This window comes from Triticum urartu, chromosome 6A, assembly GCF_056163025.1.
Source record: "Triticum urartu cultivar PI428250 chromosome 6A, HENAU_Tu73, whole genome shotgun sequence".
Lineage (NCBI taxonomy): Eukaryota > Viridiplantae > Streptophyta > Magnoliopsida > Poales > Poaceae > Triticum > Triticum urartu.
Window position 1 is genome coordinate 447441756 of NC_141878.1, and position 72089 is coordinate 447513844.

Below are 72089 nucleotides of genomic sequence, written 5' to 3' on the forward strand. Positions count from 1 at the left end.
CTGCTTCTGGAAGTTATATGTCTTGGTGCCTCCGAACAATTTCTCTCCGACTGACCAATAGTGTGTGAGTATATATATATATCTTGCGGACGGTTCGTCTGAAAACTTCTTCAAACACAATCTTCTGGCAACTCGCCTTTGTCGCCGTCTGGATCATCTAATCATCGATGTTGTCTCCCGCGTGCCCTAGCCGCAGGATTCTGTCGCCATCATTGTCAATCTCCACCGACGTCACTGCCATAGAGGACCGTCACCAAGTTAGGGTACAGATTCAATCTCTTGTGCTTTCCAAACTCTGATTCTTAGCACAAGGTTTCACACATTATCTTCCCACATATGCACAACATCCATCCATCGATAAATTTCGTAGATTCTAGGTTTTGAGCGAAAAAGTTAGGGTAATGGTCTCGCTGTCTTCACTTCGGACTGACTGAAGGAACATGCTTCGGTGCCGCCGATATGGCTTAGGCCATTGCACAGAGTACATCTCGGTCTAACTGAATCATACTCGCTCGGTGTGACCGAATCAAAGTTTTGAACTTTCATGAGCACCTCGGAGAGACCGAGTCACATAGTCGGTGGCACCGAAACATGTCGATAAGTCTCTATTATTGCCTCGAAATTTCTAAACGAGTTCACTCAGTGAGACCAAATTGCAGACAAATATAACCTAAACTTGACTTTTGAACTCAATTCTTTTGCAAAAACCTCTGCATTTTGTGATCTTCATCTTGTTTGTTCCTATCTATTCTATTCACAGGGCCAGCTTGCCAAGATGCCAGGGTCAGATGATAGGCAAAATTGGGTTGATGAGGATGTTGACTTGAGTGCATGCACTAAGTCCTGAGAGCAACACAAATTCAGATCCAGGTACACCAAGTTCACATGATTTACCCAAAGCTGCAACATATGCCAGAAAGAGGAAAAATTCTGATGAGGATTCTAATTTTATCCCAGATGATGCAACCTCCAAGAGGAAGGTTGTGAGCAAAGAGTATGCCACTTTTGAAAAGAGAGAGCAGTTGCTCAAAAGGTGCCAGCCTCCACGCCAAACAAGAGGGGAATTGCATTAACACATACTGTTGGAGGTAGCTCAGCTCCCGGGCACTATATGAGAGAGACCTATCTATTTTAAACTCTTTTGGGAATGTTCTTTTTTAACTATATACGCTATAATTCATATTAAACCCGTGCGCTCCTTACCCAATCTATTATGGCCCACCACCACTTAACAATCAACATCTCGTTACCAAAAGACTAAAGGCTCAAAGCCCAGTTCGCAAGTCGGCTTTCTCCTCCTTCCAAGTCTATAGACGCAGAGAATAACAGGTACTCTAATGGCGGACTGGCGGTTAAGAAAAGTGTGCTTCGTGCTCACATGCCTGGAACGGGCTCCTTTTGTTTTGAGGCCGCCCCCTCCTCCCGCTCGCGCACCCTCAAGGCCGACCTTGACGGGGCGGCTAGTGAGTTTGGAGACGGGCGGCGGGGCGTCGGCCGAGCTTGAGGACGAGCGGCGAGGCGTCGACCGAGTTTGGAGACGAGCGGTTGGGCATCTAGTGAGTTTGGAGACGAGCAACGGGGGCGGTTGCTGAGCTTGAGGATGAGCAGCGGGGCGGCTAGTGAGCTTGAGGATGAGGGGGGGGGAGGATTTTGGGTGGCGGAGGCCGGATCAGCTGGCGGCGAGGTGAGACGGACCGGTGGAAGATCGAGGTAGGCGGCCGGTCGGGGGCGGGGAGGGGAAATTTCAGGGCGGTTGGGTTGGTGCGCGGCTGGCCGTTTTGCATCTAAGTTTACGTCTTCATCGGCTGAAATATAAATTTGCATCTCTAAGTGTTGTATTTTACATCATTTGAAGAATGTGATGTATTTTTTTACATCTACATCATGTGTTGTTGGAACTGTGTATTTAGACCTCCAATATCATCTATCGGAGATGCTCTTACGCGAACCAATTTTAAGGGAAAAGTCTGAAAAAAACCTTCAATTCGTACCCCGAGTCTGAATCAAACCCCGAATTCGAAATCCCTGAAACTGTCACCCTGATCTCTCTGATCCTGGTTAATCCCGGCTGATTTATGCTAACAAGTCGCTTTTGAGAACGGGATCGCTTACGTGGCAGGGATTAAGGGAAATAAGATGCCACGTAGTGCTGACAGCGGGCCTAGCTCAGTAGTTAGCTCGTCGGCCACGCGGGGTTCAGAAGGGGGCTCGAGGTGGGGAATTTTTCAAGGATTCGTCGGCGGCATAAATCAGAGGAGAGCACCACCGCCGCCGTGGAAGTACACGAGGACGTGCGGCATGAATCAGAGAAGGCGGGCGGGCAGCGAAGGAGGGCACCACTCACAGGTCTTCCTCCTCCGGCGCAGCGTACCCTAGAGGTGGGGGCGGGCGGCGGGCGGAGGAGGGCGGGCGGCGGGCGGAGGAGGGCACGCGAAGGAGGGCGTACGAGCCGGCGAACAAGGTGCCCCGCTGGATTTCGTGGAGTGATGACAACGCAGGAAGAAGGTACTACTGCTGCGTCTATGAACTTGCAAGCTCTCCCTCTCCATATCTTGTTCTGTACCAATTTTGCTTCTTCTTTTCCTGTTGTTGGTTCTGATTCAATTTACTGTTGAATCTGTAATCAGAGAGATGGTAGTGACTATTTTCTATGGCATGATTATCCTTGCAGCCCATTCATCAGGCACCTGCCTTTTGATCTTCGAGATGTACGGAGCAGGATTGAGGATGAACTTGATGGACAGCAAGCATGGTAGAGAAAGGTAGCAGATGGTGCACACAGACAACAAGTTGAAGTGATGAGGGAGAGAGTTGCAGCAGCTATTCCACTGATTGAGAAAGTAGAAGAGAACAATGTTGAGATTGAGGCATTGAGGGGAACACTAAATTAGCAAGTGACTGGGTGCTGTAATGCATTTGGCACCCTTTTGTAAGACCAACTAGCAGAATATGTCCATTATATAATGGAGATTTGTAGTACTGTTGACATCTTAACAGAGATATTGGCCAAATGGAGATTTGTAGTACTGCTGACATCTTAACTAGCAGAATATTGGCCAAAATAGAGATTTGTAGTGCCATTTTAGAAAGAAAAAAAATTAACACATAAGTGCCAGGCAAATAGCATCATTAACAGTGACACACATAACCACCAGTACATTGGCCATACTGACTTAAGAATTTAAACCAAAAGGACATAACAACCAGTTATGTAGTACTACTGACATCTGATTTAACATACTAATAAGACGAGAGAAGAATGAGTAAAGCATGATCAATTCTTTGATTTTTTCTTGGCTTGCACATTATTTTTCCTCGGAGCCTTCCTCTTCCCTCCACTTGGTCCTGCTTCTGCTTGATCTTTTCCTTTGCTCTTGGCCTGTTGGCTTGCTCTGATCTGAGCATCAGTGCTTGCTTGCTGGAGTAACAAAAGACAGTACATAAGCATCTCAAACAATACTCGACTAATTGGGAAGTGAAAAAGTGTTTACCTCAGTTGCCTTAATTTTCGTCCCTGTTTTCTTCAGGAAGGCATTTTTCTTCTGCCCTTTTTCAGGATTTTTTTTGCAACCTGTCTTGTTGTGACCCTTGTGGCCACACATGCTGCAAGTAATTTTAGTGCCATGCTTTGACATTTTCTTGCCTTTTGGTGCTTCTCCCTCTTCCCTCTTCCTGTCATTCTTCCTAGGCCTACCAGGCATACTCACATAACCAGGTGCTTGTGGTCTAGGCTTGTCAGAGATAGGCCATCTTTCCTCACCTTCAACTGGCTCCAAACAGTGCTCGTATACTTTCTTAAATTGCTCAAGTGAATAACATTTGTGAATGAAGTCAGATACTTTTTTTCCACACTTGTATATGGCACTGATGGCATGGCAGCAAGGTAGCCCTGCCAGCTGGAAATAACCACAGGAGCAAGTCCATTTATCCAAATTAACAGTATAGCTCCTTCCTCTGCCACTCACATGTTTTACCTCAAACCCTTCCTTCCCATTCCAGAGCACATCACAGAACTGAGTCAATTTGATGGCCACCTTAAGCTTCTTGAAAATGTTTGGGCATATCTCTGTATTACTAGCAGTCCACTTGTCACTCTTGGTTCTGTTCTCTTGAACTCTAAGTGTCATCTTGTGCCTAATCTTCTCTAGCATAGAGATGATAGGATAGAATGTGGCCTCAATTATAGCATTGTTGAAGGACTCACATAGATTGTTATCCACCGAGTCACATAGGGATCCAACTGGAAAGAATGCTCTAGCCCAATGCTTAGGCTCTGTATTCATGATTTCCCTCGCACCTTCAGGTGTATCTTGAGCTAACTTGGCCTTCCTATACATGAAATCCTCTCTGTTTGCAGCCTTGGCAATTGCCCAGAATTTCTTTTGCAGAGCATGCTCTCTAAACTTCTTTTTCCAGTTAGCATAGATGTGTCTAGCACACATTCTGTGTTGTGCCTTTGGTAGATAGTCTTTCATGGCACTTAGCAACCCCTGCAGAGATATTTACATTAGTATTATAAGTACTTGATAACATAATTAGTCGAGGCGACTAAATGTAGCCAACATAAGCTTAAATTGAGTAGGTCGTGCTCCGTCAAGGCGACTAAACCTAGTCGACATGATTACAAATTAACAACATGGAGAGAAGAATATACCTTCTGTTGATCTGAAATGAAAACCCAACCTTCACCTTGATCATTAATATCCAAGTCCTTTATAAGAAGACCAATGAACCATTCCCAAGTTTTTGTTGTTTCCTTCTCCACCACTGCCCAAGCTACTGGATACATTTGGTTATTAGCATCTCTACCAACAGCACAAAGAAGCTCACCATGGCATGCTCCTTTGAAAAAACAACCATCAAGTCCAATCACCCTTCTACATGCTTTAAAACCTTGTTTCATAGCACTGAAACACACATAGAAGCTCTGGAAAATATTTTGCTCCATATTAGTAGGGTCCAAGCCAACAAATATTGTACTTCCAGGATTGCTCCTCAGCAGTTCTAGCTGGTAATCGAATACCTTGGTGTACTCCTCTTTCATACCTGCTAGTAGTTTCTCTGAAACAATCTTCTTGGCAGCCTTACACTTGGATGTTGACACATCAGCAAAGAAATCTTTAAGAACAGTAGCTTTAATGCTGTCAATCTTCCATGTGGGGTTGGCTCTTAAGATGTGCTCATACCTTCTTGATATAACCTTAGCGGTAACAAGATGATTGTCTCTATTAGGTGCACACTCATGTTCAGATTCAAATGTTAACACCTGGAACCTAGAACACCTGGTAGTCTTAGCACCATATATAAGCCATGGGCATCCAGGCCATCCACACTTAGCCCTGATCCTATCTTCCTCTGATTTCATGAATATTATACTTCTAAATGTGAGCAGTCCATATTTTATTAGCGCCTTTCTCATCTGCTCCTTGCTCCTGAAAACCATCCCTAAACCGAACATTGGAATGTCTGCCTTTGGGTTATACCTGGGGTACTTGCTCTTCCTCCTCACAACATGGCCATCATGATCACTATCTTCATCATATGAATAATCTTCATCGTCCGAATCGAAGTGATCTTCTCCTATCACCTCTTCAACATTTGCAACTAAATCAATTGGAACAGCACCTGTTGGATTTTTCTGTGCCCACTTCTTAGAATCTCTAATTCTCTTCTTAAATGCCTTTGCTTCTTCCTTAAGTTCCACATACTCTTCCTCTAGTCCACTGTCGTCACTACCTGCCACATAATCACTATCTTCACTGCTTGAATCACTGTCATGTTGAGACTCACTGTTATGTTCTTCTCTTTCTGGTACTCTTGGTTGCTGAACTGTTTCATTAATCATCCTACTTTCTGACCCAGGATTGAGCACTTGAGAGCTTGCTTTCATAGCATAAGTCACTTGTGAACTCTGTCCATACTGAACTCTGAAACTCTCTCTCACTCTCCTCCTTACAGGGCTGGCAATAACTGAAGTTATAACTCCAGTGTCATCTGGTACAAGCACATGCTCATTTGTGTCAGACAATCCATTAACATTGGCAACAGTGAAGTCCACTTGTTCTTCAGCACTGATGATAACATCAGGTGCTTCCTCACTATCTCCCTCTTCCTCATTCTGTATCTCTTCTTCAAAATCGCTCCCACTCTTTTCAGTTTTCTCATGTTCCTCTCCAAAGTACTCAACATATACATCAGCCACTCCTCCATCAGCTGTGTACTCTGACATTTTCATACAACCAGCATCATTGAAAAGAAACATCAAGCCATCTGAAAGTTCTTTACCTGGCAGCAAGAAATAAAGCTTCATGGCATCTTTGTATGTGATATGATCACCTAAATGCCCTGTGATTTCCGGTAAGGACAATTTGTCCCTTTCTATCTCTGATATTTCCTCATCGCCTCCTACATAATCTAACTCAGGACCAATCCGGACAAATTGCCCTCCAAAGTGAAAGCGGACATACAGTTTCTCGCTCGGATCCATGATTACAGAAAGAACACCTACAGTAATACAGATAAATTAAGTACCCCATGGACAATACAACTTTTGACAAGGAACCACACACTAAGCACAAACCACTAACTTTTTCTGTAAAATACATGGAATCCTCAACAACCACCACTATCTAAAACCCTAGCCATATGCACCAAACGGCGGCCCATGCAAATAGGAAAACACTGGGAGGGGGCGCACATTACCTGCGTCTATTCCACCAGCGGCGATCGTCTTGCCTTCCTGATGATCAGCCGCCGTTCACCATCATCGGCGCGCCTGAAGTTGAAGATACGAGCGAGATATGGGGAAGAACAGGAACGGAACAGAGATAGAAACGGGGGAAAAGAAGGGCCGGTCTGGTGGTGGGTTTAAGAGGCGACAAGTATGGCCCGTAGTCAGCCCAGTTGGTCATGATTTCCCCTCCATATCTGCCACGTAAGCAATTCCATTCTCACAAATGAACATTCAGCCGGGATTAGCCAGGATCAGAGAGATCAGGGTGACAGTTTCAGGGATTTCGAGTTCGGGGTTTGATTCAGACTCAGAGTACGAATTCAAGGTTTTATTTAGACTTTTTCCCAATTTTAACTGCCTGACCGGTCTGGTAAAAAGAAGGCAGACTCGACCCATGAACCGGCCACGGCACCATTTCTTCGCCTTCCCCGCTTGGCCGCTTCCCCTCTTTCTCTCTTCCTTCCGCCTCTCGGGCCACGCCATGCACCGCGCCAGCCAGCCACCACCGCTAATCCCTGCCAGCATTTTCCAAAACTCCTCCGCTTTCTCCGTGGCCTCACATCACGATTGCAAAGTTCCCCCCCGAAAATTTCCCCACATTGTGTTTGATCCTCCCCACATTGCTATCGATTCCTCGCAATTTTCGTCGATTTTTCCAATGGAGTGAGCCGATGTGATGGAGGGGCAGGACGCGCTCGACATGTCCGACGCCTCGCCGACCTCGTCGTGGGAGGACGGAGCCGTCGAGCACTTCGACGTCGCGTCGTTCGGCGGCGACGGGTACGTCGTCGACGATGAGGAGATGTCGGACGTGGAGCTCGGCACGGGCTCCCCGGCGGGCCCTTCGGAGGCCTCGACGCAGCCTCCTCCGCCGCTGCGGAGGCGCCTAGCGCCGGTCGAGTCCTCGGACGTCCCGGAGGAGGTGGTGCGGGCGGTCGACGCGGTGATCATGGGCGGCGGGGTTGAGCGCCTCCGCGAGATGGTATCCGAGGAGGACGGCGAGGTCACGCATTTCATCGTAGACGTGCTGATGATCACGATGGGCGGCGTGGACGGCCTCGACGAGGGCGCGGGCGACGGCACCAGCCCCAGCACGGAACCCAGCATCATGTCCAGCTCGCGCGCAGCCGCCATTGCTGTCGAACTGATGCCTTACCTTCCATGCGGCACCGAGCCGTCGCCGCGCACCCGTATGGCCTGCGGCCTCCTCGCCACCCTCAGCGCCTGCACCCGCAACCGCACCATGTGCTCCGCTTCGGGCCTTCTCGCTATCCTCCTTGATTCCGCAGAGAAGCTGTTCGTAAAAATGGGTCAGAGCAGGGATTGGGACGGAACACCGCTCGTGCAGTGCATTCAGGTGCTAGGAGGGCACTCGGTTAGCGTCAAAGACTTGCATTCCTGGCTCCTTTTGGTCAAGAAAGCGCTTGGGACACGCTGGGCAACTCCGCTGACACTTGCATTGGAGAAGGCTGTTGGCTGCAATGAGGCGAAGGGACCTGCAGTGACTTTTGAGTTCGACGGTGAGAGATCCGGCTTGCTTGCCCCTGGAGATAGCCGGTGGCCATTCTCGAACGGTTTTGGGTTTGCCACATGGATATATGTAGAGTCATTCTCGGACTCACCCAACGCAGCAGCATCGACTTCTGGGAGATCGTCACCATGGGCTGTCGCCGCCGCTGCTTTCATACATGCTGGAGAAGGGGCGAACGACATGCCCCGGCTTTTCAGCTTCCTTACTGCTGATAACGATGGTGTGGAGGCTTATTTCCAAGGCAAGTTTCTAGTTGTGGAGAGTGGGACTGGAAAGGGAAAGAAGGCTCCTCTCCATTTCACCTATGAATTCAAACCACAGTGCTGGTACTTCATTGGTTTGGAGTGCACAAGCAAGCAGGGTTTGCTCGGAATGGTCGAGAGTGAACTACGGCTGTATGTTGATGATAAGCTTCATGAGAGCTGTCCGTTTGAGTTCCCCCGTGTCTTGAAACCGCTGGCATTCTGCTGCATCGGGACAAACCCGCCACCAACTATTACTGGTCTGCAACGGCAATGCCCATTATTTGCAGAAATGGGGCCTATCTATATTTTCATGGAGCCGATTGGCCCAGAGAGAATGGCCCGGCTAGCTTCTAGGGGAGGAGATGCACTTCCCAGCTTCAGCAGCGGTGCTGGTTTGCCTTGGAAAGCTAGCTGTGATCACATTAGGGAAATGTCAGAAGATAGTTATACACTTGACATTGAGATTGGAGGAAGCTTACATCTATTTTATCATCCTAGCCTACTTAATGGCCGATTTTGCCCCGATGCTTCACCTTCTGGTTCAACAGGTTTGTTCTATAGTTGAACTGTCAATCTTGTCTTAATTTTATTTTCAGAAACAGTCAGCAATTAACTCATAGAATAATCCCAACAGAGTATACAAAAGGCTGAAAGGCTAATAAAGAAAACACAAACACACGCAAGCAGAATGGCTTGGCTTAATTCTACTCTTATCTTTGGTGTTACCTGGGGAGTTGAACCATGGTCAAGTTACAATCCTCATGAAGGCTAGGCAAATCTTTCTGTACTTCCTGTTTTGCCTGCCGATTATTGCACATTCCAGTTGGTAGGAACCGGATCCCTACCAGGGCGTGGTCTCAGGTTGTAGGGGTGGAAGGAGCGATGGCGTGGATGAAGGCGTGGTCGCCGGCGCTGGGGTGCCGTCGTTGCGTGCGCGCGCGCGAGAGAGAGAGAGAGCAGGGGCGGCGGCTAGGGTTAGGTCTCCCGGCTCCCTAAGGAAGCCGAGCAAATCTGATTGCTTCTTGCTTAACTTGAAACAGGTCCTTACAGCTCGTCCTCGAGCTGGACGACGAGGAAGCGCTTGCGGAACTCCTCGAGGTGATCAACGGCCGCCAAACACCTCCGCGTCAGCTGGGGCGGGCAGGTCGCCGAGCCCGGCGGCGGTGATGTCCTCCTCAATGTAGTCCGCAGCCTCCAGGTAGGAGAGTCGCGGGCAGACATGGCCGGGCACGTAGGGCTCGTCGCAGTTGAAGCACAACCCTTGCCGGCGACGCTCGAGTTGCTCGGCTGGGGTGAGCCGGCGGAAGCCTGAGCAGGCTGACCCTGCGCGGGAACTTCCGGCTAGGGCGGCGGCCCAGCGGCCCGGGGCGGTGGCGCCTGCTGGATGGCCACCGCGCAGCGCTCGAACGCGCGGGCGTAGTACATGGCCGTCTGGAGGTCCTGTGGCCCGCGCATCTCCACATCCACGCGAATGTGGTCCGATAGGCCGCCGACGAAGAGCTCAGCCAGCTGACGAGCCGAAATGCCGGGGGCGTGGCACGCCAGTGCCTGGAAGCGGTCGGCGAAGTATTGCACTGTGGTGAGGAACGGAAGGTGCCCAAGCTCCGCCAGACGGCTCCCGCGTATAGGCGGACCGAAGCGCAAGAGGCACAGATCGCGGAAACACTCCCATGGCGGCATGCCGCCCTCATCCTGCTCGAGGGCGTAATACCACGTCTAGGCGGCGCCGCGTAGATGATAGGAGGCGATCCAGGTGCGGTCGGACGCGAGCGTGCGCTGCCCCCTGAAAAATTGGTCGCATTGGTTGAGCCAATTCAGGGGGTCGACGGTACCGTTGTGGGTCGCGAACTCCAGCTTGGAGAATCTCGGCGGTGGCTGGGCGTGGACGACGGGCGGGTATGTGTCATCTGTGTGGAACAACGAGGGCGACGACACCGAGTGTGCGGGCTGCAGAGTACCGCCATGGAAAAGGGGCCCGTCCACACCATCATAGGGACCCGCGGCACCCGAGGACCTGCCGAACTACATGGTCGGGGGCGGCGCCGGTGGTGACATCACGTGCGGCTGTCCTGAGGCCATCATATAGACCAGCTTGATGGACCCAGCGAGCCAGGCCGATAGCGGAGATGGCGACGGGGGAAAACGGACCTGGTGGATGGGCACCCCGGGCGCCGTCGACGGAAGGCCCGGCCCCGAGATCGCCGGTGGAGGCGGCGGCGGCTGCTGCTGCAGCGGCATGATGGATGCGACGAAAGTCGCCGGTGGTGGTGGCTGCCACGGGAGCTGCCGCGGCCCCGTGACGATGGTGACGGGGGCGGGCGGCGGCGGCCCATAGTGCCCCGCGAGGAAGGTGCAGATGCCCTGGACCGCCTGAGTAAGGTCCCGGAGTGCCACCGTCATCTCCTCCGGGGTGAGCACGCGGGGGCGGGCGCGGGTGGCGTCCAGGCGGCGGAGGAGACCGGCCCAGTCAAGGACGGCGTGCTGGCCGCGGTGGTCATCGGCGACGAGAATGCGATCGGCAGTGGGAGGGAGGGGGTGGGTGGTGGCGTGGACATGATCGAGCCTGAGACACCTGGTACCAGATTGGTAGGAACCGGATCCCTACCAGCGCGTGGTCTCAGGTTGTAGGGGTGGAAGGAGCGATGGCGTGGAGGAAGGCGTGGTCGCCGGCGCTGGGGTGCCGTCGTTGCGTGCGCGCGCGCGCGCGAGAGAGAGAGAGAGAGAGAGAGAGAGAGAGCAGGGGCGACGGCTAGGGTTAGGTCTCCCGGCTCCCTAAGGAAGCCGAGCAAATCTGATTGCTTCTTGCTTAAGTTGAAACGAGTCCTTCCATGAGTTTATATAATTTCAAATACGATAACTGTGCTAAGCCCCAAATAACGATAAGATAACTGGGACAGGCCCCTAACTGCCTGGGCTGTAGTATATGCTGGTCATAACATCTCTCCCCGCATGCACAAACAACTCGTCCTCGAGCTGGAAGGTGGGGAAGCGCTTGCGGAACTCCTCGAGGTGATCAACGGGCGCCAAACACCTCCGTGTCAACTGGGGCGGGCAGGTCGCCGAGCCCGGCGGCGGCGGCGTCCTCCTCAATGTAGTCCGCAGCCTCCAGGTAGAAGAGTCGCGGGCAAACATGCCCGGGCACGTAGGGCTCATCGCAGTTGAAGCACAACCCTTGGCGGCGACGCTCGAGTTGCTCGGCCGGGGTCAGCCGGCGGAACGGGCGCGCCGCAGACGCGGCGAGGGGCGCCGCGGAAGCCTGAGCAGGGCGACCCTGCGCGGGAAATTCCGGCCAGGGCGGCGGCCCAGCGGCCCGGGGCGGTGGCACCTGCTGGATGGCCACCGCACGGCGCTCCAACGCGCGGGCGTAGTACATGGATGTCTGGAGGTCCTGTGGCCCGCGCATCTCCACGTCCACGCGATTGTGGTCCGATAGGCCACCGACGAAGAGCTCAGCCCGCTGATGGGCCAAAACGCCGGGGGCATGGCACGCCCGTGCCTAGAAGCGGTCGGCGAAGTATTGCACTGTGGTGAGGAACAGAAGGCGCCCAAGCTCCGCCAGACGTCTCCCGCGTATAGGCGGACCGAAGCGCAAGAGGCACAGATCGCAGAAACGCTCCCATGGCGGCATGCCGCCCTCGTCCTGCTCGAGGGCGTAATACCACGTCTGGGCGGCGCCGCGTAGATGATAGGAGGCGATCCAGGTGCAGTCGGACGCAAGCGTGCGCTGCCCCCTGAAAAATTGGTTGCATTGGTTGAGCCAATTCAGGGGGTCGAGTACCGTCGTAGGTCGCGAACTCCGGCATGGAGAATCTCGGCGGTGGCTGGGCGTGGACGACGGGCGGGTATGTGTCATCTGCGGGGAACAACGAGGGTGACGGCACCGAGTGTGCGGCTGCAGAGTACCGCCATGGAAAAGGGGCCCGTCCACACCATCGTAGGGACCCGCGGCACCCGAGGACCCGCCGAACTGCATGGTCGGGGGCGGCGCCGGCGGTGACATCACGTGCGGCTGTCCTGAGGCCATCGTATAGACCAGCTCGATGGACCCAGCGAGCCAGGCCGATAGCGGAGATGGCGACGGGGGAAAACGGACCTGGTGGATGGGCACCCCGGGCGCCGTCGACGGAAGGCCCGGCCCCGAGATCACCGGTGGCGGCGGCGGCGGCTGCTGCTACAGCGGCAGCGGCATGATGGATGCGACGAAAGTCGCCGGTGGTGGCGGCTGCCACGGGAGCTGCTGCGGCCCCGTGACAATGGTGACGGGGGCGGGCGGCGGCAGCACATAGTGCCCCGCGAGGAAGGTGCAGATGCCCTGGACCGCCTGAGTAAGGTCCCGGAGCGCCACCGTCATCTCCTCCGGGGTGAGCACGGCGGGGGCGGGCGCGGGTGGCGTCCAGGCGGCGGAGGAGACCGGCCCAATCAGGGGCGGCGTGCTGGCCGCGGTGGTCATCGGCGACGAGGATGCGATCGGCAGCGGGAGGGAGGGGGTGGGCGGTGGCGTGGACATGATCGAGCCTGAGACACCTGATACCAGATTGGTAGGAACCGGATCCCTACCAGGGCGTGGTCTCAGGTTGTAGGGGTGGAAGGAGCGATGGCGTGGTCGCCGGCGCACGCGCGCGCGCGCGAGAGAGAGAGAGAGAGAGAGAGAGAGAGAGAGAGAGAGAGAGAGAGAGAGAGAGAGAGAGAGAGAGAGAGAGAGAGAGCGAGCGAGCGAGCGAGCAGGGGCGGCGGCTAGGGTTAGGTCTCCCGGCTCCCTAAGGAAGCCGAGCAAATCTGATTGCTTCTTGCTTAACTTGAAACGAGTCCTTACACGAGTTCATATAATCTCCAAATACGATAACTGGTTAAGCCCCTAATAAAGATAAGATAACTGGGCCAGGCCCCTAACTGCCTGGGCTGTAGTATATGCCGGTCATAACACCAGTCTTTATAAATCTTGTTCCACAGTTCTGCATCAATCGTTCCTATAGTAATTGAATGAAATTGTTATTCTCACATGCCATTAACCATTCCCAGGGACAAAGTATTTCTAGTGGCTATCGAAATTACGACATACAATGTTATGTGTATATAAATTAAAAAGGTTGATTGAGTTTGGTTCCCAGTTCCCATCAATCATTCATGTATTGATTGTAGTAAATTGTCATCCTTGATAGGAGAAGAGCAACTTATGACATACAATAATGACTATGTACCTAAAAAAGTGGCTTGGGTTGGTTCAGAAGGATAACTATTGATATTATCTCATGTTTAATCTTAGGTACTCACCGAAGGCCTGCGGAAGTTATTGGGATGGTTCACATATCTTGTCGCGTGCGACCTGCAGAATCATTATGGGCATTAGCTTGTGGAGGTCCAATGGCTTTACTACCATTGACTGTTAGCAATATTGAGATGGATAACCTGGAACCTATACTTGGTGATGTGTCACTGTCTCTTGCTACGTCTTCTCTTTCTGTTCCTATATTCAGAATAATTTCTCTGGCAATTCAACATCCTGGAAATAAGCAAGAGCTTTGCCGTACCAATGGACCAGAGCTTCTATCACAAGTTTTACAATATTTGTTGGAAACACTGTCAAAACTAGAAAGTGGGAAGAAAGAGATACTGAGAGACGAGGAGCTTGTTGCTGCAATTGTATCTTTGTGCCAATCTCAAATAAATGATCCTGGTCTAAAAGCGCAGCTCTTTAGCACTTTGCTGTTGGACCTGAAGATGTGGAGCTCATGCAACTATGTTCTGCAGAAAAAGCTTCTCTCTTCACTTGCAGACATGGTTTTTGCAGAATCTGCTTGCATGTATGATGCAAATGCGTTGCAAATGCTTCTTGATGGATGCAGAAGGTGTTACTGGGTAACTCGTGAAGGAGATTCAATAGATACCTTCACATTGACTGGAACTGAGAGACCTTTAGGGAAAGTGAATGCTCTTGTTGATGAGCTGTTGGTTGTTATTGAACTGTTGATAGGATCAGCTTCTTCCACAATGGCTTCTGATGATGTTCGTCGTTTGGTAGGATTTGTTGTTGACTGCCCACAACCTAACCAGGTAACTGGATTCGACACTGGTAGTCTAGCACAACATTACATGCCCCTTGCCAGAAAACAAAGACTCTCGTCAAAGTTTGGCTAGCGCTTTCTTGTTCACCAGGATGATGTCATACATGGAAATACTTGGTCCATTTGTATCTGAGTTTGTAATCTGCCTAGTTTTGTACATGCTACTTTGCATTTGGAGTACTTCATACTCAGATGTATTTGTTTCATAACAACAAAATACTGAAGAGAATCTAGTCTTGTGTTCGTTAAACTATTGCCATATTTTTTTTCTATTCTTTGTAACTAATCAGTGCTAATGCTTAATGTGGTTTTCTATACTATGGGATATGCACCAAAGTCAGTCTTAATACCTTTGTATAGCTTCTTGATGTGGAAACTTGATTGAAAGAATGGTTCTGATGATTTTTAGCAATGTGCTTTGTTGGCAGGTTCCTAGGGTCTTGCTCCTCATCTACAGACTGATTGTGCACCCAAACAGTACTAGAGCGCACATGTATGCTCAGTCATTTATTTCTCGTGGAGGTGTAGAGGCATTACTTGTTCTTTTGCAGAGAGAGGCTAAATCTGGCAATAAAAACACTTTCAACAACTGCGATGTGCCACAAAATGCTGCTAAATGGAATGGAAGTTCTCAGTCAAAATCTACTAATAGTCGTTCACTCTTGAAACCAGCTAGTAGTGAAGCAAACTGCAATCGTGAGACCCCGTCAGTTGACAGTCATGAGTCACCCTCTCATGATGGTAACTCTGAACCTGTATCCACTAGCAAATGGCGCTTACTAAAAAATCAGTTCCTAAAGAATCGGAGTGGCATGGACCTCCCAAGTATCACTGACAATGTTCAGAACAATGTATACAATATTGATAATGGTGATGGAGTACTTGTTGGGATAGTTCATATTTTGGGCGCTTTGGTTGCCTCAGGTCACCTGAAGTTTTCCTCACTTATTGCAAAACCAAAGTTGCCAAGTGGTTTTCTGACAACTGCTAATGGCGAAGGAAATACCATGTTTGAAGACAGAGTATCTTTATTGCTGTTTGCATTGCAGAAAGCTTTTCAAGCAGCCCCAAGAAGGCTTATGACCAGAAATGTATATAGATCTTTAATATCTGCAGTGGTATGGTGTTCTTTAACTGACTTACGGATATTGGATATGTGATATGTTTTCAGCACTACACTGATTGGTTAATGCAACTCCTGTTTTGCTTTCTACTCCCCCAATTCACAAATATAAGATTTTTAAATTTTGTGTGAAACGGATGTATATAGACACGTTTTAGTGTGTTTGTTCACTCATTTCAGTCCGTGTGTAGTCCATATTGAAATACCCAAAACATCTTATATTTGTGAACGGAGGGAGTATTATTAGACTACACCATCATTTCTAAGTACCTGAATAAGCTAAATATTTGGAATATTACAAAAGCAAGACTTTCAAATAAAATTTCTTTGAAGTTTATGTAGCTGTGCTTCACAATAGTTCACGTTTTGCTCGCTTAAGCATGTCATAGGTGCAACCAATTTTACTCTGGAAACCTGAATTATGTCTTGTATTCTTCAATGCAGATCAATATTTCTTCAGCAAATGATAATCTGAACTTGTATGATTCTGATTATCGCTTTCAGCATATTCCGCTCTTGTTAGTTCTACTACGTTCTCTTCCATATGCATCACGAGCATTTCAAGCTCGTACTCTTCAGGTACATTTACTGATTTATTCAGATAAAGTTATCACCTAATTTTTCTTGACATGAATGATGATATGATCACTGATAATATGCTCATATAACATTTTCCATTATGTGTATTCTCTTGATTGACATCTCTTATGCCATTATCATAATTCTTGTCTTTTGAAGTCTATGATATTACTTTTTTTTTAGAAAATGGAAGCTTTATTACCCCTTGCCCTGCACCATTAGACGCATATAGCCAAACTTATTACATTGTTTATTACAAAAGATCAAACTTTGATCTTGCCAAGAGAGGGAAATATCAAACACATGGATCAAATTGGACGATCAAACCACATAAGATCACTCTAAACACTCAAAAGCCTATCATTGGCATATGCCGCCCAAAGCGGATCATAAACACCCTGGTGATCCACTCAAGTTTATTCGCGTCTGGCTCTATCAGCTCCTTGTACCACGCCTTCTGTAATAGTGCCCATAACCGCAGCCAATTGGTAGTTTGGTACACAAGCGTAGCACCTCATACAAGAACAAACTTTTATCTTGTAAAATATGACATCATTTATGCAAAGCCAGATAGACCGAAAAGACAGCTGCTACCCCGACTAGAATAAGAAGCCTTAAAGATTTTTTAACCCCTGTAGCCAAGTCCCAAAAATATGTGAAATACCACGAGGTGGGGTGATGTTAAAGGCTAAATACACAGCTCGCCATGCAAACGTTTGGACGGTCATGATGGAGTTGTATACTGGTTTTTCTAGGATATCGATTATTATAATTTAACAACTACTCTTCCCATCTTAATCAGTTCTCAGTTCCTTTCATATTTGAAGATTTGCATGATTAAACCATGTGCAGATTAGGTATGGGTGGGAGGGAGTTTTGGTTTATTAGATGGCCTTTGCCTCCAATTTTCATAACAACCTCAGCTCTCACTGTGTTGACAAACAGTTCCAAAGTTAAAATGCGCTGATGTGGCTGGTTTGCCATGGTTTCAACTATCAAAGAACAACTTGGGGAGAGACCAATTAGTATAAGTGGGGAGGACATCTGGCGAGTAGCGTCTGATATGGGTAGATGTTAACTTATATGTTGAGACTATCTTTTTAATTTAGGACACAACCAAAATGTGTTTAAATGATGTCTACACCCTAGACACCATGCTCCATGATTAATTTAGAGGCTTGGTTTTGGTTCTTGTACCACATCCCTGAGTTATTTGCATGATCATTCTGCTAAATGTTGCCTTCGATTCTTCAGTGGTTGCATTAGTTAATTAATATTGTAAGCCCCATAAATCAAATATGTGAATTCCTAACATTGATTTTTCCAAAGCTAAAAAACAGGTTTGTCTTTTTTACTTTGAATAGTGCATTTTATTTGTCTTGCGTTTTAATCACTTATGATGCCTTCTATATTATTTCAGGATCTTCTATTTTTGGTTTGCAGTCACCCTGAGAATAGAAGTACTATGACTTCCATTGCAGAATGGCCTGATTGGATTTTGGAGGTTATGATTTTTAATCATGAGGTAATATTTCTGTGATGGCAAATCCAACATTTTGCATTGATAATTATATTAAGAAGTGGCACTTGTATTCTATGCTTATTTTAATATGTAAAGTTGATATTTAGATGGGTGATAACAAAGATTCAGATGGTGTAAGCATATATGAGCTTGAAGACGTCATACACAAGTTTCTACTTATTATGCTGGAGCATTCAATGTGGCAAAAAGATGGGTGGAAGGCAAGTGACGTTGATCTCTTGTGTTTCTGTTTGCATATTAACTTTATAGGATTGTAAGCTTCTTTTTGGAGAATGGGTCGTAATAATTTTTTATGGTAGTTTTGTGGTTGGAATGTTTCCCTAGCCAGACTTCTCTTTGATCCTTGATTGTGTCTTGATGGTTTTAATGCTGTAATTCTTCAGGATGTGGAGGCAACAATACACTGTGCAGAATGGCTTTCAATGGCTGGGGGGTTTAGCATGGGAGACCAAAGAATTAGGTAAACAAAAAGCAATAAGAAGCAATGCTCCCATGCCATAATATCTTGCAAATTATGTATCCTATCTATGCGTTCCGTATCAACCACCACATGCATTTTTGTTTATCTACTAGGCAGTATAAGAAGTATTTACGTGATAAAAAAACATCAGAACCCATAAGATCGTTAAAGCATGACATTATGCAGGGCTGCATATGATCTAAAACTGGAAATTCCTTCTAAATATCCCCACCGTACCTTTTAAAATAACAATAGCTGCAGCCTTTTGTGCTTTACTACCTCATCGCATTTTTTTCAACAATAGAATACAGGTGCTTGTCACGCTCTGCCTGATTATTTTATTGATTCAAACATAATATAATGCTTTTATAGAAGATATTATCTTCTTGGCTTGGAATATCAGTGTGATATTTTTCTTTGTTTTCAAGGCGTGAAGAAGCATTACCAATTTTCAAAAGGAGATTACTGGGTAGTCTGCTTGATTTTTCTGCTCAGGAGCTTCGAGTTCAGGTAGATGCTCCTTTTTACAAATGTTATTCGCTTGGACTTGGACTTCATTATTTTGAAATTACAGAACTAACTAGCAACGCATGGTTCTTGCATATTTGTCAATTGCTATTTTCTACCTTTTTCACCCCATGTATCTGATAGGCTCTTCTACTTCCTGTTTATATAAAATGAACGCAAAATTTGGGAATAAATCAGTACAAACCTGTGATATTTTGGAGCCTATATTAGCTATATCTATTATCCAGTTTACGGGGGTCATAAGTGAAACAAGCCAACTTATGAAATTAGCACAGGAAACTACATAACGATTCTTGCTTGTAAGCCCTTGCACCTTGCAGAGTTCCCAAGCCACCTTCTCTGGTTTAAGCTTCTGTTTTAGAAGGATCTTAGGCTTATCAAACATATCTGAAGGTAATCAGGTGTCTAAAACTAGCTTAAAATTAGGACTAGACTACAAACTAAGCTTGCTATATCAATTGAGCCCATGTAACATGGTTAAACTTGTATGACCACTACTTTCTGTCTATGATTGTACATAGGTGCAGTAGCAATACATTGTCAAGGCATATTTGTCATCAATTGTATTCCAAGGAACAGAAAAATGTGGATAATTTTGCTTTTGTTTCAAAACCTCACTTTTATTATGAATTATGGTACTCTTAATACATTGGTCGCCTTGTTTATAACATGCACAGATGAGTTCAGTCTTATGGACAATAACACATAGAGTGTCTGTTAATTTATAAATTAGACGGTTACGGTTTTATCATTTCGCAAATGATGTTCTTTTCTTGGTTGTCGCCACAGCAGTCTGAAGGAATTACTGCTGCAGCATCTGATGTTGAAGTGGAGACTAAAGAACCAAAAATACAAGCAGAAAAGGCTGCCGATCTCTTAGTAGTCTTGGCTGAGAATGCAGTAGTTCTGATGATGCTCGTAGAAGATCATCTGAGGTCACGCAGCCAACAATTTTTTACATCCTGCTTAATTGACAGTGCTTTATCTCCTGCATCGATGGCTTCATCAGCTGCCAGTAGGTCATTGAGCAGAACTGGTAGCGAGCCTTTAGAAGCTGGGGGCTCAAGGCAGTCTTTGTCCAGTGATGCTGGTGGACTGCCGGTTGATGTATGTATATCTAGAACAGGCATATATTATCACAATCTTATTTGCATAATTTCAATTTATGCCTATATTTTTTATAGGTCCAACTTGTAATGTTCTTTCATTGCTTTGACATGTTGAGTCCCTTTTTTGTTTCTGGGGCAATTTTGTGAATTTGTGAGATGCTATATCATGTGATTGCTGAAAATGTTAAAACTCATTAGTGGTATTGTATTGTTTAGGAATATATGAGATAGATGATTAGAGGTCCAGTTTCTAGGGAAAACTTCTTGTGAAGATAATCGACAGTAAAGGGTGGTTTTTGTTTAATTCAAGATTCAAAATAAGACCACTACCATTATAAGAGTTACACTATTTCTTGGAACTCGACAAGCATATGTACATTATTTCTTGTCAATCAGGCCACTACCCTTTATAGGAGTTACACTATTTCTTAGAACTCGGCAAGCATGTGTACACTATTTCTTTGTACTAGTATGAGTATAATCCAGAAGAATACTCTGTGTAGCATATCTTGTTTCAGAATTTTCCCTTTATAGTCCACTCTTACATTCAGTTTCATCTACTTCATACCAACTTTTGCTTGCTATCTTACATCATTATTGGTGTGAAAAAAATTCCAGGTTCTTGCTTCGATGTCTGGCACAAATGGGCAAATTTCTTCTGAGGTAATGGAACGCGTAACGGCAGCAGCAGCAGCGGAGCCTTATGGATCTGTCAGGCATGCATTTGTATCCTATGGGAGCTGTATTTCAGATCTTTCTGAAGGTTGGAAGTACAGAAGCCGACTGTGGTATGGTGTATGCATTCCATCCAAAGCTAATGTCTTTGGGGGAGGAGGAAGTGGTTGGGAAGCATGGAAATCTGTTGTAGAGAAGGACTCCAATGGGGACTGGATTGAACTTCCATTAGTGAAGAAATCAGTTGCAATGCTGCAGACACTTCTACTAGATTCTGGATTTGGGGCTGGCCTTGGCTCTGGAGAGGGATCTGCCGGTGGTATTGGTGTTATGAGTGCACTTAATCAGTTGTTAGATAGTGATCAGCCTTTTTTCTGTATGCTCCGGTTGACTCTTATTTCAATGAGGGAGGATGATACTGGGGAAGACGACCTCTTTATGAGAAACATTAGCATGAAGAATGATGATATATCAGAAAGATTGGGCTGTCAAACTGGAAGTGTGATTGAACTTGATGGTAACTCATGTTCGCCTACCATAAAACCTCAGTCTGCACTTCTATGGAGGTACACCTTACCAGCTATTAAGTAGAGTATCATGTTAAAATTATAGTTCAAGAAAAGGATTTGATCCAGAATTATCACTCCATGGTCCATAGTAGCCAGTGGCCTTTCATTCTATACTGCATCCATACTAACCATTTTGTCCATTGCTTCTTCACTGATATTTTTTAACATATCTTTACTGATATTTCGAAACCTCTGTTTTTTTTTACAGATTGCTTGGCCCCTTTCTGAATGTGCCAGTTTCTGAATCTAAGAGACAGAGGGTTCTGGTTGCGTCTTCTATTCTTTATTCGGAGGTAAATTTGGTTTTCATTGATTGAAAAATATGATCAGTATCTAAAAACATACAAGTGTTCCATGCTATCCTTTCAGATTGAATACTTCATCAGAATCACGACATGCAGACACCATAGTCCATGCGTGGTACTCCCTCCGTTCCCAAATATAAGTCTTTTTAGAGATTCCAACAAGTGACTACATACGGAGCAAAATGAGTGAATCTACACTCTAAAATATGTCTACATACATCTGTATGTTGTAGTCCATTTGAAATGTCTAAAAATACTTATATTTAGGAACGGAGGGAGTAGTTTCATTTACCATCTTCTTCCTCTTGTTTCTGATGGTCTATGCATGGCCCCAAAGTTCACATGCGGTGGTCTCATTATTTTTTGCATAGATGAAGCACTATTTTGCACCAATCTGTTTGATTACTTTATGTATTTTGTGGAATGTAGCATAAAAAGCATGTTCCAAATGCTTATAATCATGTTGCAGTTTTCAAAACACTTATAATTTAAATTCCTGATGCAGAAAGCTTGTTGCCCCCACCATATATCTAAATGTCTCGTGTCTTAACTTTGAATTATATGTCCAAAAAGCTATCCTCAACCTGTTATGATTAATTTTAAAAAGGAAATTCCCTTCACTCATTTAGTGCCTTGATGATCAAAGATAAACCCGCAGTTCATACCAAGAGATATCAGGGAGCAACTTGTATGGAAACACTCCTAAAGAGGTAATCTTGTACAAGTTGCTCTCAGAGATATCACTACAGTAGATGACACTGTAGAACGTTCAGTTAGAATTTTCTGTGTTAGGCCTTAAAATCGTGGGACACTTTTTTTGTGAGAAAAAAAACGCACTACTTTCAAGACCTTTTTCGAGGACATCACTACTTTAAGACCTAACCTAGGGAAATTGCGTAACTCCATGCTGCTGCTTCCTGAGAGCACTGCTACTTTTAAGGCCCAACGGAGGAAAAATTATAACTCTATGCTGCTGCTTCCTGTTTTTTTTATGTTATTTGTTTTGAATATATAGATCGAACAACTTTTTTTATATTATGTGTTTTCATGAAGCTTATGTTATCCTAACAGGTATGGCATGCTGTAAGTAGCGACAGAAAGCCTTTAAGGAAAAAATATCTTGGATTGTTAATGCCACCATATGCAGCTGTCCTGAAAAGATACCGCTCTGTTTTGGCTAATATTCACGAGCTTGCATCTTCGGATGGAGAAAATCCGCTACTTGTTGGTGATTGTGCTTCGGCTGCAGATACTTTACCTGTTGAGGTAACAGTTGATTTTAAATAGGCCATAAGATAGCTAATAACTGAAGTTATCTGGTGCTTGTACTGAGCTCTATAACTGTGATCTAGCGATGCTTGTTACAATCTTATAGCTTTATAGTAAAAATGCTACTTCTGCAAATAGAACTATGAATTTTGCACATTAGCTTAAAATCAGATGTTTTCCTAACTATTGCTTACTTTGTACTTTCATTTCATGTTCGAGAAATTGTTTTAAATAGTGTGATTTGGATCTTTAGCATAATCACTTCTATCTTGACATTACTTTTGAGGAAGGCCTTGATATTTGTTATGCGACTTTAGTTGGTCCTCTCGGATAAATATCTCATCATTGTTTTTATGCAAAGTTTTATGTGTTCACAGTGGGATTTTATTCTGTGTCTTTTGAATTCAGGCTGCTGTTTCATTGATATCACCTGGCTGGGCTGCTGCTTTTGCCTCTCCACCAGTTGCAATGGCATTGGCCATGATTGCTGCTGGTGCCTCTGGGGCAGAAACAATTGCACCACCAACAAATAAATTGCGCAGGCGTGACACCTCATTGCTTGAGCGTAGATCAGCTAAATTACACTCATTCTCAAGTTTCCAGAGGCCTCCTGATACAACACCACTCCTGCCTGCATCTGCACCAAAGGACAAAGCATCCGCGAAAGTTGTAGCCTTGGCCGCTGCTCGTGACCTTGAGTTTAGTGCTAAGATTGGCTTGAGAAGAGGTCTTAGTGTTGTAGCAATGGCAACTTCAGGACAACGGAGGTCTGCAGGCGATATTGAGCGTGCGCTGAGGTGGAACACAACTGAAGCTATGGCTGCTGCTTGGATGGAGTGTCTGCAATCTGCTGACTCAAAGTCAGTGTCAGGCAGAGATTTTTCTGCCCTTTCTTACAAATATGTTGCACTTCTTGTTTCAAGTTTTGCCTTAGCACGGAACTTGCAACGAGTTGAGGTATATCAACATCGAACAAAACGCTTCCGCTTATGGTATTCAGTGTTAGTGATACATCACTTAACAACTTTTGGACATGCAGATGGAGAGACGAACACAGGTTGATATCTTGAACCGTCGTTGTGCCTCTGTTGGGGTTCGGGCATGGCGACGTCTTCTTCATTGCTTAATAGAGACAAATAGACTCTATGGACCTTTTGGAGAACTTCTGTGTACTCCTGATAGCGTATGGACCGAATCCTGTTTTTCTTTCACGCTTTCTTGCATTCTTATTAAAAAAACACTATGCATGATTGTTTTATTGTTTTGTTAAGCAGATTTTCTGGAAGCTGGATTTTACTGAATGTTCATCAAGGATGAGAAGATTTATGAAAAGAAACTACAATGGGTCAGATCGTTTTGGTGCAGCTGTTAATTTTGAGGAGCAGATGCTTCTTTGTGATGGTGTAGAATCCAATGCATGCCACACAGAGGAAGGGGACACTCGATCTACAAATGCTCTCCCAACAACTTCGTTAATTATAGTGGCTGAGGCAATGTCAGTGGATAGAGGACCTGAAGATGCTGAGCACATAGAAACCGAAACAATTTGCAGCAGTGTAGATGATCAATTAAGAAATTCCTTGCCACCTGATTCGTTTAAAGGATCAATAGATTCAAGAAGTTCAGACTTTTCTGGTGTCCGCAACCTGGTTCGATCCACACTAATTGCACCTGGTTACAGGTCTGGCGAAGAAGATAAAAGAATTATAATTGAATTGCCATCGTTGATGGTGAAGCCATTGAAGACCGTACGAGGAACCTTCCAAGTAAGTGTGTGCTGATGTACGTACTTCCACCTGTATAGTCATACCTAGTGTATAGCTTTTTCTTAGGGAGTCCAAAGAGCTTCTATTGGTGCCATATATTACTTGAACACTGAAATTAAACGAATTGTTACTACGAATTCATGCTTTCGTTACTTGGCCATGAGCCCTTGACCGGGTCCTAATCAACACAGCTCTCTGATGAGCTTAACTAGCTAAGTTCATCATATGATTCTGAATAGTTTTGAGTCATAGTCTAATCTCTAAGGAGTCCTTAGTAAAGTCCGGTACCACTGTAAGTAAATCAAGGGTGTGGGAATATTGACTAACACACATCACACAGTTATTCACCCTAATTTAATCTACAGTGTTCTTGGTATTGTAAGTTCCCCTTTGGAGAACAATAAAAGAATTGTGTTCAATATTAACTATCCTTTATATTCAAGTTTAGAGAACTGCCCAAAATGATCACTGTGTAGATACAAAAACAGATGGAAGCAGTGTTCTTTGTATTGCACCTGTTCCCTTTATAATATTCATTCAAATATTCCAAGATCCAAAATGAACAGTGCACTAAAGAATCAATAACTGTTAGTGTAATAGCATATAAAAAACTTGAGTAATTGTGTCCCCACCTAGCTGAATCAACTTCCAGCAGCCTTGACTACACTGACAAGTTATTTTTTGTTCTTATTTGCATTGAGTGCAGCGTTTGGGTGCCCAGGCTCATCTGCACCCGCTCAGAAAAAAAATCACAAAAAATAAAAAAAATTCCAATTGTTTTTTGCATGTTAGAAAATTTGTTGCTGAGGTCCGCCCCAATTTTCAGATCATTTGGACATCTCAATAGCTCTCAGCAAAAAGGACAAATAGGGTCAGAACAGTAAACTTTTTTGCAGACACCGAATTTGTCTTTTTGCCGAGAGCTGCTCAGATGTCCAAATGATTTGAAAATTGGAGCGAACCTCACGGATCAAATTATCTACCATGCAAAAAAATGTAATTTATTGAATTTTTCTAGTATTTGTTTTGATTTTTTTCCTCAGCGTGGGTGCAGATGAGCCTGAGCTCAGAAGTGGATTATCGCCTTACATTGTACTATTCTGCCTATTCTTCTTCATGCCCTACTCTATCATGCTAATGCATATCATAATCCCAAGCATATATTGTTCTCAGGTCACATTAAAGAGGATTAACTTCATAGTTGATGAGCATACATCTGACAGTGACAGTTACATGGATGATGTTGCATCCACTAGCGGCCAATATGATCAGCAAGATAAAGATCGGAGTTGGTTCATATCTTCGCTGCATCAGATTTATAATAGAAGGTAAATAATTATTTTTATTATCTGGTACTCATTAAAATGTTAAGTGAGGTATTTTCAGCTTTTCTACCATCTGCACCCCTTCTCGCATATGTAGACTACAGTCTACAGAGTGGACTGCCTGTTCAGTGCTTATAATATATGTTTCATACTGATTAAAGTTAACTATTGCAGGTATTTGTTACGTCAAAGTGCATTGGAATTATTTATGGTAGATAGGTCTAACTTCTTCTTTGATTTTGAGGTACATAGTTGATGAGACTCACTTTATGTTGTTTGAATCTTATGCATGCTATATCTGGATAACCATTTTTAAGTTGTATATGAAATTTATCTAGGATATAGAAGCACGTCGACATGCTTATCGGGCTATCATTCACACCAAACCTCCTTATTTGAATGATATTTTTCTAGCTACACAGGTTGGTGTTCAATGCAGTTCTCTAAATCTGAATGTTTTGAATCTACCCCTACCTGAATCTAATATCATTGTTTTTAGAAACCTGAGCAAATCCTTAAACAGACTCAATTAATGGAGCGCTGGGCCAAATGGGAGGTATTTGAGCACAACTCATTTTGACGGTCATATATGTTAAGTAGAGTCAGGATATAAGGAATAGCTTTCTTGTGCAGATTAGCAATTCTGACTACCTAATGGAACTGAACACTCTTGCTGGGCGCAGTTACAATGACATCTCGCAGGCATCCTTGCTTCAGAATTCTCACTTATGAACCTGGCAGGTTCTTGCTTCTGTTTCTATTTAATGATTCCTACCTGTTTCTGCAGTATCCTATCTTCCCATGGGTAGTATCAGATTACCAGTCCAAAACATTGGACTTGGAAGATCCTTCCTCATACCGAGATCTTTCAAAGGTAAATTGTGTGCTTCTATTCTTGCCGCTCATAACAGTAAGTTGGATCCCATTTTTATGTATTGCCCTGCTTTTCCAAACACTTACACGGGTGATGGTACTCGATTCTTTTCAATGAAGCCAATTGGTGCTCTAAATCCTGCACGGCTGAAGAAATTCCAAGACTATTACTCTAGTTTCAAGGATCCAATCATCCCAAATTGTCACTACGGTTCACATTACTCTAGTCCTGGCACGGTGCGTATTTTTAGATCTTGCATGCTTTTATTCAGCATTTTGCTTGTGTGTTGTGCCTTTTGTTTGGACTAAGATGTACTTATGAAGTAATTCCATAATATCAACCACTTCCTCGCTGCATTTCAGTGACAATCCCTTATGTAGTTGATTGGTGTGACCATACCTTGATTGCAATGATGGTGCATTGATATAAATCTCTACTGCAGGTATTGTATTATCTTGCCAGGATAGAACCTTTCACTACCCTCTCTATTGAGCTGCGGGGTGGCAAGTTTGGTGATGATAATCACATGCTCTCTGATATCACCAGAACATGGAACAGTGTCCTTGAAGACATGAATGATGTAAAAGAGCTAGTAAGTTTTGTTGAAAAATGTGCTCTCGACACATTTCCACGTTGCTAGTTTAGAAGTCTTATCAGAATCTTTGTTGGAATCTAACGATGCGACTATTTCTCTAGGTTCCAGAGATGTTTTACCTTCCTGAGGTATTTACTAATGTGAATTCTGTTGACATGGGAGCAAATGAACTTGCTAAAAGGCTAGGTAAGTTCGCTTCAGTCTTATACTCATAAGAGAACCGAGTGTCACTCAGTAGACGTGGCAACCCCCCCTTAACTTTGAGTGTCACTGCAGGCTCTGTAGAATTACCTCCTTGGGCCGAGAACCCTGTTGATTTTATACATAAACATCGGAAAGCTCTTGAGAGTGATCATGTCTCCACTCATTTGCATGAATGGATTGATCTAATATTTGGGTACGTTAGTATTGTTATATCTCTGTTGCCATGTCATGATATCACTGCTTTATTTCACTAAATCATATTCATTGGTCTCATACACATCTGCCAAATGTCATCCATATCCTTTCCATTCTTTCAGCATTAGGGTAAGTATGATGTGAAGGAATACTACTTTTCCCTCCTTCCCAAAATGTAAGGCACACTTTTTTTTTGACGTGTCAACGGCGGGCTTACACCGGCCTGAACTTATATTGCCAAAAAATGGTCTTTGATGTACGACTTTGACCATTAATATATACCAAAATACATGGAATGCACATGTATAAATGGTATCGTCGTATTTGTCTTGCAAAACAATTTTATTTCATATGTCTTCATACTAATTTTATAGACATACAATAAACGGAAATCATAGTCAAGTTGTGCGATGAAATACTAGAAATAGTCCAAGGGCACCTTATATTTTGGAAAGGAGGGTGTATTTGATAAGGCTATTAGCTATTCCATTTGACAGTAAAGTAAGTATGACGTGAAGGAATGCACCTATCAAGTATTACCTTATTTGAGCAAATGGAAGGATTTGATTTTCTGGGGTACCTTCATATGCTGGAGAATTTAATTTCCAATAGATACTCTAATGAAAAAAAGGTCGATACAGTAGCCGCTGGTTCTCCCCTCATTGCAACTGGATCCTTATCAAAATCCCAGCTTTGTACTGGATTGGTGCATCCCATTTGTAACCAATTTTGACTGATCCTACATCATTGAATGTAAAAACCATACAGATAACTTGTGTAAACTTGGAAATACCGTTTGAACCATGTAGTAAATGAATGACTGAATCAGTTGATGTGCGCAAAGACAAATGTGTTGAACCCAATCCCAACAAAGGACATCTTGCTGCTGCCATGTTTTTTGGTTATCTTTAGTGTAAAATTTCTTATATTAAAAGGATGGATGTAAAATTTCTGATTCTGGTATCCATAGATCACAAGCAATAATCCATGGATTTTTTTTAAACAGACACATCATAGAAAAATATATTCAGTGATTATTATTTCACATATTTAGTTTGCTGGCCTTAGAGGCTTGTATTAGTCATTAATTATTCATCTATGTGTTAAACCCATTTGTCATGTAATACTTTCTCTAATTCAGATATAAACAAAGAGGTAAAGAAGCAGTGATGGCTAACAATGTTTTTCCCTATGCTACATACGAGGGGACAGTAGATATTGATAAAATTGCTGATCCAGTAAGTTTCACATCCAACCTTTTAGATCATCTCAGTAACTTTCTAGCTGTTAACATTTTGCTGAAAATACTGAAGGTGCAACGGCAAGCTACACAAAACCAAATAGTAAATTTTGGACAAACGCCATCTCAGTTGCTGATAGTTCCACATATACAGAGAAGGCCATTGGCAGATATCTTACAGCTGCAGGTGATTTTTACAAGTACAAAATTGGTGATTTATTTCTGTAATTGTAACTGTTCCAAGTACAAAGACCATGCATAGTTCAGAATAATCATAATAAAGTATGAGTTTCGCGAGTAAATCACACTCGTGCTGATTAATAATGCGATTACTTATTCAAGGTTCATAACGACACACTATTCAAGAGTTTATAGACTTGTTACTCTATTAGGGATACAACCATCTTCATGTTTTCCTCAAGAAAGATATCAATCACAAAATCATATTACAAGTTCTATAGTACTTTCGCTTGAGAAAAATTCATATAGTACTCCAATTAAAACATGTCAAACTGACTTCAGTGTTGCATGTTACTCCTCATCATTGGTCCATGTAACTGTGAGAGTAACTCAACTCCAACCACTACCTTTTCCTTTTAAGCATGTTACTATTCTAAGGCCATCTCTTGCAGGTGCAGCCATTTGTTCCAGGAAATTTTTATTCCTCTCCTTCAAAACATCCTATGTAATATACATTTGGATGCCCCTGAACTTGCCACCTATCTCTTGGCTCCCAGCTGAGACTCTCATTCATCCCACTAGTATTTATCTCGATATTGTGCCAAGAGACACTTTTTTTTAGATCGAAGGGGCCACACAGCCCCCATTTTCATTACGAAAATGGAGTCTTTTTCTTACAGGGACACTGAGCAAACCATTACATCACTGATACAATAACTACACTAGGAGGCTCCAAAAACTAACCAGCTGAAGCAAGTAACATCAGTCTGAACTCTGAGAGGATAAAACATCAAATTAACATGAAATGCCTTTGAGGCCAGCAAGCATAACAGCAGCTGACTTCACAAAAGTCTCCTTACACGTGGCGCCGATCCATGCCCACCTCTGAAGACATCTCGAGTCACCAGCATAATTCTTCTAGACACCCGATGAAGCATGTTTTTTACCCCTCTTTTCTGCAGATTTTTCCAAGAGTCCAACAGAGTACAAACAAGAAAAATAATGTCAGTAGGATCTCTAGGCACAACACTTTGAAAACAGGACTTGTTCCTTGTTTTCCAGATAGACCACAAGAGAGCAGCAGCACCTAGTGAAACAACTACCCTATCTTTGCCCGTATAGCTAGGCAGCCAGTTCTGGCATAGATCAAAAAAAAAAAGAAGAAACTGGAGATCTCTTATTACCCAGAGCACACCCCACAATATTCCACAAAAACTTAGCTACTACCTCCGTCCTGGTTTATTAGTCCCCATTGTATTTTGGGTCAAATTTTGATCATATATTTGACTAGCAAAATATTAATGCATGTCACTGAAAGTTATATTGTTGGATTCGTATTTGAATGTAGTTTTCCATGATATTATTTTTGCTACATACTCCCTCTGTACCAAAATACTTGTAGCTAGGGGAACTTGTAGTAGTTTTCCCCAACAAGTATTTAGGTACAGAGGGAGTATAACATATATTTTATTAGTTAAAATCATGGTCAAAATATGACCCAAAATACGAGGAGGACTAGTAAACCAGGACGGAGGTAGTAAGGAGCAAGAGAAAAATAAATGATCCACACTCTCTTCAGCGTCACAAAATTCACATAACTTGGCACCTTTCCAACCTCTCTTGCTCAAATTGTCCTCGGTCAGAATCCAATTTTTTTATTACTAACCAAGAGAACGCCTTAACTTTAAGAGGCATCTTCATCCTCCATAGATTTCTAAAAGCAAAAACAACTTGTCTAGCAATAAGATAGTGATAAAGTGATTTAAAAGAAAAACTCCCGGAAGCTGTAAGTAACCATTTATCTTACAGTGGAAGGGCATTCTTTGCCGAGATGGTTTACAGTCTCCTGCTAGCTTAAATATAGCCGACACTGTGCTTCGTGCAGTCATCCCCTTTTGGTTAGGTTATCCGCCATGAGGATCTTCAAGTACAAGGCAACTCATATCTATTGTGTATCTCACTGTGTAGATCAAATTATATCTGTCAACATTGCGTAACATGATAATTGGTTTTGTGTGTCATAAAAAAATCAGATTTTTTCATGACTTAAACAGTTTTCCGATCATGGGACCTTCCAAGTGCTTGTGGCACTGGATACTTTCTCTTATCTCGTGGCGTACTAGATTGTTAAATTTTTTTTTGTGCAGACAATATTCCGGAACCCAAGTGAAGTCAGATCTTATTTACTTCCTAATCCAGACCAGTGTAATGTTCCCGCTAGTGCAGTGCATGTATCGAATGACTGTATTGTAGTCGTAGATGCAAATGTGCCTGCAGCACATGTGGCAGTGCACCATTGGCAGCCAAACACCCCGGATGGCTTAGAGACACCCTTCCTCTTTCATCATGGGAAAAATGCCATAAATTCAAGCGGCGGCGCAATAAGGCGCATCTTCAAAGGACCTGCTTCTGCAGAAGACTACCATTTCCCAAGGGCTATAGCTTTTGCTGCTTCTGCGATCCAACCTTCGTCAACTGTTGCCGTCACATGTGACAAAGAGGTTATAACTGGTAATTATTGTATTCTCACCTTATTTTCTCCTTTTCTCAAAGCTATCATTTTTTCCACTCATTGGTACTTGTCTGAAAACTAGTCTTCTTCACCTTTTTTTTTTGTGTCTGCTTCACTTTCATGTCTTCTTTGTACTGGTTCTTTTCTGGATGATTCCTGATATCCAGAGTGACACATTACAATCTGGTGTCAAAAAACTAGTTTCCTTATTAGTTCCTGAATAAAATAATGTATTATGTTGCTCTTATGCTATCATTTTACATCAAATAGTCATCTTTATGATATGAAATATTGTAAGACTTCTCCATTCCTGCATTGTTTCTAATGTCCCTTTTTTTTCTTTGACTGTAGGTGGGCATGCAGATAATTCTGTGAAGTTGATCTCCTCAGATGGAGCAAGGACCATTGAAACTGCATCTGGGCATATTGCTCCTGTGACCTGCCTCGCACTATCTCCTGATAACAATTACTTTGTCACAGGGTCTCGTGACACAACAGTTATATTATGGAGGATACATCAGATGAGCTCTTCACATTGGAAAAATGCTCCAGAACCTCCACCTTCACCAATAACACCAAGTACTCCTCTAGCCAATAGTATTAGTAGTGGTAGCAGTCCAATCAGAACTTTGGAAACCTCCAGCAAGCGGCGAATCGAAGGTCCTATGCATGTTCTAAGAGGACATCTCGGAGAAGTAACTTGCTGTTCTGTTAGTTCTGATTTGGGACTTGTTGCTTCCTCTTCACATACATCTGGTGCCCTTCTACATTCTTTGAGGACAGGTCGGCTCATAACGAAGCTGGATGTCGGAGAGGCACATTTGATATGCTTATCTTCTCAAGGAATCGTATTGATTTGGAATGAATCAGAGAAGAGACTATCCACCTTCACTGTTAATGGAATCCCTATGTCTACGTCGGTCCTGTCACCTTTCTCCGGGCGTGTTAGTTGCATTGAGGTTTCTAGGGATGGCCAGTTTGCTTTAATTGCAGCATGTTTATCTAGCAATTGCACTCGTGACACTAGTACTGATGAAGATCATATGATTGACAACTGCAACGATGATGAGGATGTACCAGAGTCAAAGGAGACCAAGCTATACGTTCATGCTCCCTCGATCTGCTTCATTGATCTATACAAACTTGAGGTGAACACGAGAAAACTTGTGAACTTACATCCTATGAGCAAAACTCTCACGGATAAGGGGTATCTTGTCAGGTAATTCATACGCTGAAGCTGGGAGAAGGACAGGACGTCACAGCTGTTGCTCTAAATGAAGATAACACTACTCTTGTTGCCTCAACAGCTGATAAGCAGCTGATAGTCTTCACAAATCCTTCTGTAAGTATTCTAAGTGCAGTATATTTTTATCTTCACTAGTTATCTTCATGGCCTGATTGACAGATGTCCTATAGATTATCTCTCATCAGTAGGAATTTTTCAGGGTTTAATTGTCAAGATAGCCACTGGCACACAGAATGACCATCTCTGCAACTAATTTTCATATTAACTTGCCTGAATATTGCAGTTGAGTTCTAAAATAGCTGATCAGATGTTGCATGAAGGTGATGGGCTTTTGTAGTCGTGTGAGAAAACCGCCGCTGACTGACATTATTTCACTCACCGAAGCCCAGCGAACCTTGCAGTGAAAGATGCATAGGGTGTTTGGGGAAGATGGCACAAAACGGCGTCTGTACATAAAACAGGGGAGATGCAACACGGGCCCTCTTTTGTGCTGCGGTAAACTGGTACAGATGACTTCGCATTGGTTGATTGTATGGACCTTGCTTCTTGCACGTGGTGAAACGCGCCATACCGCGGAGAAGATCTGGGACCGTCTTTGTTTGTGTTGCGGCCAAGGGATTCAGAAGCAAATACCTAAATGTTGCTAATTCTCTGCTCTTGAGTACGTGTCTCGGTTGTGTGATACGGTGTGCCTACGTGGACTCTAGGCTGACTGCCATCTCTGTACAAAATCTCTTCCAACTAATTGATCATCTTTCTTTCGTTTATGCATGGCGTGTACACGGAATCCTCTGTTCACGAGCATTGCCAATGCCATATGGTCAGTGAGCTACTCATTGGTCGTGTTATTGTTTGTCAAAAATATACATGTAGTGTTACAGCAAATTCACTACAGACGCTACTAGAGATTGCGCTTAAGATAACATCCATCAGTCAAGTTGATGTCTCTAGAGTATTGCTAAGATCTTACGAACATTCGTACAATATAGATGTTGTTGCTGTCATTGTCATTGTCGTCTTTATGTGCATAGTTCAAGTGTTTTGGTGTTTGAGAAACATTCACGATTGCCGTTTCACATTCGTCCATACCACTATTTACATGCATATCAACGATAACCATATTTGTCCTATGCATGTGTGACACTACCAACTGATATGGAGTTTGGTACTGGCGATCAGCTTCTAAGCACACTGTAACACAGAGCCTTCCACTGAAGGGGCTTGACATGCCCCGCGAAAATCCCATTTGTTCGCACGCACAGCCACACTCTATAAATTATTCAGAAACATGCATAGATTACACCACACACTGAGCACATGTTGCACCAGGAAGTACACCTTATAATGCACGGGGAGTACATGTCGAACCAAAGTGTATGTTGTAAATTTCATCAAGCTTCTTAGACCATCAAATAACCATAACTGCTGCCAGAAGGAGCCGTCGATGTGCCGCTATCTTTGCTCCCATTTCGAAGTCGGCCTGACCTTATCAAATATCAATGACAACCAGGAAGTCTTTACCCATGTACTCTAAGGACCAGTGCTCCGAAGCCGCAGTCCTTGTCGTTGAACCATTGAATCGATCTGAAGAACAACCAAATCTAGTTTGTCGTGTAGGCGCGATGAGAAGAACACAAGTTGTACACATGAGAATACACTGTAGACGAAGAGTACAATTATGTTACCTTGTGAAGTACAGGTATGTTTCTGCATGAAGTACAAATTTGTTGTCTTTAGGACAGGCTGCGCCAAAAAAATCATCAAAATCTATCATCATGGAATTTTATTTTGAAGATAACAAGAAGAAGAAGGCAGTGATAAATATGGTTCGTGATTTGGACGCTCGGTTCGAAACATATTTGTTTCAAAATTTATATCTCATAAAAAGGATAAGCAACCTTCGGTCTCCGATCCTGATGGAGAAAATCGACCGAAACTCTCTAATTGATGTAAATTCGTTGCGGCGCTTGTCACCATCAAAAGAATTGAGAATAACATTTGTAGAAGGTGCTCCTTAATGAGTGACACGAAAAAGGTGGCACAATAAAATAAAACGAAACAAAAGAGAACGCCATACCATGTTGGGTCGGCTCATTGTGTTTGTAGTAAGTGTGCATACGCCTGTTTATATAGCCAAGTGTCTTCCCCTAAAAAAAATGTGTGTGCACATGTGTAAAGGCACGTCCAACGGCAACCCGCACAAAACCTCCCTTGTCCGTCTGCGGACAGGAAACCAGTCATCGGACATGAATGTGGAAGGCAACCATCCAACGCTAGTCGCATATATTTTCACAACAACTCAAATCGATCGAACGAAATTCGTTTAAACAAGTCCGGATTTCATATAAACATGGCCTGATTTCATATAAACATACCGGATATCATATAAAAATGACAAACTTCATTATAAATACATCAATGTGGTCCTAGGCGGGCTCTGAAGTATAATTAATACCTAATCTAAATGATCGCCGGCTGACGTCCGGTCCCCGTTTCAGGCCATCAGCCCCGAGAACTGAACCTTCACCGTCTCCAGTTTCGCCTCGGCGCTCGCCAGCTTCGCCTCCGGAGCCCCAGGAAATGAAGTTTTCCTCCTCGACGTCGCCGCCAAGCGACTAATCGGACAAAGATGTTGAGCCGTCGATAGGAGGGGAGGAGTGGTGGCCTTTCTGGGACCCGAGCTGCTTCGACCTACCATGCACTACTCTCCCTCGCTACCGGTGGCGCCCGCGGACATGTCGACTTCTTTGTGGTCGTGGCGCCGGGGCGCGGTCTCGGTGATGAAGGAAATATGCCCTATAGGCAATACTAAAGTTGTTATTTTATATTTCCTTATATCATGATAAATGTTTATTATTCATGCTAGAATTGTATTAACCGGAAACTTGATACATATGTGGATACATAGACAAAACACCGTGTCCCTAGTAAGCCTCTACTAGACTAGCTCGTTAATCAAAGATGGTTAAGTTTCCTAACCATAGACATGTGTTGTTATTTGATAAACGTGATCACATCATTAGGAGAATGATGTGATGGACAAGACCCATCCGTTAGCTTAGCATAATGATCGTTCAGTTTTATTGCTATTGCTTTCTTCATGACTTATACATATTCCTTTGACTATGAGATTATGCAACTCCCGAATACCGGAGGAATACCTTGTGTGCTATCAAACATCACAACGTAACTCGGTGATTATAAAGATACTCTACAGGTATCTCCGAAGGTGTTTGTTGGGTTGGCACAGATCGAGATTAGGATTTGTCACTCTGAGTATCGGAGAGGTATCTCTGGGCCCTCTCGGTAATGCACATCATGATAAGCCTTGCAAGCAATGTGACTAATGAGTTAGTTGTGGGATGATGCATTATGGAACGAGTAAAGAGACTTGCCGGTAACGAGATTGAACTAGGTATGAAGATACCAAGGATCGAATCTCGGGCAAGTAACATACCGATGACAAGCAGACTAAGGCATAGCCTAGTGGTGGGAAGGGGCTGATGCCTTCCCACCCACCCAGGTTCAAGGCATGGTACTTACAAGTTGGGTTTGTTGCACCAATTATACTGTAGGGGGTTCCCCTACAGTCTTTCTGTCAAAAAAACATACCGATGACAAAGGGAATAATGTATGTTGTCATTACGGTTTGACCGATAAAGATCTTCGTAGAATATGTAGGAATCAATATGAGCATCCAGGTTCCGCTATTGGTTATTGACCGGAGAGGTGTCTTGGTCATGTCTACATAGTTCTCGAACCCGTAGGGTCTGCACACTTAACGTTCGATGACAATTTTGTATTATATGAGTTATGTGATTTGGTGACTGAATGTTGTTCGGAGCCCCAAATGAGATCATGGACATGACGAGGATTCTCGAAATGGTCGAGAGCTAAAGATTCATATATATATATATATATATATATATATATATATATATATATATATATGTGAGGATAGTATTCGGACACCGGAAGTGTTCTAGGGGTACCGGGTATGTATCGGGTCATCGGAAGGGGTTCCGGGCAACCCCCGGCAAGCTATATGGGCCTAATGGGCCAAAAGGGGAAACACACCAGCCACTAAGGGGCTGGTGCACCCCCCATATGGGTTGGCCAAATTGGAGAAGGAAAGGAAAAAGGGAATAGGATTCCCCTTCCCCCTCTTCTCTTCCTACTCCGAATAGGAATAGGAAAAGGGGGAGGCCGAATTGGGAGGACCCCAAGTAGGATTCCTCCTACTTGGGGCGCCCCCTTGGCTGCCTCTCCCCCCTCCAACCTATATATATGTGGGGGGCACTGCTAGAACACACAACAAACATTGTTAGCCGTGTGCGGCGTCCCCCTCCACAGTTTACGCCTCCGGTCATATTCACGTAGTGCTTAGGCGAAGCCCAGCGCGGATCACTTCACCATTACCGTCACCATGCCGTCGTGCTGATGGAACTCTCCCTTGACACTTTGCTGGATCAAGAGTTGAAGGGGCGTCATTGAGCTGAACGTGTGCAGAACTCGGAGGTACCGTACATTCGGTGCTTGATCGGTCGGAACGAGAAGATGTTCGACTACATCAACCGCGTTGTCAAACGCTTCCGCTTTCGGTCTACGAGGGTACGTGGACACACTCTCCCCCTCTCGTTGCTATGCATCTCCTAGATAGATCTTGCGTGAGCGTAGGATTTTTTTTGAAATTGCATGCTACGTTCCCCAACAGGAGATATCCTCCTCGTCGTTGTCGCCGAACAACGCCTCACTCGCGTTGTTGTCGCACTCCTTGCCGGCGTCGTCAACTCCACCACCCGCTGCCGGTACCGCTAGAGGGCGAGGCGGATCTCATGGGCCAAGCGGTGGGACTCGAGCAACGCCTGTTGATCCACCAGGCCCGCGTCCGGGGCAACCACCCTGCCGGCGGTGACCTGCTCCTCCGTATGCAAATGCTCCCGGAGGAGGTTGTGGTTGTAGTTGGGCACCATGTCCATATAATGGGCATGGGCCTCATCGATGGTCATGGTGCACCATGTCCATATAATGGGCACGGGCCTCATCGATGGTCATGGTGCAATGCACCGGCGAGGGTGGAGAGGAGAAGGAGGGTGCCACAGAGGAAGAGGAGGGTGGCGATGGCTCGTCGGAGGAGGCGTCCCCCATTTGCACGTACTTCGATTGCCTGCCGGTCTGCCAGTCAGCAGCAATGGTGGCCATGGTATTCTTCTACTCCGACGTAAACCCGTCCCAGAGAGTTTTGGACCTGGAGGGATCCATGGCGAGGAGTGGTGTAGAGAGGGATGACTATGACCGAAAGGTCGAACGTGAATCATATAGTAGATATGATCAACATAGAGATGTTCACCATTGAAAACTACTCCATCTCATGTGATGATCGGACATGGTTTAGTTGATATGGATCACGTGATCATTTAGATGACTCGAGGGATGTCTATCTAAGTGGAAGTTCTTAAGTAATATGATTAATTGAACTTAATTTACCATGAACTTAGTCCTGATAGTATTTGCATATCTATGTTGTAGATCAATAGCTCGTGTTGTAGCTGCCCTATGTTTTTGATATGTTCCTAGAGAAAACTAAGTTGAAAGATGATAGTAGCAATGATGCAGACTGGGTCCGTGATCTGAGGATTATCCTCGTTGCTGCACAGAAGAATTATGTCCTTGATGCACCACTAGGTGACAGACCTATTGCAGGAGCAGATGCAGACGTTGTGAACGTTTGACAAGCTCGGTATGATGACTACTTGATAGTTTAGTGCACCATTCTTTATGGCTTAGAACCGGGACTTCAAAAACCTTTTGAATCCCATGGAGCATATAAGATGTTCCATGAGTTGAAATTGGTATTTCAGACTCATGCCCATGTCGAGAGGTATGAGACCTCTAACAAGTACTTTGCCTACAAGATGGAGGAGAATAGCTCAACCAGTGAGCATGTGCTCAGAATGTCTGAGTACTACAATCGGTTGAATCAAGTGGGAGTTAATCTTCCAGATAAGATAGTGATTGACAGAGTTCTCTAGTAACTATCACCAAGTTACTGGAACTTCGTGATGAAAATCGGCGAAGGTAGAAATCAAGAAAGAGCATCAAGTGTTGATGGTTAACAAGACCACTAGTTTCAAGAAAAGGGGCAAAGGAAAAGAAAGGGAACTTCAAGAAAGAATGGGAAGAAAATTGCCACTCCCGCGAAGAAACCCAAAGCTAGAACTAAGCCTGAAACTGAGTGCTTCTACTGCAAAGGGAATGGTTACTGGAAGCGGAACTACCCCCAAATACTTGGCGGATAACAAGGATGGCAAAGTGAACAAAGGTATATTTGATATACATGTTATTGATGTGTACTTTACTAGTGTTCATAGTAACCCCAGGATATTTGATACCGATTCAGTTGCTAAAATTAGTAACTCGAAACAAGAATTGCAAAATGAACATAGACTAGTTAAGGACTAGGTGACGATGTGTGTTGGAAGTGATTTCAAGGCTGATAAGATCACCATCACACACTCCCTCTACCTTCGGGATTAGTGTTGAACCTAAATAAATGTTATTTGGTGTTTGCGTTGAGCATGAATATGATTGGATCATGTTTATTGCAATACGGTTATTCATTTAAGTCAGAGAATAATTGTTGTTCTATTTACATGAATAAAACCTTCAATGGTCATACACCCAATGTGAATGGTTTGTTGAATCTCGATTGTGGTTATACACATATTCATAATATTGATGCCAAAAGATGCAAAGTTGATAATGATAGTGCAACATATTTGTGGCACTGCCGTTTAGGTCATATTGGTGTAAAGCGCATGAAGAAACTCCATGCGGATGGACTTTTGGAATCACTTGACTATGAACCATTTGATGCTTGCGAACCATGCCTCATGGGCAAGATGACTAAGACTCCGTTCTCCGGAACAATGGAGCGAGCCACTGACTTATCGGAAATAATACATACCAATGTATGCGGTCCGATGAGTGTTGAGGCTCGCGGTGGGTACCGTTATTTTCCGACCTTCACAAATGATTTGAGCAGATATGGGTATATCTACTTGATGAAGCACAAGTCTGAAACATTTGAAAAGTTCAAAGAATGTCATAGTGAAGTGGAGAATCGTCGTAACAAGAAAATAAAGTTTCTACGATCTGATTGTAGAGGTGAATATTTGAGTTACGAGTTTGGCCTTCATTTAAAACAATGTGGAATAGTTTCACAACTCACGCCACCTGGAACACCACAACGTAATGGTGTGTCCGAACGTCGTAACCGTACTTTATTAGATATGGTGCGATCAACGATGTCTCTTACCGATTTACCACTATCATTTTGGGGTTATGCATTAGAGACAACTGCATTCACGTTAAATAGGGCACCGTCTAATCCGTTGAGACGACACCATATGGTTTGGCAAGAAACCAAAGCTGTCATTTCTTAAAGTTTGGGGTTGCGATGCTTATGTGAAAAAGTTTCAAACTGATAAGCTCGAACCCAAATCGGAGAAGTGTGTCTTCATAGGATACCCAAAAGAAACTGTTGGGTACACCTTCTATCACAGATCCGAAGGCAAAAAAAATTGTTGCTAAGAATGTGATGTGCACTAGGGCCCGATCTTTCGATGAGAGGGAGATAACTACGATTTTGGGTGGGACTTGACCCTCACGATCCGGCTACCAACCGTACAGGACGAACTGTACACAATTGATATCCATGGCAATCGCTGAACCAACTCCACGGTGTTATCGTCCGAGCCAATGGCGCGATCGACCTATCCACGAAGGATTTTTCCTGCAAGCAAATCGAATAACATGCAAGAAAATAATAGCCAAGGAATCTAAAAATTGCGGATATGCTAGATGAATAAATCTCACAAATTGGGGTCCCGATAGGATGTCTTGACGGTCGCCGCTACGAGCGAAGACAAATAAAAGTAGCAATAGCTAAACTTCTCTAAACAAAACCCGGGTCTAACCCTAATAATTCCTAGCTATTTATTAAACACGGCCGCCGCCTTTGATTGTTGGGCGATGGGTCATCCTGAGCCGGTACGGGAGTCGTACACGGCTTGTTGGCTAATGCTTTGGTGACCTAGTGTTGCATGGCACACCAAACGATCCGGGGACCACGTATGTGGTTGTTTTTTTAACCCTGGGAGCAAGGTCCAACGTTCATGGTCTTGTGCACTTGAACGTTGTGGCCCATGTTGCATGCGTGATGGATGAATTGACATGGCGCATGCAGTGAGTATTTCTTCCCGTGAATTGAATGTACATGCATCTTCATCTTCCATCTCCAAGTGCCCTCTCTTGTTGACTCTTTGACCCCCCCTCCATTTCTGAGTATAAGTAACATGCATAAAATGAGCGTAACATTATATTCATATTCTTGTAAGTTAAATCACGCATACACCAAAACGAAAGTACCTAGTTTTTAATTTGCCATGTAATATTTGTAGATGTTTTTATGATAGTTATGTGCACATCATCCTCCCTTTCTTTAAAACAAAGCCGTCCTCGGCTTTCATTTACCTGGAACACATCATAGAGCAGAGAAAAAAAATACATGCAACATATATAGGCCGTTCCAAAGGCGTTAGCTCATGAGGATGAAATAAATTTGTTATAGCACCATTATGAATGTCATGAAAAGTTTGATCCCACACAAAGTCTATGTATGAATTATGGGGATGCAAACTAACTATATGGGTACACTATATATCCGGACCACAAGTTCGAACACTCAACGGAAACATTTCAGAATTGACAGCAAGCATAGTGTCCATAGTACAATCCATTGATTTAGCTTTTCCATCATTTACTATTTCATCAGGGGTCATAGGAAGCAAGTTGATGGTTTTTCCTTCAAACACAAGAGTATACGAATTTGTTCTACCATGATGAGTAACACTATTATCATATTGCCAAGGTCGACCTAACAATAAAGGACAAGCTTGCATAGGTACAACATCACAGTCAATGTAATCACGATATGAACCAAGTGTAAATTGTACTCACACACGACGTGTTACCTTCAACTTACCACAGTCGTTGAACCATTGGATGTAATATGGATGGAGGTGTCTCGCAGTGGTGAGGCAAAGTTTCTCGACCATCTCTATACTCGCCAAATCATTGCAGCTTCCACCATCAATGATCACACAAACGGAATGCCCTTTGACAACAAACTTAGTTTGAAAAAGATTATGGCGTTGAGGCATCTCAGTATGCCCCACCTGGGCACTAAGTACTCGCATGGTTACAAGGCTTGGGTATTTATCTGCCATATCAGCATTAATATGTATCTCCTCCGTGTCATCACCTACATTATTAGTGGCAAGCATATCATGAGTATCTTCATCCAAATCACTAGCAGAGGAGTACTCACCATCTTCCCGCACAATGAATGTTCGTTTATTTGGGCAATCCTTCATCAAGTGCCCGCCACCTTTGCATATATGACACTTCATGTCCCTTGTGCGTCCAGATGAAGTGGTGGGTGCTATAGACATTGCTTTCGAAGCCTCGGATGATCGTGCACTGGGGCCCGATCTTTCGATGAGAGGGAAATGACTACGATTTTGGGTGGGACTTAACCCTCATGATCCGGCTACCAACCGTACAGGACGAACCATACACGACTGATATCCACGGAAATTGCTAAACCAACTCCATGGTGTTATCGACCGAGCCAATGGCGCGATCGACCTATCCACGAAGGATTTCTCCTGCAAGCAAATCGAAGAACATGCAAGAAAATAATAGCCAAGCAATCTAAAAATTGCGGATATGCTAGATGAATAAATCTCACAAATTGGGGTTCCGATAGGATGTCTTGACGGTCGCACTAGCCGCTACGAGCGAAGACAAATAAAAATAGCAATAGCTAAACTTCTCTAAACAAAACCCGGGTCTAACCCTAATAATTCCTAGCTATTTATTAAACACGGCCGCCACCTTTTATTGTTGGGCAATGGGTCATCATGAGCCCGTACGGGAGTCGTACACGGCTTGTTGACTAATGCTTTGGTGACCTAGTGTTGCACGGCGCACCAAACGATCCGGAGACCACATACGTGGTTGTTTTTTTAATCCTGGGAGCAAGGTCCAACGTTCATGGTCTTGTGCACTTGAACGTTGTGGCCCATGTTGCATGCGTGATGGATGAATTGACATGGCGCATGCAGTGAGTATTTCTTCCCGTGAATTAAATGTACATGCATCTTAATCTTCCATCTCCAAGTGCCCTCTCTTGTTGACTCTTTGACCCCCCTCCATTTCCGAGTATAAGTAACATGCATATAATGAGCGTAACATCATATTCATATTCTTGTCAGTTAAATCACGCATACAACAAAATGAAAGTACCTGGTTTTTAATTTGCCATGTAATATTTGTAGATGTTTTTATGATAGTTATGTGCACATCAGAATGGATCCTTTCTAGAGAAGGAGTTTCTCTCGAAACAAGTGAGTGGGAGGAAACTAGAACTTGATGAGGTAATTGTACCTTCTCTCGAATTGGAAAGTAGCTCATCACATAAATCAGTTCCAGTGATGCCTACACCAACTAGAGATGAAGCTAATGGTAATGATCATGAAACTTCAGATCAAGTTACTACCGAACCTCGTATGTCAAGCACTGTTGGGGAACTCAGTATTTCAAAAATTTCCTACGATCACGCAAGATCTATCTAGGAGATGCATAGCAACGAGAGGGGAGAGTGTGTCTATATACCCTCGTAGACCGAAAACGAAAGTGTTTAGTAACGTAGTTGATGCAATCGAACGTCTTCACGATCCAACCGATCAAGTACCGAACGCACAACACCTCCGCAATCTGCACACGTTCAGCTCGGTGACGTCCCTCGTACTCTTGATCCAGCTGAGGCCGAGGGTGAGTTCCGCCAGCACGATGACGTGTTGATGGTGATGATGAAGTTACCGACGCAGAGCTTTGCCTAAGCACTACGACAATATGACCGAGGTGTAAAACTGTGGAGGGGGCACCGCACACGGCTAAAGATCAACTTGTGTGTCTATGGGGTGCCCCCTCCCCCGTATATAAAGGAGGGGAGGAAGAGGAGGGCTGGCCTCAAGGGGCGCGCCCAAGGGGGGGATTCCTACTCCTAGTAGGAGTAGGTTTCCCCCCTTTCCTAGTCCAAGTAGGAGAAGAAGGAAGGAGAGGAGAGGCCGAAGGAAAGAGGGGGGCGCCGCCCCCTCCCTAGTCCAATTCGGACCAGCCCATGGGGGGGGGGCCTCCCCTTGTGGCCCTTCTCTCCTTTCCACTAAGGCCCATGAAGGCCTAATACTTCCCCCGGCGAATGCCCGTAACTCTCTGGTACTCCAAAAATACCCGAACCACTCAGAACCTTTCTGATGTTCGAATATAGCCTTCCAATATATCGATCTTTATGTCTCGACCATTTGAAGACTCCTCGTCATGTCCGTGATATCATTTGGGACTCTGAACAAACTTTGATACATCAAATCACATAACTCATGATACATATCGTCATCGAACGTTAAGCGTGCGGACCCTACGGGTTCGAGAACTATGTAGACATGACCGAGACATATCTCCGGTCAATAACCAATAGAGGAACCTGGATGTTCATATTGGCTCCTACATATTCTACGAAGATCTTTATCAATCAAACCGCACAACAACATACGTTGTTCCCTTTGTCATCGGTATGTTACTTGCCCGAGATTCGGTCGTCGGTATCATCATACCTAGTTCAATCTCGTTACCGGCAAGTCTCCTTACTCATTCCGTAATGCATCATCCCGCAGCTAACTCATTAGTCACATTGCTTGCAAGGCTTATAGTGATGTGCATTACCGAGAGCGCCCAGAGATACCTATCCGACAATTGGAGTGACAAATCCTAATCTCGATCTATGCCAACTCAACAAACACCATCGAGACACCCGTAGAGCATCTTTATAATCACCCAGTTGAAGGAAATATGCCCTAGAGGCAATATTTCATTAGAGAATGATTTGATTAGCGGATCACATCATTAGAGAATGATGTGATTGACTTGACCCATCCGTTAGCTTAGCACGATGATCGTTTAGTTTGTGCTATTTCTTTCCCCATAACTTATACATGTTCCTATGACTATGAGATCATGCAACTCCCGAATACCGAGGAACACTTAGTGTGCTATCAAACGGCACAACGTAACTGGGTGACTATAAAGATGCTCTACAGGTGTCTCCGATGGTGTTTGTTGAGTTGGCATAGATTGAGATTAGGATTTGTCACTCCGAGTATCGGAGATGTATCTCTAGGCCCTCTCGGTAATGCACATCACTATAAGCCTTGCAAGCAATGTGACTAATGAGTTAGTTGCGGGATGATGCATTAGGAAACGAGTAAAGAGACTTGCTGGTAACGAGATTGAACTAGGTATTGAGATACCGACAATCGAATCTCGGGCAAGTAACATACCGATGACAAAGGGAACAACATATGTTGTTATGCGGTTTGACCGATAAAGATCTTCGTGGAATATGTAGGAACCAATATGAGCATCCAGGTTCCGCTATTGGTTATTGACCGGAGATGAGTCTCGGTCATGTCTACATAGTTCTCGAACCCGTAGGGTCCGCACGCTTAACGTTCGGTGACGATCGGTATTATGAGTTTATGTATTTTGATGAACCGGAGGTTGTTCGGAGTCCAAGATGTGATCACGGGCATGATGAGGAGTCTTGAAATGGTCGAGACATAAAGATCGATATATTGGAAGCCTATGTTTGGACATCAGAATGGTTCCGAGTGTGTTCGGGCATATACCGGAGTACCGGGGGGTTACCAGAACCCCCGGGGAGTATATGGGCCCTAATGGGCTTTAGTGGAGAGAGAGAGGCAGCCAGGGCAGGCCGCGTGCCCCCTCCCCCTCTAGTCTGAATTGGACTAGGAAGGGGGGCGGCGCCCCCTTTCCTTCCTCCCGCTCCCCCCTTCCTTCTCTCCTAGTCCAACTAGGGAAGGGGGGATCCTACTCCCGGTTGGAGTAGGACTCCTCCAGGGCGCGCCATAGAGGGCCGGCCCTCCCCCCTCCTTCACTCCTTTATATACAGGGGAGGGGGGCACCCCATAGACACACAAGTTGATCATTGATCTCTTGGCCGTGTGCGGTGCCCCCCTCCACCATAATCCACCTCGGTCATATCATCGTAGTGCTTAGGTTAAGCCCTATGCCGGTAGCTTCATCATCACCGTCATCACGCTGTCATGCTGACAAAGCTCTCCCTCGACACTCAGCTGGATCGAGAGTTCGTGGGACGTCACCGAGCCGAACGTGTGCAGATCGCGGAGGTGCCGTACTTTTGGTACTAGGACCGGTCGGATCGTGAAGACGTACGACTACACCAACCGCGTTGTCATAACGCTTCCGCTTACGGTCTACGAGGGTATGTGGACAACACTCTTCCCTCTCGTTGCTATGCATCACCATGATAGATCTTGCGTGTGGGTAGGATTTTTTTTTGAAATTACCGCGTTCCCAACACCAGTTACGTTGTGAAATTTGATAGCACACTAAGTGTTCCTCCGGTATTCGGGAGTTGCATAATCTCATAGTCATAGGAACATGTATGAGTCATGAAGAAAGCAATAGCGATAAAACTAAACGATCATTATGCTAAGATAACGGATGGGTCTTGTCCATCACATCATTCTCTAATGATGTGATCCCGTTCATCAAATGACAACTCATGTCTATGGCTAGGAAACTTAACCATCTTTGATTAACGAGCTAGTCTAGTAGAGGCATACTAGGGACACTCTGTTTGTCTATGTATTCAAACATGTACTAAGTTTCCGGTTAATACAATTCTAGCATGAATAATAAACATTTATCATGATATAAGGAAATATAAATAACAACTTTATTATTGCCTCTAGGGCATATTTCCTTCAGTCTCCCACTTGCGCTAGAGTCAATAATCTAGTTCACATCATCATGTGATTTCACACCAATAGTTCACATCTTTATGTGATTAGTTCACATCTTCATGTGACTAATACCCAAAGGGTTTACTAGAGTCAATAGTCCAGTTCACATCGCTATGTGATTAACACCTAAAGAATGATCATGTTTTGCTTTGTGAGAGAAGTTTAGTCTACGAGTCTGCAACATTCAGATCCATATGTATTTTGCAAATTTCTATGTCTACAATACTCCACACGGAGCTACTCTAGCTAATTGCTCCCACTTTCAATATGTATCTAGATCGAGACTTAGAGTCATCTAGATCAGTGTCAAAAGCTTATATCGATGTAACTCTTTACGACGAACTCTTTTATCACCTCCATAACCGAGAAATATTTCCTTAGTCCTCTAAGGATAATTTTGACCGTTTTCCAGTGATCTAATCCTAGATCATTATTGTACTCCCTTGCCAAAATCATGCTAAGGTATACAATAGGTCTGGTACACAGCATAGCATACTTTATAGAACCTATGACCGAGGCATAGGGAATGACTTTTCATTCTCTTTCTATTTTCTGTCATGGTTGGGTTTTGAGTCTTTACTCAACTTCACACCTTGCAACACAGGCAAGAACTCCTTCTTTGACTGATCCATTTTGAACTCCTTCAAAATCTTGTCAAGGTATGTACTCATTGAAAAGAACTTATCAAGCGTCTTGATCTATATCTGTAGATTTTGATGCTCAATATGTAAGCAGCTTTATCGAGGTCTTTCTTTGAAAAACTCCTTTCAAACACTCCTTTATGCTTTCTAGAAAATTCTACATCATTTCCAATCAACAATATGTCATTCACATATATTTATCAGAAAGGTTGTAGTGCTCCCACTCACTTTCTTGTAGATACACGCTTCACCGCAAGTCTGTATAAAACTATATACTTTGATCAACTCATCAAAGCGTATATTCCAACTCCGAGATGCTTGCACCAGTCCATAGATGGATCGCTGGAGCTTGCACACTTTGTTAGCATCTTTAGGATTGACAAAACCTTCTGGTTGCATCATATACAACTCTTATTTAATAAATCCATTAAGGAATGTAGTTTTGATATCCATTTGCCAAATTTCATAAAATGCGGCAACCGCTAACATGATTCGGACAGACTTTTAAGCATCGCTACGGGTGAGAAGTCTCATCGTAGTCAACTCCTTGAACTTATCAAAAAACTTTCGCAACAAGTCGAGCTTTGTAGACAGTAATATTACCGTCAGCGTCAGTCTTCTTCTTGAAGTTCCATTTATTCTCTATGGCTTGCCGATCATCGGGCAAGTCAACCAAAGTCCACACTTTTTTCTCATACATGGATCCCATCTCAGATTTCATGGCCGCAAGCCACTTCGCGGAATCTGGGCTCATCATCGCTTCCTCATAGTTCATAGGTTCGTCATGGTCAAGTAACATGACCTCCAGAACAGGATTACTGTACCACTCTGGTGCGGATCTTACTCTAGTTGACCTACGAGATTCGGTAGTAACTTGATCAGAAGTTTCATGATCATCATCATTAGCTTCCTCACTAATTGGTGTAGTAATCACTTTAACTGATTTATGTGATGAACTACTTTCCAATAAGGGAGCAGGTACAATTACCTCATCAAGTTCTACTTTCCTCTCACTCACTTCTTTCGAGAGAAACTCCTTCTCTAGAAAGGATACACTCTTAGCAACAAAGATCTCGCCTTCGGATCTGTGATAGAAGGTGTACCCAACAGTTTCTTTTGGGTATCCTATGAAGATGCACTTCTCCGATTTGGGTTTGAGCTTATCAGGTTGAATTTTTTTCACATAAGCATCGCAACCTGTCGTGGAATTGTCACGGCAGATGTCCTAGTGTGAGGACTTAGTCGTGAGGCCAACACATCCATATGGTAGCTTGAGAGGGGTTGAGCGGAATCGAGAGACGCAACAGAAGACAAGGATTTATATAGCTTCGAGCCCCGAGAAACATCATCCGGTAACAACCCTACATGCTATTTGTGGCTAGGTCTCATTATCATCAAGAGGGAGTCGCCGTAAACCGGCTCTCCTAGTTATGTCTAACCCTTCAGATTATCTCCCTCTCTTGGGGTGCCCTGCCCCTCCTTATATATGTTGAAGGGGCGTGTTACATGACTAGTCCTATTAGGATTAGGATTACTCTATTACAAGTGGGGTCCTAGTCTTGCTTCCTTTGTAGGAGAATATTCCTTATGCCTTTCCTCTTAATTCGTCCCATCATAACATGAGCCGGCCTTCTGGGCCTTGGGCCTTGTCATCCATCTGAAACACCCGTCGGGTCACCAATGAGTCTTCAGGCTCGTGAGTCATCACACCAGTGAGCCGCCAGACACGTGAGTCGCCAATCCTCTGGCGGGTTACCAATGAAACGCCAAGTCCGGCCGGGTCATATATCCGGCCGGGTCATACCGCGGGGTATATCCCCGACATTAGCCCCCAGTTTAATTTGGATTTATCCATGTTAAACTGATCTGCAACATAAACACAAGAACAAAATTGACAGGTTGTGCTTCGGGTTAAATATTTGTAAACCGGCACCTGGTCATCCTTAAATCCTTGTCATTTCCTCCTTCTAGAAAATCCGGGTCAATAGGCCGGCTTCATAGTCAACTTGCTTGTAGAATAATTATTGTAAATAAAGAAACCATTTGAGTCGGCCTTCAATGCTCTGACTTGATAAAAATATTGGTCTTCAAATATTTCAACTGATATTAGGTCGGCTTGAAGATGTAGGACTCACCGATTTATCATTGCCAAAGTTACCGGGTTATAAAAATTGATGACTCTGGGTTATGATTGTTGCCAACGCCGGGTCACACAATTAATCTTCCTGACTTCCTTAAAACTAAGAATTTGAAAACTTTCCTCCTTGATATGCATATTATCTGTAGCCCCCAAGTCTTAAGAGAAAAACATAGTGATAACTTAAGACTTTGCTTTAATATAGTTATGAGAATATCTAGGCATGATCATGTATATAGGCATCACGTCCGTGAGAAGTAGACCGAAACGATTCTGCATCTACTACTATTACTCCACTCATCGACCGCTATCCAGCATGCATCTAGAGTATTAAGTTAAAAACCGAGTAACACTTTAAGCAAGATGACATGATGTAGAGAGATAAATTCATGCAATATGAAATAAACCCCATCTTGTTATCCTCGATGGCAACGGTACAATACGTGCCTTGCTGCCCCTTCTGTCACTGGGTAAGGACACCGCAAGATCGAACCCAAAGCTAAGCACTTCTCCCATGGCAAGAACTACCAATCTAGTTGGCCAAACCAAACGGATAATTCGAAGAGACTTGCAAAGATAACCAATCATGCATAAAAGAATTCAGAGAAGATTCAAATATTATTCATAGATAGACTTGATCATAAACCCACAATTCATCGGTCTCAACAAACACACCGCAAAAAGAAGATTACATCGAATAGATCTCCACAAGATAGGGGGAGAACTTTGTATTGAGATTCAAAGAGAGAGAAGAAGCCATCTAGATACTAACTATGGACCCGAAGGTCTGAGGTAAGCTACTCACACTTCATTGGAGGGGCTAGGATGATGTAGAAGCCCTCCGTGATGACGGCCCTCTTCCGGCGGAGCTCCGGAACAGGCGCCAAGATGGGATCTCGTGGATACAGAAAGTTGCGGCGGTGGAATTAGGTTTTTGGCTCCTGTTCTGATCGTTTTCGGATACGTGTGTATATATAGGAGGAAGGAGTATGTCGGTGGAGCATCGAGGGGCCCATGAGGCAGGGGGCGCGCCCTAGGGAGGGCGCCCCCCACCCTCGTGACCACCTCTTTGATCCCTTGCAGTAGGGTCCAAGTCTCCTGGATCACGTTCAGTGAGAAAATCACGTTTCTGAAGATTTTATTCCGTTTGGACTCTGTTTGATATTATGTTTATCCGAAACACTGAAATAGGCAAAAAAACAGCAATTCTGGGCTGGGCCTCCGGTTAATATGTTAGTCCCAAAAATAATATAAAAGTGGAAAATAAAGCCCAATATAGTCCAAAATAGTAGATAATATAGCATGGAGCAATAAAAAATTATAGATACGTTGGAGACGTATCAGGCATCCCCAAGCTTAATTCCTGCTCGTCCTCGAGTAGGTAAATGATAAAAAGAGAATTTTTGATGCGGAGTGCTACTTGGCATAATTTCAATGCAAATCTTCTTAATTGTGGTATGAATATTCAGATTAGAAAGATTCAAGACAAAAGTTTATATTGACATAGAAAATAATAATACTTCAAGCATACTAACAAAGCAATTATGTCTTCTCAAAATAACATGGCCAAAGAAAGTTATCCCTACAAAATCATATAGTCTGGCTATGCTCCATCTTCCCCACACAAAGTATTTAAATCATGCACAACCCCGATGACAAGCCAAGCAATTGTTTCATACTCTAAAATTTTCAAAACTTTTTCAATCTTCACGCAATACATGAGTGTGAGCCATATAGCACTATAGGTGGAATAGAATGGTGGTTGTGGAGAAGACAAAAAAGGGAGAAGATAGTCTCACATCAACTAGGCGTATCAATGGGCTATGGAGATGCCCATCAATAGATATCAATGTGAGTGAGTAGGGATTGCCATGCAACAGATGCACTAGAGCTATAAATGTATGAAATCTCAACAAAATAAACTAGTGGGTGTGCATCCAACTTGCTTGCTCACGAAGACCTAGGGCAATTTGAGGAAGCCCATCATTGGAATATACAAGCCAAGTTCTATAACGTAAAATTCCCACTAGTATATGAAAGTGACAACATATGAGACTCTCTATATGAAGAACATGGTGCTACTTTGAAGCACAAAATATGAGACTTGCTATATGAAGAACATGGTGCTACTTTGAAGCACAAGTGTGGAAAAAAAGGGATAGTAGCATTGCCCCCCTTTTTTGGGCCTTCTTTTTTTTCTTTGGCCTTTCTTCTTTTTTTTGGGACAATGCTCTATTGAATGATGATCATCACACTTCTATTTATTTACAACTCAATGATTACAACTCGATACTAAAACAAGGTATGACTCTATATGAATGCCTCCGGCGGTGTACCGGGATATGCAATGAATCACGAGTGAAAAGTATGAAAGAATTATGAATGGTGGCTTTGCCACAAACACTATGTCAACTACATGATCATGCTAAGCAATATGACAATGATGGATGTGTCATGATGAACTAAATGGTGGAAAGTTGCATGGCAATATATCTCGGAATGGCTATGGAAATGCCATAATAGGTAGGTATGTTGAGGAAGGTATATGGTAGGTGTATGATACCGGCGAAAGTTGCGCGGTATTAGAGAGGCTAGCAAGGGTGGAAGGGTGGGAGTGCGTATAATCCATGGACTCAACATTAGTCATAAAGAACTCATATACTTATTGCAAAAATTTAGAAGTTATCAAAGCAAAGTATTACGCGCATGCTCCTAGGGGGATAGATTGGTAGGAAAAGACCATCGCTCTTCCCCGACCGCCACTCATAAGGAAGACAATCAATAAATAAATCATGCTCCGACTTCATCACATAACGATTCACCATACGTGCATGCTACGGGAATCACAAACTTCAACACAAGTATTCTTTAAATTCACAACTACTCAACTAGCATGACTTTAATATTATCACCTCCATATCTCAAAAAAATTATCATGCTTCAATCTTTTCTTAGTATTCAACACACTCAAAAGAAAGTTTCACAAATCTAGAATACCAAGCATATTATTATTAGGCAAATTACCATGCTATTAAGAGACTCTCAAAATAATTTAAGTGAAGCATGAGAGATCAATAGTTTCCTTAAAACAAATCCACCACCGTGCTCTAAAAGATATAAGTGAAGCACATAGAGCAAAATTATCTAGCTCAAAAGATATAAGTGAAGCACATAGAGCAAAATTATCTAGCTCAAAAGATATAAGTGAAGCACATAGAGCAAAATTATCTAGCTCAAAAGGATATAAGTGAAGCACATAGAGTATTCTATCAAATTTTAATTCATGTATGGTCTCTCAAAAGGTGTGTACAGCAAGGATGATTGTGGTATACTAGCAAACAAAGACACAAATAATACAATACGCTCCAAGCAAAACACATATCATGTTGGTGAATAAAAATATAGCTCCAAGTAAATTACCGATGGAAGTGGACGAAAAGAGGGGATGCCTTCCGGGGCATCCCCAAGATTTAACTTTTTAGTGTCCTTGGATTATCTTGGGGGTGCCATGGGTATCCCCAAGATTAGTCTCTTGCCACTCCTTGTTCCATGATCCATCAAAAGAATTCACCCAAAACTTGAAAACTTCACAACACAAAACTCAAAATAGAAAACTCGTGAGCTCCGTTAGCGAAAGAAAACAAAAGACCACTTCAAGGTACTGTAATGAACTCATTCTTTATTTATATTGGTGTTAAACCTACTGTATTCCAACTTCTATATGGATCATAAACTATTTTACTAGCCATAGATTCATCAAAATAAGCAAACAACACAGGAAAAACAGAATCTGTCAAAAACAGAATAGTCTGTAGTAATCTGTAGCTAGCGCAAGATCTGGAACCCCAAAAATTCTAAAATAAATTTCTGGACGTGAGGAATTTATATATTAATCATCTGCAAAAATAATTAAATAAATAGCACTCTTCAAATAAAAATGTCAGCAGTTCTCGTGAGTGCTAAAGTTTCTGTTTTTTACAGCAAGTTCAACAAGACTTTCCCCAAGTCTTCCCAACGGTTCTACTTGGAACAAACACTAATTAAACACAAAAAAACACAATATAAACAGAGGATAAATAATTTATTTATTATTAAACAGGAGCAAATAGAAAGGAATAAAAATAAAATTGGGTTGCCTCCCAACAAGCGCTATCGTTTAACGCCCCTAGCTAGGCATAACAAGCAAGGATAGATCTAGGTATTGCCATCTTTGGTAGGAAATTCTTCAATTAGGCATCTACCATCTTTAGGAATCTCTTTATTTTTATTAATTATCAAACTTTTAGGCACAAGACAGAAAAATTCATTTGTAATAAATGGTTCTTTAATGATAGCAAAAAGATTGGGATGAATACTTATAGATTTAAGATCAGCAGTTTCCTTACTAGATGATTCACCCTTATTTTTAGGAACATACATGAGCTTGGCAATTTTAGTAGGAGGACTAGGAGTATTCTTTACGGAAGAAAAAGCGGTTCCCAAATTTGCAATGATACCCTCAAGTTTATCAATTCTAGTAGAGTCTAAGTTCATCTTCTCATTAACTATGGGTTCCTTTTCCTTAATATTTTTCAAAGTCATTCCTACCTTAGATCCATATTGAGTGATTTGATTGTGGATATTTTTATCTAGATTTTTAATTGACTCAATAGTAACAACTTTATTTTCAATAATTTCAAGTCTTTGCATAACATGCTCCAAAGTTAAGATGGTTCCATTAACCAAAAGAGGTGGTGAGCCAAATAAATCTAACATAGCATTATAAGAATCAAAAGTATGGCTACCCAAGAAGTTCCCTCCGGTAATGGTATCGAGGATATATCTATTCCAAGGATTAATACATACATAAAAATTGCGGAGAAGAACTAAGGTAGATTGCTTCCTGGTAGATCTATTTTGAGCATTGCAAATCCTATACCAAGCATCTTTTAGATTTTCTCCCTCCCTTTGTTTAAAATTTAGAACTTCACTCTCGGGAGACAACGGAGAAGATATGAGACTAGCCATGACGACAAGCAAACAAACTAGCACAAGAGCAAACAAAAAGCAAGAGGACAAAAGAGGCAAACAGAGGAGGATAGAGAGAGAGAGGGCGAATAAAACGGCAAGGGTGAATTGGGGGGAGAGGAAAACGAGATGCAAATGGCAAATAATGTAATGCAAGAGATAGGGATTGTGATGGGTACTTGGTATATTGACTTTTTGCGTAGACTCCCCGGCAATGACGCTAGAAATCCTTCTTGCTACGTCTTGAGCTTGCGTTGGTTTTCCCCGAAGAGGAAGGGATGATGCAGCAGAGTAGCGTAAGTATTTCCCTCAGTTTTTGAGAACCAAGGTATCAATCCAGTAGGAGCCCACTCTCAAGTCCCTCATACCTGCACAAAGCGATAGCTACTCGCAACCAATGCGATTAGGGGTTGTCAAGCCCTTCACGGTCACTTACGAGAGCGAGATCTGATAGATATAATATTTTTGGTATTTTTGATATAAAGATGCAAAGTAAAAGGTAAAGGCAAAGTAAATAGCAAAACAATATAAAAGTGATGGAGATTGATATGATGAGAATAGACCCGGGGGCCATAGGTTTCACCAGTGGCTTCTCTCAAGAGCATAAGTATTCTACGGTGGGTGCACAAATTACTGCTGAGCAATTGATAGAATTATGCATAATTATGAGAATATCTAGGCATGATCATGTATATAGGCATCACATCTGTGAGAAGTAGATCGAAACGATTCTGCATCTACTACTATTACTCCACTCATCGACCGCTATCCAGCATGCATCTAGAGTATTAAGTTAAAAACCGAGTAACACTTTAAGCAAGATGACATGATGTAGAGAGATAAATTCATGCAATATGAAATAAACCCCATCTTGTTATCCTCGATGGCAACGGTACAATACGTGCCTTGCTGCCCCTTCTGTCACTGGGTAAGGACACCGCAAGATCGAACCCAAAGCTAAGCACTTCTCCCATGGCAAGAACTACCAATCTAGTTGGCCAAATCAAACGGATAATTCGAAGAGACTTGCAAAGATAACCAATCATGCATAAAAGAATTCAGAGAAGATTCAAATATTATTCATAGATAGACTTGATCATAAACACACAATTCATCGGTCTCAACAAACACACCGCAAAAAGAAGATTACATCGAATAGATCTCCACAAGAGAGGGGGAGAACTTTGTATTGAGATTCAAAGAGAGAGAAGAAGCCATCTAGCTACTAACTATGGACCCAGAGGTCTGAGGTAAACTACTCACACTTCATCGGAGGGGCTAGGATGATGTAGAAGCCCTCCGTGATGACAGCCCTCTTCCGACGGAGCTCCGGAACAGGCCTCAAGATGGGATCTCATGGATATAGAAAGTTGCGGCGGTGGAATTATGTTTTTGGCTCCTGTTCTGATCGTTTGGGGGTATGTGTGTATATATAGGAGGAAGGAGTACGTCGGTGGAGCACCGAGGGGCCCACGAGGCAGGGGGCGCGCCCTAGGGGGGGCGCCCCCCACCCTCGTGATCACCTCTTTGATCCCTTGCAGTAGGGTCCAAGTCTCCTGGATCACGTTCGGTGAGAAAATCACGTTTCCGAAGATTTTATTCCGTTTGGACTCCGTTTGATATTCTGTTTATCTGAAACACTGGAATAGGTAAAAACAGCAATTCTGGGCTGGGCCTCCGGTTAATAGGTTAGTCCCAAAAATAATATAAAAGTGGAAAATAAAGCCCAATATAGTCCAAAATAGTAGATAATATAGCATGGAGCAATCAAAAATTATAGATACATTGGAGACGTATCAATAGCCGGATTACCGAGGTAACCAGAGCTGTGCTCTTATAATATGGGCTTGATAGCCGGATTACCAAGGTAACCAGAGCTGTGCTCTTATAATATGGGCTTGATAGCCGGATTACCAAAGTAACCAGAGCTATGCTCTTATGATATGGGCTTGATAGTCGGATTAGCAAGGTAACCAGAGCTGTGCTCTTATGATATGGGCTTGATAGCCAGATTACCGAAGTAACAAGAGCTGTGCTCTTATGATATGGGCTTGATAGCCGGATTACCGAGGTAACGAGAGCTGTGCTCTTATGATATGGGCTTGATAGCCGGATTACCGAAGTAACCAGAGCTGTGCTCTTATAATATGGGCTTGATAACCGGATTAATAGGGTAGTCATAGCTATTCTCAATGAGCAGGAATCCCCCAAGTGACCAAGGATATGGTAAGCCAATAAGGCAGGATACCCATGTTTGAACCGCGCATCATGGCAGAAAGTTCTCTTTGGCAACCTTTAATTTTTCCTGAGAACTCGAACTTTACGAGAAATGGATTCTTTTTGAACTGGAATTTTAAACCGGATATTGGGAGCTTCAAAGCTTTGTGAGAGACGGATTTCCCTTGAACCGGATTTTAAACCGGATATTGAGAGCTTCAGCGCTTTGTGGGAGACAGATTTCCTTTGAACCGGATTTTGAATCAGAATCCTTCCTTTTAAGCCAGAAACTTTCTGACGGCCTTTAAATTTTCACCAATAGGGCAGTAGCCTCCGGGGCCGGGTTATTTTTCCCTCCAATGACCCAGAGTTCTTGAATTTTCTTGAAACTGGCAACATTTGCTGAGTCATATCATCATAGACCCCGAGTCTTAAGACGACTCGAAGAGTTGGATTGAGATTCTTCATATTTTGACCATAGCTTAAGATGTATATCATTGGCGTTGATAACGCGATGTGAACCCATAGAAGGTTGAGGTGACTGTGGTGGGTTATAAATGATCCCTTATGAGCCGTGTCAGCAACTCGGCCAATGGTTCATCCCAACTGGCTGTTTTGAGTTAACCAAACTGTAGTGGCGGTGACTTGTGCGCCTGCCCATTGAGCCATCCAGTGCAGATGGTGGCTGATAATATATGATAATTTGCCTCCAAATTGTTGGAAGAAAAAAACGGGTGATACGTCTCCAACGTATCTATAATTTTTGATTGCTTCATGCTATATTATATTTTGTTTTGGATGATTAATGGGATTTGTTATACACTTTTATATTATTTTTGGGACTAACCTATTAACCGGAGGCCCAGCCCAGAATTGCTGTTTTTTGCCTATTTCAGAGTTCCGCGGAAAAAGAATATCAAACGGAGTCCAAACGGAATGAAACCTTCGGGAACGTGATCCAGAGGACTTGGACCCTATGTCAAGAAAGCTACCAGGAAGGCACGAGGTAGGAGGCGCGTCCTCCACCCTCGTGGGGCCCATGTTGCTCCACCGATGTACTTCTTCCTCCTATATATACCTACGTACCCCCAAACTACCAGATACGGAGCCAAAAACCTAATTCCACCGCCGCAACCTTCTGTACCCGTGAGATCCCATCTTGGGTCCTTTTCCGGAGCTCCGCCGGAGGGGGCATCAATCACGGAGGGCTTCTACATCAACACCATAGCCTCTCCGATGATGTGTGAGTAGTTTACCTCAGACCTTCGGGTCCATAGTTATCAGCTAGATGGCTTCTTCTCTCTTTTTGGATCTCAATACAAAGTTCTCCATGATTCTCGTGGAGATCTATTCAATGTAATCTTCTTTTGCGGTGTGTTTGTTGAGACAGATGAATTGTGGGTTTATGATCAAGTTTATCTATGAACAATATTTGAATCTTCTCTGAATTCTTTTATGTATGATTGGTTATTGATACGTCTCCAACGTATCTATAATTTTTGATTGCTCCATCCTATATTATCTACTGTTTTGGACTATATTGGGCTTTATTTTCCACTTTTATATTATTTTTGGGACTAACCTATTAACCGGAGGCCCAGCCCAGAATTGCTGTTTTTGCCTATTTCAGTGTTTCGGAGAAACAGAATATCAAACGGAGTCCAAACGGAATGAAACCTTCGGAAACGTGATTTTCTCATTAGATCAGATCTAGGAGACTTGGACCCTCCGTTAAGAAAGCCACGAGGCGGCCACGAGGGTGGAGGGCGCGCCCCTCCTAGGGTGCGCCCCTGCCTCGTGGGCCCCTCGAAGCTCCACCGACGTACTTCTTCCTCCTATATATACCTACGTACCCCCAAATGATCGGGGACGGAGCCAAAAACCTAATTCCACCGCCGCAACTTTCTGTATCCATGAGATCCCATCTTGGGGCCTGTTCCGGAGCTCCGCTGGAGGGAGCATCGATCACGGAGGGCTTCTACATCATCATCCAAGCCCCTCCGATGAAGTGTGAGTAGTTTACTTCAGACCTACGGGTCCATAGTTAGTAGCTAGATGGCTTCTTCTCTCTTTTTGGATCTCAATACAATGTTCTCCCCCTCTCTTGTGGAGATCTATTCAATGTAATCTTCTTTTTGCGGTGTGTTTGTTGAGACCGATGAATTGTGGGTTTATGATCAAGTCTATCTATGAATAATATTTGAATCTTCTCCGAATTCTTTTATGTATGATTGGTTACCTTTGCAAGTCTCTTCGAATTATCAATTTGGTTTGGCCTACTAGATTGGTTGTTCTTGCCATGGGAGAAGTGCTTAGCTTTGGGTTCGATCTTGCGGTGTCCTTTCCTAGTGACAGAAGGGGCAGCAAGGCATGTATTGTATTGTTGCCATCAAGGATAACAAGATGGGGTTTTTATCATATTACATGAAACTATCCCTCTACATCATGTCATCTTGCTTAAGGCATTACTCTGTTTTTAACTTAATACTCTAGATGCATGCTGGATAGCGGTCGATGAGTGGAGTAATAGTAGTAGATGCAGGCAGGAGTCGGTCTACTTGTCTCGGACATGATGCCTATATACATGATCATACCTAGATATTCTCATAACTATGCTCAATTCTGTCAATTGCTCAACAGTAATTTGTTCACCCACCATAGAATACTTATGCTCTTGAGAGAAGCCACTAGTGAAACCTATGGCCCCCGGGCCTCTTTCTCATCATATCAATCTCCATCACTTTATTATTGCTTTTCTTTTACTTTGCTTTTACTTTTTTACTTTGCATCTCTATACCAAAAATACCAAAAATATTATTTATCATCTCTATCAGATCTCACTTTCGTAAGTGACCGTGAAGGGATTGACAACCCCTAAGCGCGTTGGTTGTGTTGAGCTATTGTTTTTGTGAAGGTATGAGGGACTCGCGCGTAGTGTAACGCCCACGATGTGGCTATATCTCCCACGTGTCGAAGCACGACTTAGAGGCATAAACGCATTGTAAGCAATGTCGCAAGTGGGGTAATCTTCACACAACCCATGTACTGAATAAGAAAAGAGGTACATAGTTGGCTTACAATCGCCACGTCACACAATGCATAAATAACATTACATTCATCCAGATACAATCAAGGTCTGACTACGGAACCAAAATAAAGATAACCCCAAATGCAACAAAGTCCCCGATTGCCCCAACTAGGCACCACTACTGATTGTCTGGAAAGGAAACGTAGTATCGTCCCGAGTCCTCATCGAACTCCCACTTGAGCTCAGTCGAATCTCCTGGAATGGCATCATCGGTCCCTGCATCTGGTTTTTGGAGTAATCTGTGAGTCACGGGGACTCAGCAATCTCACACCCTCGCGATCAAGACTATTTAAGCTTATAGGTAGGGTAAAAGGTATGAGGTGGAGCTGCAGCAAGCACTAGCACATATGGTGGCTAACATACGCAAATGAGAGCGAGAAGAGAAAGCAAAGGCACGATTTATAAACTATGATCAAGAAGTGATCCTAGAACAACCTACGTTCAAGCATAACTTGAGACCGTGTTCTCTTCCCGGACTCCACCGAAAAGAGACCATCACGGCCACACACTCTGTTGATTCATTTTAATTAAGTTAAGTTTAAGGTTTTCTACAACCGGACATTAACAAATTCCCATATGTCCATAACCGTGGGCACGGCTTTCGAAAGTTCAAATCCATGCAGGGGTGTCCCAACTTAGCCCATCACAAGCTCTCACGGTTACCGAAGGATATTCCTTCTCCCAAGACAATCCGATCAGACTCGGAATCCCGGTTACAAGACATCACGACAATGGTAAAACAAGTCCAGCAAAACCACCTGAATGTGCCGACAAATCCCGATAGGAGCTGCACATATCTCGTTCTCAAGGCACACCGGATAAGCAATCCGTACAACTAAAACCAACCCTCAGGTTTCCCCGAGGTGGCGCTGCAAGGGGCTCTAGTTTGGACCAACACTCAGAGGAGCACTGGCCCGGGGGTTTAAAATAAAGATGACCCTTGAGTCCGCAGAACCCAAGGGAAAAAGAGGCTAGGTGGCAAATGGTAAAACCAAGGTTGGGCTTTGCTGGAGGACTTTTATTCAAGGCGAACTGTCAAGGGGTTCCCATTATAACCCAACCGTGTAAGGAACGCAAAATCAAGCAACATAACACCTGTATGACGGGAACTAGGGCGTCAAGAGTGGAACAAAACACCAGGCATAAGGCCGAGCCTTCCACCCTTTACCAAGTATATAGATGCATTAAAATAGACAAGATATAATAGTGATATCCCAACAAATAAACATGTTCCAACTAGGAACAAACTCCAATCTTCACCTGCAACTAGCAACATTATAAGAGGGGCTGAGCAAAGCGGTAACATAGCCAAACAACAGTTTGCTAGGACAAGGTGGGTTAGAGGTTTGACATGTCAATATGGGAGGCATGATAAGCAAGTGGTAGGTATCATAGCATAGGCATAGCAAAAGAGCGAGCATCTAGCAAGCAAAGATAGAAGTGATTTTGAGGGTATGGTCATCTTGCCTGCAAAGTTCTCCGAGTTGACGTTAGCTTGATCCTCGTAAGCGTACTCAATGGGTTCCTCGATCACATACTCGTCTCCCGGCTCTACCCAAGCAAGAACACAAGCAAAGGGAGACACAATCAACCACGGTGCAATGCGCAAGCAACATGATGCAAACATGGCATGATATGCGGGATGTGATATGCAATGCATATGCATGTTTCGGAAAGGAAAGATTGAACCTGGCCTCAACTTGGAAAACCAAGAGTGCCACTGGAAATATGAGTTGATTTCGGTCGAAATCGATATAAAGATCACCGGAATCGGATGCACGGTTTGCAAATGGCAAGCAAAACAATAATGGTGCAAAGCTACGATTAACAACACGAGGCCATCTAAATGCATCAAGAAGAACAAGCTACTGCACTCTAACATAACAACAAAGCACATGGCAGTGATCCACTCAAGATTCTTGACAAAAGATGAACACTAAGCTACGGCTAATTCACTCAATAGCAGGTTCAAACAAGCATGGCAAAAGTGCAAAAGATAACATGTTACAGACTTAGTGAAAAAACATGTCAGGAATTTAACATCGGGAAGCAATGTTTAGAGCAAGATAACAACATGCTACAGGAACATAACGTGGCAAAGCAAGGCATGGAATGAAGCTACTCAAAGAATACTACAAAAGTCCCTTACTGACCATAAGCCAAAAGGGATCATAAAATACAATGGCAACCATGTGAACATAGCAACGTTCGTTAACAGATTCAGACTTAGCAGAAAACTGGAACATGGCAAAACAGATTCACGTAGGCATGTTTACGAGCTCGATGCAGTCACCATAAGGAATTGCATGACAAACTAAGCATACACCCAGCAAGTAGACATGGCATAGAAGCTAAACATGGCAATAACAACCTCATAGCATGCACGGGTCAACTACAACAACCTCGGCAAAAGTGCTTAACATGTAAACAATCTGCCAGGAACATTTTATAGCAAAAGTAGAGCTCGATTGAGTCTAGCTAGGATGCTCCATAATTGCAAACAAATACATCGATGGATAGAGCACAACAATATCTCAAAATGATCCTTACTGAACATGCTCAAAAGAGGCATGGATCACTCTGTAGCAACATGAATACATGGCATAAAAATATTATCAGGACAATGACTTAGAAGATTTCTAAGTCCCTGAAATCAACTACATTACGAGAGCTACTTTGCATGCTTGTGATAGTCACCACAAAGATCACAAAAATACATGGCATACACCCCTGTAAAGATGGCATGGCATACTTCAAAACACATGTAGGGCTCAAGTTCATAGGAGGCACACATTAATCATGGCAAAAATGACAAATGTCCAATTACTGATAAGAACCTGAAACTAACGTTGCATAGCACTCTTGCAACAGCATTTAGGGCATCAAGATGAACTCAAATGAACATGGTGCAATGGAATGAAATGAAGTGCTCGTCGAGACGAACAATTTGATATGCTATACGCCCAAAACGGAGCCACGGATGCAAAGCTATGATGCGATGAAGAATGCAAACATTTACTGGGACTTAGGGAAAAATTAGGTCAACCCTCGAGATTTCAGATCTGGATCCGCAAGGAATCCGAGGTTCGTCGGATGGGGGCTCGCCGGAGACACTGCACGGGGTCGCCAGAGTTGACAGAGGTCGCTGGAAGCGGCCAGAACGAGGTCGGCGAGGAGAGGCGCCGACAAGGAGGAGGCGCACGCCGGCGCGGGGAGGTCGGTGGCGGTGGCGGCGGCGAAGGTGGCAGCAGCGACCGGCGACGGGATGGGAGAGGCGGCGCCGGACGGCGAGGAGGAGGCGTGGGCGAGGAGGAAGACGGCGGCGGTGTGCGCGGGCCAGGGAGGGCCTCCCGCGGGCCGAGCGGGCCGGCGTGGTGGCAGGCAGCGGCGTGCCACGTGGCGTTCCCTCACTGGCGCGGGGCGGCGGTGCGGTTCGTCCGGCGGGCAGAGGACATGTCCGGCGGCGGAGGAGCGGATTTTTAAGGTTTGGGTAGGAAGGGATCCGGGATTTTTGGGGGAGTCACCTTTTTATAGGTAGAGGGAGCTAGGAGGCTCCAAATTGAGCACGGTTTTCAGCCACGCCATCGTGATCGAACGACCGAGATGATGGAGGGGGTTTAGGTAGGTTTTGGGCCACTTTGGAGAGGTGTTGGCCTGCAACACACACGAGGTCTTTACGGTCCCTCGGTTAACCGTTGGAGTATCAAACGAAGTCCAAATGGCACGAAACTTGACAGGCGGTCTACCGGTAGTAAACCAAGGCCGCTTGGCAAGTCTCGGTCCAATCCGGAAATGTTTAACCCCCACACACGAAAAGAGGTAGAAAGGGGCACCGGAGGAGATAGGAGCGCCGGAATGCAAAACGGACAACGGGGAAAATGCTCGGATGCATGAGACAAACACGTATGCAAATGCAATGCACATGATGACATGATAAGAGATGCATGACAAAGGAAACAACACACGGAGAAAAAAACCCGAACCCAAGGAAAATAAAATAACTTAGGCCGGAAACGGCAAGAGTTGGAGTACAGATAAGGTAAATTACATCCGGGGTGTTACAGGGCCGTACGAGGCCGCTGACGGAGCCACGTCATGGGCCGCAGGCAGGCAAGTCTGGGGACCCCTATTCCCAGAACACCGACACAAGTATTTCTCAAATCCACAACTACTTCAACTAGCATGACTCTAATATCACCATCTTCATATCTCAAAATAATTATCAAGTATCAAACTTCTCATAGTATTCAATGCACCTTTTCTCTCCCCCACTTCACCCTTGCCGTTTTATTCACCCTCTCTCTCTATCCTCCCTCTCTATTTGCCTCTTTTTGCCCATTTGCTTTTTGTTCGCTTGTGTGTTAGTTAGTTTGCTTGTCGTCATGGCTAGTCTCATATCTTCTCCGTTGTCTCCCGAGAATGAAGTTCTAAATTTTAAACAAAGGGAGGGAGAAAATCTGAAAGATGCTTGGTATAGAATTTGCAATGCTCAAAATAGATCTACCAGGAAGCAATCTACTTCAGTTCTTCTCCGCAATTTTTATGTAGGTGCTAGTCCTTGGTATAGATATATCCTTGATACCATTACCGGAGGGAATTTCTTGGGTAGCCATACTTTTGATTCTTATAATGCTATGTTAGATTTATTTGGCTCACCACCTCTTTTGGTTAATGGAACTATGTTAACTTTGAAGCATGTTATGCAAAGACTTGAAATTATTGAAAATAAAGTTGCTACCATTGAATTAATTGAAAATCTAGATAAAAATATCCACAATCAAATTACCCAATATGGATCTAGGGTAGGAATGACTTTGAAAAATATTAAGGAAAAGGAACCCATAGTTAATGAGAGAATAAATCTAGATTCCACTAGAATCGATAAACTTGAGGGTATCATTACAAACTTGGGAACCGCTTTTTCTTCCGTAAAGAATACTCCAAGTCCTCCTACTAAAATTGCCAAGCTTATGTATGTTCCTAAAAATAAGGGTGAATCATCTAGTAAGGACACTGCGGATCTTAAATCTATAAGTATTCATCCCAATCTTTTTGCTATCATTAAGGAACCAATTGCTACAAATGAATTTTTTGATCTTATGCCTAAGAGTTTGATAATCACTAGAAAGAAAGAAATTCATAAGGGAGATAGATGCCTCATTGAAGAATTGCCTACCAAAGATGGCAATACCTAGATCTATTCTTGCTTGTTATGCCTAGCTAGGGGCGTTAAACGATAGCGCTTGTTGGGAGGCAACCCAATTTTATTTTTATTCCTTGCTTTTTGCTCCTGCTTAATAATAAATAATTTATATAGACTATGTTTTGGTTGTGTTTTTTGTGTTTAATTAGTGTTTGTGCCAAGTAGAATCGTTGGGAAGACTTGGGGAGAGTCTTGTTGAACTTGCTGTAAAAAACAGAAACTTTAGCGCTGACGAGAACTGCTGTCATTTTTATTTGGAGAGTGCTATTGTCGGGTTTCGGGTTCCGGCAGACCCTTGAGGTTCGAACACTGGGGTGCGCACGGAGATCTCTCCCCTACCGATCTACGTCCGATCCTCTCGTGCGAACTAAGATGAAAATGATGAACAACACAAGAGACACGATGTTTATACTGGTTTGGGCCACCGTTGTGGTGTAATACCCTACTCCAGTGTGTGGTGTGGTGGATTGCCTCTTGGGCTGATGATGGACAGTACAAGGGAAGAATAGCCTCGCGAGAGGTGTTCTTGAGCTGGTGTGATGAACTGCTAGGGTGAGTTCAGTCACCTCTCTCTCTCTCTGCTGGAGTTCTACCAGATCTCTCCGGGGGTCTCCCTCTACTCTGTGGTGGCTAGCTCTATTTATAGAGGCCCTGGGCCTCTCCCCATATAATGAGCGGGAAGGGCGCCAACAATTGGCCATTTCGAAGGGGAACATCTAGTACAAGTTATCCTGACCAAAGGTGGTCTTCGGCTGCCAAAAGCACTGGCGATGACGCCGTCTTGGGCTCCACGGTGACCTCCGTCCTGCCGTCCGGCTGGTCTTGGTATCGTTGCACCGGAATGGTAACCTTTGCCTGATGCCTTAGCCTGTGCTTGCTCCCTTTGCACCAAAGGGGAAACAAGGACACTACGCAGGCCAGTGCCCGCCTGGCGCCCGCTTGGTCTCGATTGTCATGGCTTGCGTCACGGGTTCCTCGCGAGGTACCCCTGCCTTGATCTCTCCGCCTCCTCGCGAGCCTTCCTGATGAGGCTGCCTCTGAGGAAGCTTCCTATCGTCCGCCCCACGAGGCTTGGCCCGTCGTGAGGGTCTTTGAGATTGAGCTGATGAAGATGGGCCGCGCTGGGCCCCACTTGAGCCACGCCGCAGGCCGCAGGCAGGCAAGTCTGGGGACCCCCGTTCCCGGAACGCCGACAGTAGCCCCCGGGCCCAAGGCGCACCCGGGCTGGGCCCAATAGGAAAACGAAAGGGCAAGCGTGAAGCGCCGCGGGACCTATCAGCCTGCGGCCTTGGGCGCCGCGTGGCGATTGATTGGACGTGGGCGACTGCGCTTCCCCACGACACCTCGGCGACAGCATGACTTGATAAGTCCCTGCATGCAGAGAAACCGGTCATGATTACCTGCGATTGTGGTGCACGACGGTTGGCCTCCTCCGGCTATAAGTACGGGGCTGGGCGACCCCCTTCGGCCCGTCCCTCCTTGCTGCTCCTTTCTTTCTTCTTGATTACTCGTCACTCCCATGGCTCCAAAGAGATTCTCGGCCGCGGAGAAAGGAAAGGCCCCCCAGGCTGGGCCTGACTCCCCTCCGGCCAAGCGCGGCCGAGGCCTCCCTCGCAAGTATACCACGGTCCCCATGGTGGCCTCCCGCGGCCATGGAGGCGGTTCCCGGCGCGGTGGTGAGTACCCGGTTGCCGACGGGGGGCATGCCGTGGGTGTACGCCCCCCTAGGCCACACTTTCGCTCTGCGGAGGTGCTGCCGGAGTTCGTCGTGTGGTCGGCAGACCCATCCAGCACCAGGCTCCAGCTCCCCTGTTTCTTCGTAGATGAACTGTCGGCCAGCGCCCGGTGCGGCTTCTGGCTCTAGGCAGACGAATGCTGCAGCAGGGCCTCCTTGGCGTCGCTGGAGGTTTCCGTTTCTGGGAACGGGGCTCTGACACGCGGCTGGAAGACGTTTGCCCGCGCGCGTGGCCTGAGCCGGTGGTGCACCCTGTACTTCAAGTTTGATGGCGACGCCACCCTCTACATGAGGGTGTTCGGGGAAGACGGTCGCTGTGCCGGGTGTTGCCCTGAAGACGACGACCGCGGCCGCCTGCCCAGCCCTAGCTCTGACCAGGATGAAGATGGCGACTGGCGTACAGGCGGCGGTGGCAGGAGCTCCTCCAGCGGTGGCCGCGACCAGCCTCCTCGCTGTCGCGCCCGCTTGGGCGAAGGTAGCGGGTTAGGCCGCCGTCGCGCCCCGGTGAAGCGAGAGGAGGGATCCGCTTGAGCCCCAGGAGCGGCTCGAGCCTTTGCTGTGGGTTGGCGCAGGACGAATCGCGCCCGTTTTGTTTTCTTTCTTATCCTGCGCAAAAATAGTAAGTAATGTATGGCCCCGCGGGGGCGTATTAGAACTGTTGCTGTTTAACCATCGCGCGGTTTCCGCTATTTCTGCGCCGTGTTTTCGCACCGCGCTCCCATGTGCGGGAACTATTTTAGCTCGGTGGGGCTTGGTGCGGTCCTCGCCTCCCGAGGCCGTGGCCTCCTCGTGCGCTTCGTGCCCTGCAAGGATCAGTAGGAGGGGTAACTTATGGTCTTAGCTGTGGGGGCGATCGGCCCAGGTCATGCGCTCGTGTCGCGATGCCCGTGGGGCACGGACTGGGAGGGGTGCTCCTACAGAGGACTCGGATAGGAAAGCTCCAAACGACCGGGGCAGAAAACACTCGCGAGGGCGCCCGCGATCCTCCCTCGCGAGACTTCGCGGGAGAAAATGAGGCGAGCGAGCGAGAAAGACAAAGAGCCACAAGCCAGGAACATCAGCAACTCCAATAAAAACTTCAAACAGGAATAAACAAGACAACTGCGGAAAGCAAATGGGAAAGCCGTGTCCGGCACCTATTCTAGTCTTCGACGTCTTCTCACCAGCGCGGAGCTAAGCGCTGCCACTGGGCGTGGGCGGGAGCCCCCGAGGCCCGAGGGCGGCACTCCGGAGACTTCGGGGCGTGTACAGCCCCACTCATTATTACGTGAGAGTGTCACGGGCGGCGAGCTTCACAGGCATTGGCCTTCTTCACAGGCACCGGGCCTTTCTTGAAACGCGACAGCTTCACAGGCGTTCGCCTTCTTCACAGGCTCCGGGCCTTTTCCAAAACGCAGCGGCTTCACAGGCATTTGCCTTCTTCACAGGCACCGGGCCTTTTCCAAAACACAGCGGCTTCACAGGCATTCGCCTTCTTCACAGGCACCGGGCCTTTTCCAAAACGCAGCGGCTTCACTCAGGGGTAGAACCTCCGGAGATGCTGAATGTTCCATGGGTTCTGGATGGGTACTCCCTCCGGAGTCTCCAAGCGCGCGGAGCCAGGCCTGGAAACATGAACAACCTTGAACGGGCCCTCCCACATGGGAGAGAGCTTGTGCAGCCCCTCCCTAGAGAGAACCCTTCTGAGCACGAGATCCCCTACCCCAAGGGTCCTGGGGCGGATGTTGCGGCTGTGGTATCGTCATAGCGCCTGTTGATACCTTGCCGCTCGCAGTGCGGCTTCCCAACGGCGTTCCTCCCCTAGCACGAGATCCGTCCCCTGAATGGCGTCCTGCTGAGCCTTGTCGAATGCTAGGACCCGTGCGGAGCGACGTCTGACCTCGTGAGGGAGAACAGCCTCCGCTCCGTAGACGAGGAAGAACGGGGTCTCGCCAGTCGGCTTGGTCGCTGTCGTGTGGATTGACCATAGCACAGACTGGAGCTCGTCGTGCCAGCCCCTGCCACAGGCCTCCAGCTTCTTCTTGAAGGTCCTGGCCTTGAGGCCCCTTAGGACCTCCGCGTTGGCTCGTTCAGCCTGGCCATTGCTCTGGGGGTGTGCTACCGGAGCGTAGCATATCTGCGTTCCAAGGTTAGCACAGTATGTTTTGAAGAGATTACTGGTGAATTGCGAACCATTGTCAGTGATGATGCGGTTAGGCACCCCAAACCGGCTCAGGAGGCCCTTGATGAACTTGACTGCCGAGCCTGCCAGGATTGTGCGGACAACTTCCACCTCGTCCCACTTGGTGAACTTGTCCACGGTGACGTAGAGGTAGCGATAGCTCCCTGGCGCCCGAGGGAACGGGCCCAGAATGTCCAACCCCCAAACTGCGAACAGCCAGGAGAGGGGTATGGTCTGCAGACCCCCCGCAGGCTGATGGATCTGTTTAGCATGAAATTGGCAGGCCTCGCAAGCCTTCACCAGCTCAACGGCGTCGCTGAGTGCTGTGGGCCAGTAGAACCCACTGCGGAATGCCTTGCCGACGAGGGTTCGTGACGACGAGTGGTGCCCGCAGTCTCCGCTGTGTATGTCCGCCATCGGTTCCTTTCCTTGCTCCCTGGAAATGCAACGTAGGGACACATCATTTGGCCGCTTCCTTTAGAGCTCGCCATCCTGGATGCAATAAGCCGTGGCCTACCGTGCCACACGCTCCGCCTCCTCCTCGTTCTCTGGCAGAATCCCTTGCATCACGTAGTCCTTGAGCTCTGGGATCCAACATCCCTCCTGAGGCTCCAACGCCAGGAGAAGGCGTGCCCCTGATGCCGGGCCGCAGACCGGAGCTCCCGAGGCAGGCGGCTGAGGAGGCTCCTCCCTTGGCTGCGCCACGCCTGATAGTGATGGCACCGCAGAAGGCTTGAAGAGCCGCTCCTCGAAGACGCCAGGTTCCTGCGGCCGCCGCCTAGACGCCCTCTTGGCAATGTCGTCAGCCTCCTGATTGGGGCCATGAGGCACATGCTGCAGCTCCAGCCCCCAGAACTGTTTCTCCATCCCGCGGACTTCAGCGAGGTAAGCTTCCATGTGCTCGTCCTTCGGCACATATATCTTGTTGGAGAAGTTGACGAGGAGCTGTGAATCGCCCTTGATGGTGAGGCGCTTTACCCCTAAGGCGATTGCGGCTTCAAGCCTGCTATCATGCCTTCGTATTCTGCTATGTTGTTGGAGACCTTCTCTCCGTGCTGGAAGCAGAGTTGCACGACGTAATAGAGTTTGTCCTGGGTAGGGGATACAAGCACTGCGCCAGCTCCTGCACCGTGTCGGGAGAATGCCCCATCGAAGTACACGACCCAGCCATCCGGTGCTTCACTTCCCGGGGAAAGTGATCGGTCTTCTCCTGCCTCGAGACCCGACGCTTCTGCCCATTCTGCCACGAAATCTGCAAGTGCGGCTCCCTTGATAACTCTGGTCGTGCTGAATTCTAGCTGAAATGCCTGTAGCTCAATGTTCCATTCGGCGACCCTTCCAGCTGAGTTGGGGCTCCTGAGCACTCTTTCCAAGGGGTATGCTGAGACGACCTTGATGGGATGTCCTTGGAAGTAGTGGTGCAGCTTGCGCGAGGCCACTAGTAGCGTAAGGAGGAGTTTTTGAGGCATGGGATACCGTGCCCTTGCGTCCCGTAGCACCGTGCTGATGAAGTACACGGGATGTTCGATGAGGTTGAGGGTGTTGGCGCTGCTTGCGTCCTCCAGAGGTCGAGGCGTCTCTGGAGATGACGGAGCCCCCGGGGCTTGGTCACCAGAAGAGGCCTCTCCTGCTCCGAGTGCGTTCTCCTGTTGCGGCTGTTCCTTTCCGGCTGTGGTTGCGACCTTCACGAGGCCCTCCTGGCTCTGCTTTGCTTCAGTTCGGACGGTCAATGCGGCCTTGGCATAGCGCTCCTCCCTGACTGCCACCAGGGCTGCGCTGGCGGAGTAGGGGGTGGCCGCAAGGTAGAGCACCAGGGGCTCCCGAGGACGCGGAGCTACCATCACTGGCGAACTGGTAAGGTACCTCTTGAGGTCTTAGAATGCCTTGTTGGCCTCTTCAGTCCATTCGAAGGGGCCCTTTTTCTTTATCAGCTTGAAGAAGGGCAGGGCTCGTTCCCCCAGCTTGGAGATGAAGCGCCCCAACACAGTCACACGCCCGGTGAGCTTCTGCATTTCTCTTAGGGTCCTCGGTGGGCTCATATCTTCGACTGCCTTGACCTTCTCCGGGTTGGCCTCGATGCCCCTATGGGATATGAGGAAACCCAGGAGCTTGCCCGAGGGGACTCCAAATACGCACTTCTCCGGGTTGAGCCGTAGGTCCACTTCGTTGAGGCTGGCAAAGGTTTCTTCCAGGTCCTGTATTAGGGTTCTTACCTCACGAGACTTCACCACAATGTCATCGACGTAAGCTTCAGCGTTCCTCCTGAGCTGTCGGCCTAAGGCGAAGTGCATCAGCCGCTGAAAGGTCGCTCCTGCATTGCGCAACCCAAATGGCATGCACGTATAGCAGTACACTCCACACGGGGTCAGGAAAGCCATCTTCTCCACATCTTCTACCGCCATCTTGATCTGGTGATAGCCCGAGAAGGCATCCAGGAAGCACAATAGGTCACACTCTGCGGTGGAGTCGACTATCTGGTCGATGCGGTGGAGCGGAAATGGATCCTGTGGGCAGGCCTTGTTGAGGTTGGTGAAGTCAATGCACATGCGCTCTTTCCCCCCCTTCTTTGGCACAACAACAGGATTAGCCAACCAATCGGGGTAGCGGACCTCGCGGATAACCCCCGCCGCCTCTAGCTTCCGGGTCTCTTGAACGATGAAAGCCTGTTTCTCAGTAGACTGCCACCTCGCCTTCTGCTTCACGGGGCGTACATTGGGGCACACGTTGAGGTGATGCTCAATCACTTCCCTTGGGACCCCCGCTAACTGATCTGGTTCCCACGCGGACACCTTCTTGTTCGCATGCAGGAACCTAATTAGAGCCTTCTCCTACTCGGGCTCGAGGTTGGCCCCTCTGGTGTAGGTGGCTCCAGTGGACCCGTCCTCGTCGACTGGTACCTGCTTGGTTTCCGCCTTGTCTTGGGTGAACAACTGCTTCTTTTTAGCCGGCGCAGCCCCTTTGGGCTCAAGGGCGTTGGTGCTAGTGGGCCGCGCCACTGCGGCCGCCCTGAAAACAAGCCGGAGCACCTGCAGCGCTTCCCTTGTGTCTCCTGACACAGTAAG

At 45.2% G+C, this 72089-nt stretch overlaps 3 protein-coding genes and 2 pseudogenes across 5 annotated transcripts; 1 reads left to right on the forward strand and 4 right to left on the reverse strand.

The window, feature by feature from the left end:
* Positions 1-3274: 3274 nt before the first annotated feature.
* LOC147965635 (uncharacterized) lies at positions 3275-6496 on the reverse strand. The gene is made up of 3 exons (XM_087530541.1): positions 4655-6496; positions 3492-4490; positions 3275-3418 (listed from the first exon to the last, which is right to left on the reverse strand). The coding sequence occupies exons 1-3, from the start codon at positions 6485-6487 to the stop codon at positions 3275-3277; spliced, it is 2976 nt and encodes a 991-aa protein (XP_087386667.1). The 5' UTR covers positions 6488-6496.
* Positions 6497-7182: 686 nt separating this feature from the next.
* LOC125513980 (BEACH domain-containing protein C2-like) lies at positions 7183-33700 on the forward strand. Of its 3 annotated transcripts, none has more exons than XM_087528304.1 (31): positions 7184-9057; positions 13773-14560; positions 15000-15689; positions 16139-16273; positions 17694-17798; positions 17903-18016; positions 18200-18276; positions 18705-18786; positions 19594-19911; positions 20532-21154; positions 21366-21450; positions 22534-22728; positions 23140-23688; positions 23771-23914; positions 24006-24497; positions 25671-25825; positions 25997-26066; positions 26161-26244; positions 26322-26378; positions 26456-26524; positions 26610-26696; positions 26816-26932; positions 27139-27288; positions 27393-27477; positions 27568-27688; positions 28832-28928; positions 29004-29117; positions 31258-31621; positions 31974-32770; positions 32842-32964; positions 33152-33700. In XM_087528304.1, the coding sequence occupies exons 1-31, from the start codon at positions 7410-7412 to the stop codon at positions 33203-33205; spliced, it is 8589 nt and encodes a 2862-aa protein (XP_087384430.1). In that variant the 5' UTR covers positions 7184-7409; the 3' UTR covers positions 33206-33700. The 3 variants fall into 3 exon arrangements, with proteins under 3 accessions (XP_087384429.1, XP_087384430.1, XP_048535173.2); XM_048679216.2 differs by having other exon boundaries at positions 19597-19911; XM_087528303.1 differs by having other exon boundaries at positions 7183-9057; positions 28832-29117.
* LOC147965636 (uncharacterized) lies at positions 9070-11443 on the reverse strand (annotated as a pseudogene).
* LOC147965637 (uncharacterized) lies at positions 11279-13467 on the reverse strand (annotated as a pseudogene).
* A 35840-nt stretch (positions 33701-69540) lies between the features above and the next one.
* Positions 69541-69924, reverse strand: LOC147965638 (uncharacterized). Its single transcript, XM_087530542.1, has one exon. The coding sequence runs from the start codon at positions 69922-69924 to the stop codon at positions 69541-69543; it is 384 nt and encodes a 127-aa protein (XP_087386668.1).
* Between the last annotated feature and the right edge of the window lie 2165 nt (positions 69925-72089).

Bases quoted from the DNA above. Each gene is read 5' to 3' on its own strand.
- LOC147965635 (XM_087530541.1), bottom strand. From the start codon at position 6,487: ATGGATCCGAGCGAGAAACTGTATGTCCGCTTTCACTTTGGAGGGCAA. The intron at 4,491-4,654 runs GTATATTCTTCT...ATATCTCTGCAG, and splicing joins TCATTTCAGATCAACAGAAG to GGGTTGCTAAGTGCCATGAA. The intron at 3,419-3,491 runs GTAAACACTTTT...TTGTTACTCCAG, and splicing joins CGAAAATTAAGGCAACTGAG to CAAGCAAGCACTGATGCTCA.
- LOC147965638 (XM_087530542.1), bottom strand. From the start codon at position 69,924: ATGGAAGCTTACCTCGCTGAAGTCCGCGGGATGGAGAAACAGTTCTGG.
- LOC125513980 (XM_087528303.1), top strand. From the start codon at position 7,410: ATGGAGGGGCAGGACGCGCTCGACATGTCCGACGCCTCGCCGACCTCG. The intron at 18,277-18,704 runs GTAAACAAAAAG...TTTGTTTTCAAG, and splicing joins ATGGGAGACCAAAGAATTAG to GCGTGAAGAAGCATTACCAA. The intron at 27,289-27,392 runs GTAAGTTTTGTT...CTATTTCTCTAG, and splicing joins TGAATGATGTAAAAGAGCTA to GTTCCAGAGATGTTTTACCT.